The sequence below is a fragment of the Myotis lucifugus genome, unplaced genomic scaffold (genome assembly GCF_000147115.1).
Source record: "Myotis lucifugus unplaced genomic scaffold, Myoluc2.0 scaffold_4, whole genome shotgun sequence".
Classification (NCBI taxonomy): Eukaryota; Metazoa; Chordata; class Mammalia; order Chiroptera; family Vespertilionidae; genus Myotis; species Myotis lucifugus.
Window position 1 is genome coordinate 10,040,835 of NW_005871052.1, and position 72,089 is coordinate 10,112,923.

The 72,089-nt window shown below is 40.4% G+C and overlaps 1 protein-coding gene, 1 long non-coding RNA gene and 1 pseudogene across 3 annotated transcripts; 1 reads left to right on the forward strand and 2 right to left on the reverse strand.

Moving 5' to 3' along the window:
* Nucleotides 1-16,158: 16,158 nt before the first annotated feature.
* Nucleotides 16,159-20,021, forward strand: LOC102427074. Its single transcript, XR_002832090.1, has 5 exons — nucleotides 16,159-16,284; nucleotides 17,390-17,476; nucleotides 18,065-18,175; nucleotides 18,344-18,385; nucleotides 19,083-20,021. It is a non-coding gene; the product is annotated as an uncharacterized LOC102427074 (long non-coding RNA).
* A 2,921-nt stretch (nucleotides 20,022-22,942) lies between these two features.
* VSIG4 (V-set and immunoglobulin domain containing 4) lies at nucleotides 22,943-55,425 on the reverse strand. 2 transcript variants are annotated; one of them, XM_006082848.3, is made up of 8 exons: nucleotides 55,285-55,425; nucleotides 50,963-51,319; nucleotides 49,977-50,258; nucleotides 31,243-31,305; nucleotides 30,630-30,707; nucleotides 26,985-27,089; nucleotides 23,968-23,989; nucleotides 22,943-23,652 (listed from the first exon to the last, which is right to left on the reverse strand). In XM_006082848.3, exons 1-8 carry the CDS (start codon nucleotides 55,340-55,342, stop codon nucleotides 23,442-23,444), a joined length of 1,176 nt encoding a protein of 391 aa, XP_006082910.2. In that variant the 5' UTR covers nucleotides 55,343-55,425; the 3' UTR covers nucleotides 22,943-23,441. The 2 variants fall into 2 exon arrangements, with proteins under 2 accessions (XP_006082910.2, XP_023619908.1); XM_023764140.1 differs by lacking the exon at nucleotides 49,977-50,258 and having other exon boundaries at nucleotides 23,442-23,652.
* Nucleotides 55,426-62,998: 7,573 nt separating this feature from the next.
* Nucleotides 62,999-64,042, reverse strand: LOC102427280 (annotated as a pseudogene).
* Between the last annotated feature and the right edge of the window lie 8,047 nt (nucleotides 64,043-72,089).

The following is a 72,089-nucleotide window of genomic DNA, read 5'->3' on the forward strand; positions in this document are numbered from 1 at the left end:
AGTAGAGGAGCTAGGATTGGGTAAAGGGTGTGCCTCTTGTGTGATTTGGCATGCCTTCATAATAATTACCCCAGGTTCAACTCCTCCAGAATTTATAATAGTCAGCTTTTGCACATCATTCCATTTAGTCATTATAATAGACCAGTGAGATACACATTGTCACCTGTTTATTTATGTGAAAGCCAAGGTTTAGAGTGACTAAACAATTTTTGAAGAGTTACACAACTAGTTACTAGCAGAAAAGAACACAGAAGGTCTCTTGACTCAAAATCCAGGAATTTTCTACCTTTCCATTGGCTTTATTTAAAAGTTACTGGGAACTCCTACCTATCGTGCTCCTGCCAGGAGCTATCCTGTCTTTGACCATTTCTGAGGACAAAATATGCCAGTGAAAATCACTTGGCACCTTATCCACACCTAAAGTAGAGGACAAGAAATCTGGCCTCATTTCTTAGGCTCTGCTGCCCATGAGGTGACCTGGTCATAGTGGTTAAAGAGGAAGAGAGAGACCTTTCCAAACTATTAAGAAGGCCTCCTTTTGCCAGGGACTCATGGTATCTTGAGAGAAGGATCAGTGAACAGTGGACTGAAAAATGGTCTCTGGCTGTATTAGTTTTTTGGGATATCATAAGAAAATATCACAGACCAAGTGGCTCTAAAAATACATTCATTTTCTTACAGTTCTAGATACTAGAACTTCAAGATTAAGGTATCTGCAGATTTGGCTTATAGATGGCCATCTTTCCACCGTGTCCTCACATGGTCTTTCCTCTGGGTGCATACATCCCTGGAATCTGTTTTTGTGTACAAATTTCCTCTTTTTATATGGACACCAGGCCAATCCTGTTGGTCACATTTGAACACAATCATGTCTTTAAAGGTTGTCTCCAAAAACAATCACATTATAAGGGTCTTCAATATATGAATGGTGGGGGCACAATTCAGCTCATAACATTGCCCTCTCTTCCTCAGGGCTTGGGCTGAAACAAATCCACTTTTTAGTTTTAAGTAACTAGAGAAAAACTGCATAAAGAGACAGATAAATGAGATATTTTTGAGGTGAAGAATGTAGGTGGTAAGCACCAAAATATTAATTCCCATCTAGTATCTGCACCTCTTCTCCCTGTGCTCCAGTTCCTTTACACCAAGCAGACCTAGAATCTCAGGGTTGCTTGGCAACCTTACTAGCTTAATCTTTTTTTTTCCTGCTGAACTGTCCCCTTTCTCCTTTTTCCTTGATATTCAATTCTTTGAAAAAGTTTGGGCTCTTGACTTTTTAGAAACACATATGCAAAATAAAGCTGGTCTGTATTTATATATTTTGATCCAGAAATATACAATTATATTTTTAGGTAATGGTAATCATAAGTATGGTTGACATAGATTTTATATTTCCTAGCATAGCTTCAGTTCCAAAAATTTGGTCTTGTTGCTCTCATAACTACATGCACATTTGTCAGACTGCTTGTTTAAATCTGAGTTTACTTTGAAAATATACTTTGTATACAAAGTGTTTCTAAAGACATACTTTGGGGAGATGCTAAATGGAGTTTAGTATTCTTTTCAATAACTTTTCATTGTTTTGGGCACAAATTCTAAATTCAGCCTGACATTCAAGGTCCTCAGTGATGTGGACCTGTACATCTATCCAGTTTCACCTTCTGCTACTCCTCGACATAAATCTTGCACTCAAACCACACAGAATTTTAGTCACCTAGACTTACCTGTATGTGTAATATATCCACATATTTGCACATATTATTTTAGGATACTCTTCTAGAATTTCTACGGTGCTCTTCTTCTTGTCTGTACCTGTAAACTATCACTGTCATCTGATTTATCCTTAAAGTCTCAGTTTAGATCTGTGTGAAATGTTTCCTGCCCGCTCCAGAAAGTTGAGCACTTCTGTTTTGCCACTGTAGCTTATACATTATATATATGTATTATACTTGGACATATCATAGTGATGAGCACATTGGGCTAATTGGAACACTGTTTATTTGGCTAGATTTCTCATTGCACAGGGACCTGACTTAAGGTAAATAGTCATGTGTTTTTCAAATAAATGAAATAAAATAATAGGAAAAAGACATTGCCAAGGATGAGTATCTTCCCATTTCCTACCTTTTAACATGATAAACACGATTTTTGTGATTAAGTTGATGAGATGAGAATGAGGTAGAACTATGTACAGTTCAGTCTAGGTTTCTAGCATGTTTACCAGTTATTGGATCTGACCTGATCCAAGCTGACTTTCCAATGCTGGGCCCTAAGCAAACCAACCCAAGTTGTCAAATTAACCTACCCCCCCCCCAAAGTTATAAGTAGCAGAGGGGAGGGCAGGATAGCCTGATAGATATGTTCTCAGAAAGACCAGGTGCCATGTTAAAGGGTCCAGGAAACCTGGTTTCTCCCCTTACCATCACCACCCTGGGGTCCCTGAGATTGGGAGACCAAAACATTGCCATAGTGGTGGTGAAATGCTAACCTGGAAATTGCCACATATAGGCTTTAGGGAGATAGTATGGGGGTGGGGGACAGAATGTGCAGACAGACTGATGCAAAAGCTAACTGTCATTCTTAAGCAACTGAGGAGGTAAGGGCTAGAAGTCCAGACTGTTGCTGCAGGGACTTCTCTTTCACAATGACTCTGCAGTCTAGAGGCTGGGGAGGCAGTTACAGAGGCCATCTCAGGACAACCCTGGGCTAGAAGGGGTGGCAGATAAGCCACTCACTCTTGAGTTCTATCCACATCAAACTTTTCTCCTTCACATCTATTATTACATCAGACCTCGCAGCAGTCCTATAAGGTAGGTAGGGCAACAGTTATGACCTATTTTACAGTTAAAGGTGTCAAGGCCCAGAAAAGTGGGCCATAAGGCAACTTTTCCCATACTCAACTGTTTAACTCCCTCACCTAATGGTCTTTCCATGGCCAGATACTAAGCTCTGCTCTTACTGGAGTCTCATGTCCATCCAACTTAACAGTTCTTTAAACTTTCCATGCCTTCAACTTCTCCATTTCAACCTAATCATAACATTGACCCAAGTAATATAAACTTCTCTCATCCTGATTTATGTTGTATCAGGGGCACTAGTCATTTATCCACTAAATCTTATGTAATATCTCCTACCATATGCCAAATACTAGGCTAATCACTAGTTCATACATCAATGAATAGAACACAGTTTCCATTTATTTCACAGAGTTTCCAATCACAAAATACAGTGTTCAAAACCAGTAAGATGGCTAGAAATAAACATGTACAGTGACCAAACAATAAATTATCCCAAGTGATAGGAAGTACTATGAAGTAAATCAGTAGGGTGCTGAGTATGTGAGGAAAAATGGGTAAGGAGAACTACTTTAGCTAGGATTCCAACCATAGAGAGGTCATTCCATTAAGAGGATATTTTAAGCTAAGAACTAAAGGATGAGAAGGAGTCAGCCAAGGTAAGTCCAAAGGCCAGAGATAAGAGTCAGATGTGTAAATAGTCTAGCTGACTAGGTTTGATAGCCATCTGGAGGCAGTGTAGTATGCAATAATAGCACTGGATGCAACCTTACGAATCCCCTTGCTTTTAGATCCATTCCTGTTAAGAGTTCTTTAAATGGAGCAGAAAGGAACTGGCATCTACTGAGTGTATACTATGTGCCAGGAGCGAGCTTGTCCCTTGCCCACTTTTTTAAAAAAAAATTTGCTTCAATCTCAGGATTTTCATTTGTAAAACAAAGAATTGAGAATATTTGGTCCCTGAGGGCTCTTATAGCCTGGAAAGATAAACTAGTTCAATCTATGACCCCATTTTTGAGTTAAAAAGCTGAAGCTTTGGAAGATGAAGTGATTTTGTCTCAGGCTGTCCTATAGATAAGTACATCTCTCATCAACTTAAGGCCTAATCTACTAAGGTAGGACTGAAATAGTCTCATCTGAACTAAAAACTAAATGGATGTACCAGACTCTTAGCACTGCCTAGGAAGAAGTTGTGGATGGGGTATTCCATCTTGGATGGGGGAGGAGAAATCATCTTGTGAGCCTTTGACAGTATGGTTGTGCCATTGGATGCTAGCAAAGTTTTTCTTAGCAGCACACATTTCCAGGAAGAGCAGAAACTGCAGTGTCTTGGGTGGATAAAACTCACCCTGATTGGGGCAGAGGCCTTGGAATGGGGTTAGCTATAAGGCCCCAAGTCTATGTGATTTCCTTAGAGGGAACCTGGGGCTTCATATACATTTCCATTTGCTTCCATTAACCTTCTTTTCTCCCCTTCCTCCTTTTTCTATGTAACTCAAAGTGCTCATAGTGGCTACATCCAGTTATAACCCCAGGTTCAGGCTTATTCCAACACTTGTTCTAATATCTATCCCAACTTGAACTAGATAATAAGAGAGGGTAAAGGAGAAGAAGAGAAAGAAAAGATAAACAAAGAAGAGCAGATAAGAGAGAGATGAGTAGAATAAGGGAAGGTGAGGAGAGAAGAGTAGGGGGGGGGGGGAGGAAAAGACAACATTCTTTTCCTGCCTCACCACTGAAGTAACTTCTGTCTTTTCCCATGAAATAGTATTTGACCTTGATAAGAACCAAGCACTGTAGTTACCAAGTTCCTCAAATCAATAATGTCAACAGAAATAAAGGGTATCTGCAAATCCACTGAATCTTTCAGAGTTCCTCAAGCCCATTCATTATTTCTACCAGAGGAGAAAGCAGAGCTCTTTGTGCATAGTAGTAGGGGTAAAGTCAGACCTCCCTGCTCCTTTCTCTCCACTTAAAGTAAAAGGTTCCTCTGAGTTTTCACCCCCCCCAAATTATCATATAACAGATTAGCCACCTGGAAGTCCTTAAAGGGACAATAACTCACACTAATCATAGTTGGAAAGAACAAGTCCTCACAGAAATCATAAATCTAATTAAGGTGGAATCTCAAGCGGTCTGATTGAATGTTAAAGAAGTTACAGAAGCCTCAGCAACAGGATTAATTTATCTGCAAAAATGATGCAGAAGGGTGGGTGGGTGTTCTGCATGAACAATGGGGGAAAAAGAGCACCAAAAGCTGAATGTGGTCATTGTGTCCATGGTAGTGTCTAGGGGACACAGACAAAAAATAGGTGACCCTGAACCTCCTTTTCACTCCATCTTGGTTGAGGAAGTATGGGGAAAGGAAGAATTAATTAAGCTCATCTAATCTCTTTTGTTCTTTCTGTGTGCTCATCAAGCAACTTTATGATTAATTTGGCTCTCAGAATAGATTTTTCTGAGTAAGAAATTGTTGTTCAGCCAACATGAACATTTCCAGCTGTTTGGGGGTTATATTTTCTCTGGAATTAAACAAAAACAAATGAAATAAAACAAAACCCTCTAATTATATCTGCTTCCTGTGAATTCATGGAATATGATCAGGTAGACTTCAAGGGTCTTGTCAAAAATGGATGTGTCCCAAGGTGAGAGATCTCTGCTTAAAAAATAAGCACATATCTTTAAAAGGTATTTCTATCGCACTATGTAAAGTTATAGAGCCAATCTCATTATTTTACAGATGGGGACACTGAAGCCCAAAGAAGGTCAGTGGCAAAGCCAGGATTTAGGACCTTACCTTTTGTCCTACAACATTCTGTGTCTGCATTCTGCAATCTGCCTATTACCTCCTAATTCATGATAAGGAGTTCTGTAAACTCTCAGAAACAGTTATTAGATCAGTTGAACCTAGTTACTTTTCCAGTAACTGCCCAAGGGATTGAGGTTTATTCACAGCTTTGCCTTTTGACTTAATATGACATATTTCTTCCTTCCAGCACCCTCACCCTTTTCTCCTTCTCTCTGATTTTCATTGCCTCACCCTCCTTACCTAAAGTGATAGTAAGGTAAACCTGATTGAAACTGTGTTTCTTTTCTACTTTTATCTGTGTATGTCCATGGGAAGGAAGTAGAGGTTTTGAAAATAACCCAGTTACTGTGCCATTTTATCTTCACCTCTAGCCAGATGCCAATTCTAGCTCTTTCTCTAAGACCCTACTGCATGCTAGGTATGAAGCCTAAGAAAATAGAGACTCTGCCATGTGAAAAGATTTGGACTGGGGTAAGACTGGAGTTAATGACTGAACATGTATGGAAATAATCTTTCAATAGGTATTTTAATTTGATTTAGCAAGAATTTGCAGAAAGACTGTTTCATGCTAGAACTTTTCTTAGGCTCTAGGAATCCAAAAGCAAGTAAATCAAGGTCCCTGCCTGATATAACTCACTTTCTAGCCATATAAACAGATATAACCTAAATGCAATATGATCAGGCCATAATTTAGGTACACAAAAGTACAGGACACTTTGTTCAGGAGAGGTTTCGCCGAGGAGGTGATAACTGAGCTGGGCCTGAAGAACAAATACAAGATCTTCTGGCAGGATAGATGTGATGGGACCAATAAAATTTTCAGGTCCACATAGAGGCACATGGAAAGATCAGAAGTGTACTAGAGTATAGCATATGTTGTAGTTGTAATATAATATGGGTGGAGGATGAAGATGTAGGTTGTAGACAGGTTGTAAAGGGTACTGACCATTTGCTGTGAAACTTTGACTTTTTGCTTTGTGAAATGGAGAACCAATGATTCATTTTTAGTAGTGAACACCATCAGAGCTGTGTTGTTAAAAGATCTTCCTGACAATAAATACCAACGTTTAAAGAGAAAGATATTATTGACTGAAAATTAAACATTATATTCATTTAAAAATTATTTTAATCATTAGGAATAAGATTATTGACTCCCTAAATAAAGGCATTCTGGGAGCTGACCTAGTTAATCTTCACTCATTTAGCTAACATGTTCTAAACAATAACTTACTCTGTGTCAAAAACTGGAGATACAGAAATTAATTTAGACAGGGACCCTTGTCCTTGAGGCAATTCCAGGCTATAATAAGGCAAATGCAGGGACATAAAATATCATGTTATAAGGTAGTAAATGTTTGAATCAGTATTAATATTAGAAATATTAATTACTATAGTAATAATCATATTAATAAACATATATAATGTGGTCAAAGGTGACTAATCTTCCTCTCTTGGATTACCTCCATGGAAATATGGATTATCTCTAGGATGATGAGCAGGTTTATTTGAGGTGTAGGGTCAAGGATGTGAAGACTTAGACATTTAGGGGTATATGTTCAGTATTCCATTGAATCTACTGATCTGGAGATGTGAGATAGAGACTGAACAAGCATGCAGATATATGCACATACACACAAAGAAAAATAGAGAGCTCTGGAAAACAATAACATGTAATAAGAAGCAGAAAAAGAAAGAGGAGCTTATAGAGAACACCAAAGAGAGTGATCAGGAAGATGGGTGAATCAGAAGACTGTAGACAAACAAATTCAATAATTTTCACTGATCACTACTTTAGATCAGGTGCTGTTTTAGACAGTAAGAAAACAAATGACAAAGATGATTCCTGCTATGAACTAGGATAGTCTGGCAGAGAGTTGATCTTTATATCTCATGTGAACCATGCTTGTTTGGCTTTTCATGATAGAATTCAGCCTGAAGAGTGAAGGGTATCCTCTAAACCAGGGTTTTAAGAAACAAAGAATTGCTGACAGTCATCTTTGGCAGACATTGAGGGAGATGAAGCTAGATATGTTTTTACTGATGTTAGAGAGACAGGAAGAGAAAGAGAGAGAGAGAGAGAGAGAGAGAGAGAGAGAGAGAGAGAGAGAGACATTGATGTGAGGCTTTGTCTTTGTTGATTAGGAGTTCATGTTAATTTGGTGGCACCAGATAGCAGGGCCAGTGAAGAAATTGAGATAGAGAACAAATAAAAAGCTAAGTTATAGTGGATTAGGAGGTTAAACAGTGAAGTGATCTTTAGAAACTACTTTTTCAATAGGTTGTATTGAGTGGGCATTGGAAAGATATTTGGTTGTGACTTGACTATGCCTGCAGGCTGAGATATCAACAGATGAAGGAATAAATAGGATGACATCTAAGAAGAGGACATTGGATCATTGGACTTTGTGAGAGCAGAGCCAGTGGATTAATAGAAGCAGGAGAGATGGGAATGGCCTTAGCCTCAGTTCTGAAACCCCTTTGCTTGGTGTAGGGGTCAAAGTGGGAGGTTCAAAATATGTACTAGTTGTTGGAGGCTACAGATTACAACTCAAGGAAGAATGCTTGGAGGATAAGTAGGATAAGGGGAGAGGAAGTTGACTTAAACCACAACAGGCATGGGTAAGATTAGATGAAAGGATCAACTTCCTGCCAGAGGAGCATAACTCATGGTAAGAGAAGTGAGAGAATCTCTATATTTGCAATTCCCTCAAAATTACAAACAAGTATATCTTTGCTTTGGAATAAAAATCGGTATGGTCCAGCCTGGATGCAGTGGAAAGTACTAAAATGACTCTTCCTAGTGGCATGTACAGAAGAAAGCAGGAAAGTTGGTTTGTACTCCAGCACAGATGCTTACTGAGTGACTTGAAGTAAGTCATTTGAGCCTTCTGAACTTCATTTTTTTCATCTTTTGAAAGCGGAGAACAATTTCCACCTCCTAGAATGGTTGTAAAGATTACATGAGATGATGTGCTAAAGCATTCAGCACAATGCCTGTGACATAGTAGCCATTAGTCAACTCTTGGCTCTTTTTTCCCCACTTCAATTTTTTTAGTCCTATCAACACAGTGTGCAGAGGTCTCTAGATGCACCTCTTTCTTTACCCTGCTGATTCTTAATAGATAATAAGATGGGAAAACTTGTGGATTCTGGGAATTCATGCCACAGTATCCAAGAGCTGACCATCTCCTGGAGAAAGTCGAGCTGACCAGAGAGACTTGCAATGTACCCCTTCTACTACCTCCATTGCCAAGCATTGAGGCAAGCTAGGGAGCTTCCTGGATGTCTGATAACATCAGTGGGTCATAGAAGTGGGCCTAATATGTAGTTAGAGAACTCTCATGTTCTGAAACACATCTTTGCTCTCATACCTTATTAGGGGAACAACTAATAAATGTCTGAATCTCAGCTCTGCTACTTACTAAATATATGACTTTGAAGGGAATTGTTTAATATCTTTGAGCTTCAGTGTCCTCATTTGTGAAATAAGACTAATTCTTATTCTACAGGGTGTTGAGAGGAATAAGTGATATAATAGACCTGAGAGTATGTGGTACATAACAAGCACTCAACAAAGCTTTTTTATTTCCTTCTATTTTCCACTTCTCATGCTGCCAGAACTGAGTAGAGGAATAGAGGAGCAGAAATCCTTCTTGTGCCAATATGTAGCTTTAAAAAAAAACTTTTTACCTTGTATTAGGTAAAATACAGGAGCTTTCAAGTATTCCACTTTCCTGAAATCTCATAAGATACTTATTTATTAGCTTAATTTTGAGATGGGGAAATAGATAGTGAGAAATATTAGTAATTTACTCAAGGCCCCATGGCTAGAAAGTGGCAAACTGAAATTCAAATCCAGGTTTTTTAATTTCATGCTGTGCTTTTGTCACTATAGCACAGGCCTCATGTGACAATCACCAATACCTGTCATCAGTCAAGAATCCACTATAAGCATCTTTGATATTTTTATTTTTCACTTATTCTAGTCATAACACTTTTGAACAGTAAGAAACATTTGGCCATCTACATCATAGCATCTGTTTGGAGGTTAAAAAAGTTGAGATTAGAAATTCTGCACTACGTATTGCCACACAAATTGTGATGGTTGACAATTTTTAGATGAGCCTGTGGAAACTGACACATGCAAATATAGGACAGAAACATTAAGCAGGTGTCCTGGTGACTAACCCTAGAGAGAAGTATGTAGGAATCAATTGCCTCCTAAATCAATGCTAAACAAAGCTCTAGCATCCTAGTTCTAGATGTTTAGTTGTGGTATAAGCTCAAGGGTTTGGCCTAAATTATATTTTGTCCCCACAATATACACCATCCTTGCCCTTGCTTTAGTCAGAGAAAATAATAGGAAGATGAAAATGGTCTGCTATGCCAAATCAATAATTCCAGGGACACCCTCTCTAGCCTGAATTAGAGAATATGTATTTTAAAGAAAGGCAGTTTTGTTTCTTCCAAATATAGGCAATGAGCTATCATAAGTTGGTTCCTCCTTCCTGCCTTCCCTTTACATTCAAAACTGTTGCTTAGGGGATTAGGTGGACCATTGTAGGAAATAGATAAGAATAATTGGTTAGGGTGACTTCAGTTATTTTTGTCATAGATGAAAGCTTCTGAAAGACTTTGACTGGGAATGAAGTATAGGGAGTGAAGAGTGGAACCAGTTTGTTTTTCTTAGTCTTTAATAACTCTCTGGAACTCCTACCTTATTTACATTGTTTACTAGAAGAAGCTAAGCAAAAGTTCACTTCAGCTTAGCCTATCTAATGGCAATAAATTGGAAATTAATTGAGGTTTTTCTGGATATAACTGCCCTTGTAGACTGAGATGATAATTGACTTGAATTTGGTATTTTTTAGCTAGAGCAATATTATATATTTTTGTAGATTGATTCATAAGCCCTACCCTTCATAAATTGTTCCATGACATTTGACTCCTGCCTCTGCCATTTACTAGCTGTTTAACTTCAGGCAAATGACATGACTTCCTTGAACATCAGCTCCTCATTTGTCAAATGGGACTAATTATAGTATCTCCCTCATAAGGTTGTCATGAAGATATTATATAAACTAATACATGTAAAGAGCTTGAAACAATACCTGACACTTAGTAAGTTCACAGTATGTGTTTATTATTATCATTATAGTACAAAATGAATCTTCTGGTAGGTCCAAGGTCTTTATCTGGTTTCTTTAATAACACATTTGGTGTGCTTGATTATCTATAGATATCAAAGATATGCTTAGGCTTATAATTACCCTGTTGCATCAGTGGTCTCTCCATTCACACAAATTCATTATGTTCTTTCTTACCTCTGTACTTTTATTCATATTCATCCCTCTGCCTGGAATGCCATTCTCTGATCTTATTATCCTTCAAGGGTCTTTTAAAATGTTACCACTTCTGTGAAGTTTCTAGTCCAAACAGTTGGAATTAACTTTTCTTTCCATAGCCTAGACTCCAAAATTCTTTGTCTTAGAGATGGAAGGGCACTACATCATTGTACTTTCCCTGGCTTCTCATGTCTTATTAGATAAGTATCAAACCCTCAATATAGCATTAAAGGCCTCCCTCAGTTAAGCCCCGATGTTTATCTCTCCTACTATTCTTTCCTTAGCTCAGTCTATTACAGGCCACACTAACCTCCTTATCTTCCTGGACTAGGCCTCATTCCTTCTCATCTTGGAGCCTGACACCTGCTGTTTCTTCTGCTTGGAAGGCTTTTCACCAATTATTTTCTTGGTTCACACCTTCTCATTTTTTAGTATCACTTCAAATGTTACTTCCTCTGAGAGATTTTCTTGACCATATTCAGGCCTGGTAGATTAGGTTCCCTTGTTATGTGTTCTCCCAGGTCTATGTGCTTCCCCATTTTTTGTCATATTTACCTGGAATTAATACCTATTTCCCACCATACTGTAAGTGTTAAGAAGGCAGGCATCTTATGTGTCTTGTTCATCTCAGTATCCTGAGTGCTTCCTACCATGCTTAATACTTAGAAAACACTTAACATGTAATTGTTGAGCAAATAAATCTAGTCCAGCCTCACTGTAGAGATGGAAATATGGAGTCCCTGACTGGCTTATTTAATTTAGCAAGTATCACATGATCTCACTCACATGGAATCTAGTGAACAAAATAAACTGATGAACAAAATAGATGCAGAGACATGGAAGCATGGAACAGACTGACAGATCTCAGAGGGAAGGTAGGGGGGACATGAAGAGATTAACCAAAGAACTTATATGCATATATATGCATAACCCATGGACATAGACAATGGTGTGGTGAAGGCCTGGGGAGGGGGGCAGGTGCAGGGTGGAGGGAGTCAATGGGAGAAATAAAGGGAGACATCTGTAATACTTTCAAAAGTAAAGATAAATTTTAAAAAAGAAATATGGAGTCTCATAGAGATAAAGGGATTTATTCAAGGTCACACAGAGAATCAGTGACAGAGAAAAGACTGTAGCCCAGGTCTCCTAACTTTGATACAGTGCTCTTTTCCATATGTGCAGTTCCACTATAGTACTTATTTCTTGTACATACATATGTATTAGTCTGGCTCCTGGACTAGGCTATAAATTCCTTGAGGGCAGAGATCACATTTTTTTATCCTCACCTGAGGATATGTTTTTACTGATGTTAGAGAGACAGGGAGAGAGAGAGAGAGAGAGAGAGAGAGACATTGATGTGAGAGAGAAACATTGATCAGTTGCTTCCCATACGCACCCTGACTTGGGATCGAATCTGCAACCTAGGTATGTATTCTGACCAGGAATTGAACCTGAAAACTTTTGATGTATGGGATGACACTCCAACAAACTTAGTCACCTGGCCAGGGTAGGGATCACATCTTATACTTGTGCTGTTCGATATGGTAGCTATTAGCTACATGTGGCAATTGAACACTGGAAACATGGCTAGTCCAAATATTGATTTACTGTAAGTATAAAATACACACTATACTTCAAAGCATGTAAAATATCTCATTAAAAATGTTTACATTGCTAAGAGGTTAAGACAACATTTTAGATGCATTGTGTTAAATAAAATATATTCTCAAAGTTACTTTCACCTATTTGTTTTTCAAAAATTTAATGTGGCTGTATTACATTTCTATTAGATGTATATTACTGTTCTGTTATATATCTATTTTTCCCATTGGTGCCACGCATAAAGCTTTGTAGACAGTAGGTACTCAACACACTCTTGTTGAATCTCTTGTTGAATAAAGTTGAGCTGTAGTTGGTAGGTTAATTGCTGCTAACTACCTTGGCGATATCACTGGGTTTGTGGGGAACCTCATGGTGAACCCTTTGTCTCCAGGCCCAGATGTACATGAAGTTCTTCAACCCGGGCCTGGGAGTGCCCTATATATTGCATCAGCCTTTGGGTTTCCTTTCAGAGGAAGCCCCAGTGCAATCATATGAACAGCAATAACCAGAGTTGAGGTGGAGTATGTGGACACCAGCCTCTTGCACAGGAAGTGGTCTCAGCTTTGCAATTGTCCCTGGGGCCTTTTCTTTACCAACTTCTGAAAGGAGGTGGGGATAGGTAAGCAGGAATATGAACTATGAGTTGCAAGGGGGCCTTCTAATTTCCTTCATAGAGGTGAGGTAAGCTAAGGAATATGGGGACCTGGGGCTAAGGAGTTCTTCATTTGCTTATGCACTGACACACTCATTTATTCAACTCAGAGTCTGGAGCAACTACTTTTTCCTGGCCCTGTGAAAAAAGAAAGGGATCAGACACAGTCCCTACTTTGGGAAGTTTTTGGTCTCCTGTGAGAAACAGACACATAAGTTTGCAGAGTTGAAATATTTTTAGTACTCAATGTGGGCAAAACAGGGAGTAACTAATTTTGCTGAGAGAGGGATGGTCAGAGAAGGCTTTCCAGAGACAGTGAGCATTGTTATTTTCTCTCTCCATTTTTTAAGATCTAGCTGAAATCCACTTCTCTAAGAACTTTTCTAAATACCATCACCTTTCTGCCCTCTACCCTGGAAGAGTCACACCTTCCTTACCCACATTTTTTATAGCACTTATACCTGTGTCAAATAACTTGCCTCATACTGTAGAAAGTCATAGTTCCTTGGGTGCATACTTGTGTCTCTCTCCCCTCCAGCCCAAGGATCCCTCAATATGATGTGATGGCTAAGGCTCAGACAAGCTGTGCATAATTTTTAAAGGGAATTTAGTGAGTTACAGAACTGGGTCTAAAAACCACGGACTATAACCTAGGTCCTGAGACACAGGGTCTCTGACTCAAAATTTAGCATTCTTTTCATCCTAGCAATGAGTTAATAAATGAATGTATTTACAGTACGGGATCTCAGCATTACTTTCCTGAGCCCCCCATCCAATTTTTTTTCTCACTCATCCCCCATTATAAGCATAGCCAGTTCAGAGAACATCCAAAATGGGAGGACTTTTTGTATTTTGGATGGACAACAGACCTGAAAAAAAATACTTTGTGCTATTGCTGCACACATGGCCCTTCCTAGCATGCTTTGTGTTTTAAGGTAAAGAAGAACTCCAAGGAACTCAATGCCCTTTGCACTAATTCAGGTCTTCTGCATAGGTGGCATGATTTGTAGGTCCTCCATGCTCCTAATGTGCTCTTTTGTTTATGGTCCTACTATGGGGTCCAAAGTGGCCACTGTTAATTACTACTTTAGATGAAGACAATGTCTTCAGAGGCGCCTATTAAAAACACACACAGTAAAGTACCTTAATTGATAGATGAGAAAATAAGAAAAAGTGTGTAGATAAACTTAATCACTATGTTGTGTGTAGGGAGAAGGGGTCCCTTCCTAAGAAAGTGCCCACAGGGCAATCCTGCTTCCAACCCAAGCTTTAGTCAGAAACCAAAAAGGAAAAGGAACTGAATCTTTCTAGATGCAAGATCTGTGGAAACAGGTCATGAGGACTAAGCCACTACATTATTCTGAAAAAAAGAAGTTACTGCCAAGTAGTGTGAGTACAAGTAAATCCATATCCCAGGCTGTCCTTAGAGTCTCTAGGCCCTCACAGGAAAGCTCACTGTGAGCAGCGGCAAGGATGGAGCACTTTATAAAGAAACCAGGGAATGTTTGAGTTGAAGAGGTCACCAAGATCATCTAGTCCAACTTCTGATGGTTAAATGGAAAACCATGGCTAAGAGAGGGAACACAGTTAGCAGATCTGGAGCTCAGGCACAGAACTCCTGGTTCATGGAATATGGTCTTTTCTCTTGAACCTGGATTTATAAGACTATATGTAGCTTGGATAGATTATTCATTGGGGCTTAAGTATTTCTCTGGATCCTACTTTTGCTATATAGACTAATGACTGGAACTTGGGCACTGCAATCGTTGAAGGTGATCCCAAATATATCCTGAAAGCATTGCAGTAATTGCCTTTCCCATCTGCCATGCCATCAGGATTCATGACATAGAGCACTGTATAATGGGAATCAAGCACCTTCCTTACCGTGAATGGGGACTGCCAAAATATTGCAAAATAAAATGCTAGGAAGCAATTTGCTTCCTTATCATATCTTTCATGTCTCCTATAAAGTCTGACAAGGGTTTGGCACCATCTCTTCCTTCTTAAAATTAACTACTTTTCTCCCCTCTCCTTATAGCCAATGTGGGGGAGTAGAAAAAGCCAAATATTTGGAGCCAGAAAGACCTGCACGTGGATCTTTTTTCTACATTATTTCCTAGTTTTTTATCCTTAAGGACGCCTCTTTACTTCTATGTGCCTCAGCTTCCTCACCTATAAATAAGGATAATGAAAATATCATACTACAGGATTGTTGATTAAATGGGATAACAAATGTAAAGCACATACAAAGTTATTTAATACATATAAATTTCTTTATTTCCTTTTGTAAGGCTCTTGGATGCCAGAATGTGGCCTGTGGTCAGAGCTGTGCCAGTAGGGCCAGTTTCATAAGCATGGGAGTTATAAAGTTTCATAGGGCCCATGCTTAGAAAGACCCCACATTTGGATTAATGTTCTGCTGTTGCCATTTTGAAATTCCTTATTTTTACAAGAAGCCCTCATTTTCATTTTGGACTGGACTTAGTCAATTATGCAGCTGTGCCAGGGGAGTAGCTGTGCCAGGGGAAGTAAAAAGGGTATTTTGGGTTTAGGAGGTATTCTGAGAGTGAGAGAACACACAATTTGGAGTTAATAGAAATGGATTCAAATTCCAGTTATGCCACTAATTCTCTTTTTGTTATCATACATTTTCTCTCATCCTTCAGAGGCTCAATTTCTCAATTTCAGGATTCCCTCAGTAGCTCTGAGGAACCTCCTTGGCCCATAGGCAGAGGTAGGGCAGCCAGGGGCTTTTTTTCTCTGACTCTCTGCAGCTCGGAGAGCCAGTATCTTTTGGAGGTTGCCTGGGAGTGGGTGGGGGCATGGTGGTGGGGATTGTTGCTGCACTAGCAGGCCCTTTCACAACAGCACTGTTTTGTCATTTTGCACCCAGATTTCCGTTGGCTAACCTCAGCCTTATCTTCCTCATTTCTGTTTCCTCTTGAAGACACCAAGGGCCCTTCAAAACACATGATGTTCCTGCTCACAGCATAAAGCCCAGTTCCCTTTGGCCTCTGCAGGTTGGCTCATCACCAGAGAACCTGTGCCTCCTCTGAGACTAAAGCACCACTCCAGTAACAGGTATAGTATTCATTTTTCCTCTTTGTTTGGATTCCCAAGCTAGAAATGTGTTCATGGCTAGCAAAGATTGCTTAGACCTGCCCACCACATTCTCCTTGAACCTTCCTCAGGGATCTTGGGTTAAGGGTGGGGGAGAAGGTTACCATCGGCCTTTTATTCTGGAGCTTCTACTGTGAGAAGGGAGAATAATATTTCCTCCCCAAATATGCTATTTAGGAGATAAACACATGGAAGTGGAATGTTTTCTGGAATCAGGAGTCAATATATTTGAGTAACAGTCCTGGTTGTGCCATTTGCCCATTGTGTAGTTTTAAGCAAGTCCTTTCTACATTATATGACTCACTTTTTTGCTTATTCTACAAAGAAGAGGAGGATGAGATGGATTTTGTCTGGAGACACTTTTAGTTTTTATATCCTGTATTTTGATGGTTGTAAGCCCTCTGTTGAGAAAGGTCATGAAAGTAATGCTGAGTAAATATCTCTGGGTGAGGCTGAACAGGGTGTTGAACTGTGTCTGAAAGAAATCCAGACTGCTCCTAGTATGAGAAGGCCCAGCTGAGTCAGTTTCATGGCAGGTCCTGCTGCTTGGTATGTTAGCCCTTCCAGAGTAGAGCAGTGGACAAATGATGACATTTTATATAGCATGACGGATCATGAGAAGACCTTTGGAATTCCTCAATATTGCTTCATGTAAATCTCCACCTCTTCTCCCTATGAGTCTGGCCAGCCTTTCTCAACTGAACCTGCTTTTCTTGTATACACTCTATTGGAAAGGCATGTATTAGAACATCAAGAATGGAAATAATACTAATTTCAGCTCAGCCACCAACCCTTTCCATTAATATGGGGGCAATATGGTTTTTAAGGCTCTTCAACTTCTAGTGTACTAAGAAGGTAATCGTTACCACCCTTATATCTTTTTTCCTTTTTTATGAACTCAGATAAGATGTTCAGGAGGCTGTGGACACCCCCAGTTTTTCCAGGTCTTCTCACTGGGGCTGTAGCCAATGAGGGTGATGATAGATGAAATCACAAGTTATGTCTTCTCTGCCACCCTGAATGCAAATTTTATTAATCAGATTCCTTGGCTGGCCTCCACTCACAGGTCCAAGGACTGAGCCAAGGTACTAGTGGACTAATTTTTGGGAGGCTCTGGAAAGCTCATTGAACACTTTCCTCACAAGTCTACCAGGTAAGTCTTTTTATCCACATTTCCTGAGAAGAAATCTGAGGCCCAAAGAAAGACTTTCTCAATACCATAATTGTCTAGTTGGTGCCCAAAGCAGCATTAGCATCCAAGATTGCCTGACTCTTTTCACTCTACCATACTCTTGACAATGATTTTTGTTTTGGCTAAAAGAGCCACATTTCTGGATGGCTTGGGTAGGTAGAGAGAAAAATGAAGGAGTGAGAAATACATTTTAAATTTTGAGGTTTGAAGTCACTCCAAGATCGTAAATTAGAGGAGCATATCACCCCCTTACCAACATACATTCAATTAAGAGTTAAGATAATAATAAAAAAAAACTTACTTTTTTCTCCCTGAAAGACAAGTCATCTGCCTTGGCCTCATGGGGCAGTTTTCTATTGTGCCATTTTTCATGTCAATATTCATTATAGGCCAACTACTTTCTAACAGATAAACTGCCACTTCTGGGAAGGGGGTGAATTTGACACAAACATCTTGGAATGTTTAACAACAGGATTTAGGTGTTGCCAAGGGAATTCTTTCAGAAATTCTAGGCCTAACAATGATCCTGGCAACTTCCTTGTTCCCCAGATGGCTGTGGGTTGAAAGAGTCCAAAGTCTCAATGCCAAGACTGCTGCCTGTCTTTTGGCTTCCTTGATGATGTGTCTCCCTTTTCCCAGAGAGATAAGTACAGCAAAAAGGTAAGAGAAGTGATGAGAAACGTTGGAAGGCACAATGGGTTAATATATGACACAACTCCAAACTGTGAGCAACTTATATGACCTTTAGCAACTTTATTCTTCAACATGAGCCTTCATTTCCTCATTTATAACATGAGTAGGTGAGACTAGATGCTATTTCTTTTATAGATGCCATTCTTGAGTCCCGATGGTACAAGGACACATTGTTAGGTAAGGCTGAGGTTATCAGAAATTTCTATTTCATTTGTCTTGACTCTGTTAAATCAATTGTCACTAGCCCTTGATTTCCTTCTGGCAGCACAACCACCATTGTCTTTGAGCATTTGTTGTGTATCAAATAATGAGCTAAGAACTTTATGTACATTATCTCATTTCATTCTCACTATAATTTATTAGGTTACTATATTTATACCTATTTTGGGTATGTGAAAAACTGGAGCAAAAAGAGATGAAATGATTTATCCAAAGTTTTCCAGCTAATTAATGGCAGAGCCAGGATTTAAGCCCATGTTCAGCCTCAATTCTTAAGTTTATATCCATAATACTATAAAACATTATCTGGGAGATTTAGGAAGGAAAGGGTCCTGGTCCCTTCTTGAGGTTAGGAAGGCAGGATGTTAATGAAATTGTTCTCCCTATGCTACATAGAGGATCCCACTAAAGCTTGGGACCCTTAAAATGTCATAGCTATAAGACTCAGGCCTGAGGAATCCCCAGCTGAGCACTGAGGTCTCACCTGCAGTCTCAACTAGGAGTTCCCTACCTACCCGCAGGGACCCTCTTTTGATTAGGAACCTCATGCCTATTTTGCTCACTTCCCTTATTCTGGTGCTTTGGCTAGTCCATAGAGCCTGTGTAGTTTCCCTGGAGGCCACGGTGTGACTCTTTTCTCTCTCTTTCCCTCTAGGCCTACATCTCCCAAGAAGATCTCATCTCCCCACTGAAGCCCCTGGCTCGGCCTCCTGCAGTGCCACGCTCCGTGTATTTGACAAGCTGAGTTGGACACTCCATGTGGTAGAGTGTCAGTTTGTCAAATACCCCAAGTGCGGCATGTGCCTAGCAGCTCCAAGCCAGGGCAGTTGGGGTACAACAAATAGATGATCAGCAGGATAAAAGAACACACAACAAATACCAACTAAGCTCTCACAAGTTATTTTAGGTAACTTTGAGAGAATGTAAGCATTGTATCTGAGGTTACCAGTGGAAAAGTCAGACAGCTTTGAGAGCCACAGCCCTGGGTGGTGCCTACATATATTGTGAGAGCCTGAGGGGGGCAAGGTAGCCTTGAAAAGGTATCCAGGGCCCAGGGATGAAAATGCTACTTGATTCATTATATTTTTTCCTTCACATTCCCCATTCCAGAGTATCCCAGCAAGGACACCAGAGTCTCACACAACCATCATGGCAGGGCTTAGAAGCCCATTTTTCTGACACTCAGTCTTAGCTCTAAACGCACTTTGACCTTACCTATCTCTCTCCTTTTCCTCATGCTTTTTCTCCTTCTGAGAACACCATCCCCATTTATTTCTGCCTATCCAATTTCTTCCCATATTTCCTTGTCCAGGCAAAATCAAGTTTCTGCAGGGACTTTTGAAAAATAAACCTATACTTTTTTCCTTCATTCTCAAATCACTTCTTGCCTGGGCCCTTCTATGTACACCTTTATCTCCTACTGCCCAATAACACTGCTTAAATTGTTAATTATCTTTTTCAGAATATATTTTGAATCCTCTACTTTGTTTATGACAAGACCATGTTTCCTTGATTGCTGTCTCTCCATTCCATTCCTACCCCACAGGACTCTGGTTACAGAAAATATTCAATAAAGTTTTACTGATTGATTGAGTTTCCACTAGTTCATTAGCTTTTGGCCTTTGGGACACATGCCACCTAGGCATTTTGTGAATAAAAAAATTCAAATGTGCTCACCACAATACTGTAGGGCATGCAAGGTATAGCCAACATGAATGGGATTTCTTCCTGATAAATTGGGTGATGGGCTACAGGAGGAGATTTTTATTTTTTTATTTTTTTTATTTTTTTTAATATTTTTTTATTTTTCGCTTAAAGTATTACAAAGGGTATTACATAAGTGTCCTTTTTTTCCCCCCCCGCCCTTGACACACCCCTACCCTCCCTTACCCCCCAGTGTCTTATGTCCATTAGTTATGCTTATATGCATGCATACAAGTCCTTCGGTTGATCTCTTACTCCCCTCCCCAGGAGGAGATTTTTAAAAAGTAGGTTGAGAGGGCAAATATGTTTTGGGAATTACTTGGTAACACAAAGTTATACAGGTAATTTATTTCAGGATATTATAGAGCCTTTAATATTCTAATATTGCACTGGAAATTTCCAAGAGGGAGCTATAGAATGAAGCATTTCCCATACCTATCTGATTGTGATTTTTTTTTCCTGTGGACCATCTCCTGGGTCTACTATTCCATGGAACAAAACTTGGGAAGTTTCCCTAGAGGAAATTCATACTTTCCCTCTCTTCTGGAGGTCTCCTTTTTTTTTACTCATCTGCTTTCCCCTGACCAGCCACCTACCTAAGATAGATCCTACGTTATCATTACATTTTTGTTTAGCCTTATTTTGCAGCTTTGGGGTAGCCCTATACCAAGGACTCTTTTACTGGCTTGTCATGTGTGGGGGGAAAATGTTCAGTTTGGGAACACAGATGATCTCCAGAAGTTTCTCTGCTGCAATGAATATATTCTCCTAGCAGTTCACAGACATGAATCTGGTCTCTGTTCTACCATTGATTTGATGTGTTTGACTTCAGATAAGTCACTCTTTCTTTTTGGACATCATTTCCTTATCTGTATTATGGGAAACTTAGAATCAACAATCTCTAAGCTCTCCAAGACAAGAGACTCTGAGTTATCCTTGGGGGTTCATGGAGGGGGTAGTGCCTGGATCCGGGGCTCCTTTTATCAAGACACATGAAACAAGAATTCTCTTCTCAACCTCAGTAATTCCTTTCTCTAAAGATAGTAGGAATAAATGATGGCTGTTTTCAAAGGCTGTGGGGGTCTGGAAACAAAGATGTTCAATTATGGTAGCTGAGGTTTCCACTGTGGGAGGCTGTTTCAGAGGATTGTAAGCATGATGGGGAAGAAAATGTTGCTCCTTTCATGAGCATCTGGAGATGAGGAAAACGCTGAGTTTTTTACCATGGACTTGGCAGGTTAGTGGTGGTGAAGTGGGGGACTTCTTGTTCACTTTTGTGTACTATTTTGACTTCTATATTCATCCCAAAGGAGAAGAATTCCTGTTGAAACCTGAGCTGATGTTGAGGTTGTGTTGGAAATAAAAGTGGCAACATGTCAGGTTCCATGAAGAATGGATAAGTTGATTTAACATGAATTACATGAGGGAGGGAAAGCAGTGTTGACTTGTCCCAGAGCAGGTCCTCATAGAGGAAACTAATTTTTAAAAAATTTAACTTTATTGTTGAAAGTTTTACAGATGTCCCCTCTTTTCCCCTTTTTGGACCCTTCCACCCCACTCCAGCCCCTCCCAGGCCTTCACCCCACTATTGTCTGTTTCCATTGGTTATGCATATATGCATATAAGTTCTTTCATTGATCTCCACCCCCCTTTTCCTCTGAGGATCCTCAGACTATTGCATGCTTCCATGTCTCTGAATCTATTTTGTTCTTCAATTTATTTTGTTCATTAAATTCCACATATAAGTGAGAACGTGTGATCTTGTCTTCTCTGATTGGCTTATAATACTCTCCAGATCCCCCCATGCTGTTCAGAGGAGACTGATTTAAAGGTATTCATGTGTGCACAAGCACGCGTGTGCACACACACACACACACACACACGCACACACACATTCTTATTCTCCACTCCTATTTGAGGAGAAATACTTCTTTGCTCTGAGCCCCACTCCACATTGTAAGAAGGGACCAGGAGCTAGGGATGAAGAACACAACTATTCCAAAATTTTTAGGATTACAGGAGGTAGGAAACCTTGAGGGCGGTGCATCCATACTTTGGAAAGAGGGACAACCCTTTATCTCTACATCCACAGAATAAGGCTCCTTTTGAAACATCTTGGCAGAACATGTTACTTGTTAGATCAAGGAGTAAGGGAAGGGTGAATTAAGAAGTGCTTTGAGAACACTGTCTGTGAGGAGGCAGCACAAAACCAAAAGTGAGGGCTAGCCTGCTCTCCAAATGAGAAATGAAGAGATGGAGAGGGGCTAGCCTGAGAAGACGGGCAAGACTATGCAACATGGCGAAAAGCTTGGAGACTGTGGAGAATGGTGGTCAATGGGATTTACCAATAGTAAATTGGCTGAGTGATTAAAAAGCAGGAGTATCTAATATTCTCTTTTAATTAACTAGGTTACTCAAATGGGACCAACATATAATACCTCCCTCAATCTACCTACACTTTCCATGTACCATTAAAAAAAAAGTCTGCTGTATGCCATAAAAAGGGGGACTCATTTTTTTTCAGGTTTTTAATTGACCTAGGAAGAGTCATCCAGGTGGAGCTGGCAGGACAATTGGGAAAGGGATAATGGAAGGCAGATGAGTACTATTTTACCAAAGAATCATTGTGTTCTAGCTGGACCCACCTCTGAAGTGAGGTAAGGGTGGCATGGGTAGGAAGGAGGAAAACAAAAACCAAAGGTGCTATTTATGCTCCCAGAGCCCTAATATTCTCAACTGGACTCACTTTAATCACTTTCAGTAGGTCCTTGAGAGAAGACCAATACAACTAAGGTTGCTATTATGATTAGATATTTATTAATCACCAAAAGAATATCAGAGTAATAGATTCACAGCGTAAGAGCAGAACTGAACCCTGGCCTGTTATATGACAATCTCAATTAAAAACATTCTGGCCTTGGAAAAAAATAAGTGATTATGGACATAACTGATCCCTGAGCTGGCAGAGCTGCGCCTCCCTCTGGTCTTACAGTGACAAGAGGCCAAAGTTAATTAGTGTCTTAGTGCTATGGGAACTTCCCTCTGGTGCTTGGAGAGAAGCAGCAAAAGCCCCAGGCAGAGATACTGGAAGGGCACAGAGCCCAACCCAGAAACAGGATTGCATGTGTGCACATGGCAACTTCTTAGGGCTTAGGCAAAGCCAGTCATACTTAGGAATCTGAATGTTGGCAGGTAAGACATGTTGTACTATCCAGGAAGATAAGGGGACCATGCAGAAGGCAGGGGCTAAAAGATAATCATGTCAGCAAACTAGTAGGGCAGTTTTAGCAGACACTCTTGCCCTCGATGGTCAGGAGCTCATAATCCCAGGAACTTTGGACAGCAGCTGAGTGTAGTCATCATCTATCTGGGCGATGATCTGGTATTCCTGGTCCAGGCAGGGTTCATCAGAGTAGTCATTGCCTAGAGTCCAGGTAGCTGGCTCTTCACTGGAGCAGCCACTTTCGCAGATGGCCAACCTCATGGTTTCACCAGAGTTGCTGGTCTCCCAGGCATGCACCCTGTGGCCCAAGAGCCCACCACCCATAAGAAAGGACTTAAGGCTGGGACCCTGGTTTCCAACCCTTCTTCCCTAATCCTTGTCATCCAGAGATTCTGGGAACAGGTGCTGGTGGACCTGAATTATCCTGTGTGTTTGGTGGGTCACAACAGAGCATCAGGAGGTGCTTCAGAAAGGGAAAACTCTGTGCCCTGACCCTGAAGACTTTTGGGCTTAGGATTGTGTTTGTGACAAACCCCCTTTCTGTTATACCACTGACCCACATAATTGAGGGAAAAGAAAGAGTTATAAGATAGAAGAGGAGAGGCTATCTTACCTGGCCTCTTCATAGACATGCTCTAGAAAAGAAGGATAAATCAGGTCAGAATTCTCCAGGGGATGTAAACAAGGGCCAAGTATTGACCTTGAGTATCAGTCAAAAGGTGAAGGAAGAGGAGACATAGAGGAGGATCTCAATAAGTTCAACTTTCCAATGACTGGGAGGTATGGGGAAGGTGAGTTGTAACACAGGGATGTATGTCTTGGCCATCATGATAATGCTGCAATGAACATAAGGGTGCATATATCTTTGTGAATACATGATTTTGAGGTTTTGGGGTATATACCCAGGAGAGGGATTGCTGGGTCTTATGGTAGCTCTATTCTCAATTTTTTGAGGCATCACCAGATTGCTTTCCATAGTGGTTGTACCAGTCTAATTCCCACCAGCAGTGGATAAGGGTTTCCTTTTAGCCACAATCTCTCCAATATTTGTTATTGCTTGTCTGGTTGATAATGGCCACTCTAGCAGGTGTGAGGTGGTATCTCATTGTAGTTTTGATTTGCATTTCCTTAATTGCCAGTGAGGTTGAACATCTTTTCATATATCTATTGGCTGTTCATATGGAAACAACCAGGGTCCTACAATAGAGGAGTGGATAAAGAAGATGTGGTACATATATACAATTGAATACTACTCAGCCATAAGGATGAAATAGTGCCATTTGCAGCAACATGGATGGACCTCGAGAACATTATGCTAAGCAAAATAAGTCATTCATAAAAAGCTAAGAACCATATTATTTCACTCATATGTGGAATATAAAACTTAAACTCATGAACACAAACAGCAGTGTGGTGGTTGCCAGAGAGAAGGGAGTCCTAATATATGGTGACAGGAGAATATTTGACTTTGAATGGTGGGCACACGGTGTGAATGCAGATCTTGTAACAAAGAAACCCACACCTAAAACCTATGTATTAATATTGACCAATGTAATCTTAATAAATTTAATTTAAAAAAAGAAACACGGGAATGTAGAATTCTTAGGGAAAGGAAGAGGAAGCACAGTTGGTAACTGTCCTCTTTGGCATACTCTGACTCAGGACATTAGTCTGGAGCAGTTATTTAGTGTGATGGAGAGAGGGACACTGGAATTGAATCCACTTCCCACTCAGGAATTTTGTTGGAGATCCCTAGGGAGTCCTTGTGGGAAACTTGGCAGCCTGACCAGAGCCTAGACAAAAGGGGCTGAATTAGTCTGTTGTCAAGAACCATGGCTTAAGCCATTCCCAAAGGCACTCACCCTTACCCTGCACCCAGGAAAGGTCCTGAGATAGGTCACTATTGCCCCCTAGGGGGAACATCTATATTCCATGCAGGTTTAAAGGATCTATAGCCTGGTACAAAGATGAATGTCTCTTGGTATTGTCCTCTAGGGGCTTATAATCTTTCAGGGATGCAACCTGGAATGCATGCATTACATCACAACAAATTAAAAGTGGCATGCTGAAGCCAGCCTTTTGTCATGTGATAGAGCCTTGTATTTCCATTCCTTACCCCCTCCATTGGCCAGATAGCTTCCCTTACTTCAGGGATTGTGTCTATTACATTTTATATGCCCAGCACCTGGCACATGTTAGATACCCATTAACTACATGTTGAATTAAATGGATGCCTCAAGATCATCTCCCTTATAAAGAGGTAAAAATCAGGAATTTGGGGAAGGCAATCCAGGAAGGGAAAATGCATAAGGGTGAGAAGTATACAGCCTATTTGCCTGCTTGAATTCAGTGATTGGAAATTAACCTTGGTGTAAGGGAGTGGTGGGAATAGAAGATAAGATAGAGCTACATTACAGAGGGCCTTTTAATGAAATGGTACATTTTGACATCTAGTCCCTGGGCCATGAGGAGACCTGGAAAATTTTTGGAAGGGAAACTATCTGATATGGTTACAATTTTTAACCAGTCTCATTGAGACTATGAATGAATGTTTTACTTTTAATACTCCTGGAATTTGTGGCCACTTGAGATATCTCCACTTCCAAGTTTAGTCTCATGGTTCATAGCCGTGCTAACTGGCCAAGACCAAAGCTGATACTTAAGATTTAGAAAACGGAGATACTCAAAGCTCCCTTCCCTTCTTTGATTGGAGAGACCCAAGTGGAAATCAGGCTATTTGGGATTTGGAACTGCGACAGTGGAATAGACACACTAATGGTAGGTAAAACAGCTAGTGCAGCAGATATTGAGGTGTAGCTAGATTGTACTTAGAAATTAACATCTAAATAATCTTTTTCCTCTTTGTTGGCTCACAGTTGTAAAATTCCCCTCACAACTGCACCTTAATCATGTCACCCCTTTGCTTTAACATATTTGGTGTCTTTTAATGCATTTGCAAGGCCTAGAGAAGAAACTCTAAATTCCTTAACCTGTCATTAACTTTCCCTTTTCCCTGTATTTTCCCATTGCTTAGCTACATACGTTTTCTTTATTGATAACCTCATTAACAGTTATTTTTTTAAGCCTTTACACCTTTACTCGTATAGTTCCATCTTCCTGGAATACTACCCCTTTCCAAATTGTTTACATTCTGCAAGGCCTGATGGTAGTACCACCTTCTTCTGAAAGTCCCTGCTAATTAGCCATAACTGACTCTTCCCCTCTGGATCCCTTTAGCATCTATTGTATTGAACTTCAGGCTTTGACTCCATAGCCTTTATTGCTATGTATCATTATTGATAAACTCCATGCTTCTATATTAAATCCCCTAAATAAATTGTAAGAAAACTGAGGCCAAAGATTGTGACTTCTCCTTCTCTTGTGTCATCATTAGACAACCCATTACAGAGATGGCTGTACTAGCCTGGGTACCAAAGATTTGTAAATTAATTTTTATAAGTTGTATTATTAGTGTTAGCTTGCATGTCTGACTTTATTTACCTCTACTCTCACTCTTAAACTGGGCTTGGAACTCTTTGTGGTGCCTAACACAGTGCCAGAGTTTATACTTAACTATACTGCCAAAATGAATGAATGACCAAGAGTCACCCAGTCATACTCATCACTCACCTTGCTGGGATGTCTTCCGGGAGAGCATGATATAAGTCATGATGAAGACCACCATACAGCACAGGATGATGATGAAAATTATGGCAAAGATAGGCAGGCCCTTTCCTAGAAGGCAAAATAAGACCAAGTGGTATCTGGTTAAAAATTTTTACAGAAACAGAGACCAAAATAATCAGGCCAGACTAGCCCACACCTATTTATTTTCCATTTTCCATCTTCTAAATTTCTTAGCTAGTCATAAAGACAAACAAAATCCCAGGCCCATGACAATGACTTGAGAGAGGCTAGAGACCCCAGGTATAAACAAGTTCTTCAAAACCCACTGGTTGATGGCTTGATAGGCCTCAGCATTTAACTCGTCCTCCATGCTTTCCATGGGGTCAAGACACAAGGTTTTCACCTTCTCTTAAAGAGGAGAAAGTAGTACCCTGACTTACCAACTTCACAAAAATGCTACCTTATTGAGACTCTTGTCAATTACTTCTGACCACAAAAATCTTTCCTTCACATTCTCTGGCCAAGAATTCAGGTTTATTTTTCTTCAAACATAAAGGGTGTCCCAAAATTCATGCAAGAAGTAATTTTGATAGAAAACACAAGTTTATAATTAAAAATTGTAAATTTTTTATTGATTCATAAAGTATATAGTATAGGGTTATGCATGGAATAGCATATCGGGGGGTAAATGGCCTCCACCGCTTTACTGGCACATATGCACTCTTTTGTTGAAATTTTCCATGACCGTTTTGCATAAATGTGGCTGAATTTCGATGAGGCTCATTTTCATCTTGATGGCTTGGTTAATCGACAAAATTGTTGCATTTGGGGTTCAGAAAATCCACGAGTGATTGTTGAGAAACAAATGTATCCACAACATGTCACTGTTTGGTGCGGATTTTGGGCTGGAGGCATCATCGGACCATTCTTTGAAAATGCGGCTGCTCAGGCAATAACAGTTAGTGGTGCTCACTATCGCAACATGATCATCCATTTTTTTTGTGCCTAAATTGAAGATATGGATGTGGATGACATGTGGTTTCAACAAGACGGTGCCACATGCCATACTGCATGAGTCATTTCCTGGTCATGTAATTTCCTGTTTTGGTGATCAGAATTGGCCACCCAGATCATGCGATTTAACGCCGTTGGACTTTTTTCTTTGGGGTTTTTTGAAGGCTAAGGTTTATGCCAACAAGCCCACGACCACCCACGCCTTAAAGGAGGCAATTGAGCGCTGTATCAATGAAATTCAGCCACATTTATGCAAAACGGTCATGGACAATTTCAACAAAAGAGTGCGTATGTGCCAGCAAAGCTGTGGAGGCCCTTTACTCGATATGCTATTCCATACATAACCCTATACTGTATGCTTTATGAATCAATAAAAAATTTACAATTTTAATTATAAACCTGTGTTTTCTATCAAAATTACATCTTGCGTGAATTTTGGGACACCCTTTATTTCCACTGAATCCCCTGGGTTACCTATTCCAATCATGTCTACAAGCTGAAGGAAACAACTAGATTGGGTTTCAAGTTCTGGATCTGTTATTTATTTGCTGTATTGATGTGGTAGTAAGAATATTGACCCTCCAAAGATGTTCACATCCAAATCTCCAGAATCAATATGTTAGTTTACGTTGTAAGGGAGAGTTAAGGTTGCAGATTTATTTAAGGTTGCTAATTAGTTGCTATTAAGATGAAAATATTATCTTGAATTATCTGTGTGGGCTAAATGTAATCATAAGGGTTTTGTAAAAGTGAAAGTAAAATAAGAGTCAGAGAGATTTAAGGATGCAACATTGCTGGTTTTGAAAATAGTGTGAGGGAACCAAGAGCCAAGGAATGTGGGTAGCCTTTAGAAGCTGGACAAGGCAAATAAACTGATTCTTCCCCAAAGTCTCCAGAAAGAACACAGCCCTGCTGGCACCTTGATTTTTAGCCAACTGTATCAAACTTCTGATCTCCATAATTGTAGGATAATACATTTGTATTATTTTAAAGCACCAATTTTGGGGTAATTTTTATAGCAGTCACAGAAAAGTAAATATAGTGAGTTTAGTCAAATTCTTGACTAGGTTTTTATTTCCCCATAATTTCAATGAAAAGATTGGATGATGTCTAATATACTGCAGCTACAATATTCTGAATTTAGGGGCATGATCAAAGGGTTAAGAAGAATAGGTAAAGGAATCTCAGTGTCCTTAGAATTTGCTGCTGAAACTGACTTTGTTTTTACAAGACCCCTAAATATTCTGTCTTAGAAACTGTGTATTTGTTTGCCTCACAACTCTTGTTGGAGCTGAGAGATACCAAGCTATAAACTGATACATACAAAAGGAGGATTCCCCCTTGGAAAGATTTAAGCAATGAAAAATTTGATAAAGGATATAAGGAATAGACCCAACATCTGAGAATGTGTATTCTTCCCGGGGTTTTTGTTTCATTTTCCCAAACTGACTCTCTAAAAGGTGTCTTCTAACCTCCTTTTTCCATTTGGATGCTGCCCTGGGAGAGGCATGAAGTTATGAAAGCCTTCAAGCCAATGGTGGCAATGCAAAGGTGGCAAATCAAATAGGTTTGGGCTATGTCCAGAGACATCCAAGAAGCTCTGCAACCAGGATTGAAGAAGTACAGGAACATTAAAAAGTCCACCATCAATTATAGGCAACCAGAGGATGATATCAGGAGTGATAGTCATTAAACTATTTAGCACCAATCAATCAAAACAGATTCTTATTATAGAACTGGAGTCTTAGAAGTCCCCTGCAATACTAGGCATTGACATTTTTGTTGAAGGATTCTGAGGTGGTCTGGAGAGTTCTGAGAAATAGAGTAGGGCAGCCCAGGTGATAATGGGGAGCTCAGCATTAAGGGAAGCAACAAATTATCAACTAGTATAAAATTATTTTATTATTTTAACAATCAAGTCATACTAGTGCACAAGAGCTCACTATAAGCTCCAGGTGAAACACAAAAGAGCTTCTCATTGGGATTTGGATCTCTGAAACCATGATTCAGGGATTCTTGAAACTTTGGAGCAGGGGTCCTCAAACTTTTTAAACAGGGGGCCAGTTCACTGTCCCTCAGACCGTTGGAGGGCCAGACTATAGTTAAAAAAAAACTATGAACAAATTCCTATGCACACTGCACATATCTTATTTTGAAGTAAAAAAACTAAACGGGAACAAATACAATATTTGTATTTGCATGTGGCCCGCGGGCCGTAGTTTGAGGACCCCTGGTTTGGAGGAACCAGAAGTCAGTTGCAAGCTGCTTAGTGAACCCTGGTGAAGAGCTGCCATTACCCTTACCTGGCTCAATGTTCATCTCTAGGAGAGCTGGCTGAAGTCATGGACCCATTTCTATTCTTGCTTAAAATGTTTGTAAAGTATATTAACAGTGAATCAGCTAAGAACACATCTACTAATTTCCTTAACCCCATCTGACTTTGCTCATCCCTGGATATAACTCTCTCCCTCTTCATCCCCCCTACCTTCCTCATCTCCAGGGTTTTCTATCATTATCTGGACCAAAGCATTGGTTGCAGAGTTGAATGCTATAGAATAATGTATATTGTGAAAAGTGTTAGTTGCAAAATTTAAAGCCAAAATGGAAGGATAGAAGTTGTGACATTGCTCTTACCTGGTCCAGCATTGGTCTCCTCAAGGTGGCGATGCACTTCAGTGGTCCAACCCCAGGATGAGTTCACTGTGGGCATTACTATGACAACAGGGCATTAGGATCAGAGGGCCTTCTTATGGCCAGGAGCTTTAATGTGAAGAGCAACTGCCAAGTTTGGGATCCTTCTCTGGACATCAGTGCTGAACTTCCCAGAATTTCTGGCCATATCATTGACTACTAGTACTATGAAGTGAATTACCTTAGTTTATTACTGTTGGTAGTAGGAAGAAGGCCCAAAGAGGGAAGGCAACTTATTCAAAGTCCCACAGCAAGTGAGATTAGGAGCAGGATAGAAGTGATTAGTTTTCTCTTTTCCCATGGGATTATTCTAACTCTCCTCTTTTTGTTTCAAAAGTTTTCACAATGAGAAGTATATATATCCATGGTTCCACTTCTTTATAATCCTTAATTCCTTGCTATCTTTCTTTTATTTCAATTACATTATTACCATGTTCTTTCTGAGGAACCCAGTGACCTCTTATTTGCCCATCTAATGGAATTGGACCTTCTCCCTTGGCTTTCATGACACCATTTCAGATCTCTATCAGTGCAAAATAACCCTAGTAAAACTTACTTTCTAAAGGGAATTGTATGGTTGTAGGTGCCTCAGTCTTGGTTTTGTGTGGCTTTGAGGAATCTGCAAAGAAAAATGAGCTCAGTCAAGGTTCCTGATACCCTTGAGTTAACAGTTGAATGACGAAGAAAAATTGGGAAGTAAGTAAAGGTCAGTGATGTATATACTCGGACCTGTCTCAACACTTCTCTCATGATGATGGAAAGTTGTATGTTACCTGTTTACACTTAAAATCATTTTAAGGCAGCATTATTAACCCCAAGTTCATAGACACACAAGAATGGTATAGCTAGAGTCCATAGTGTCTTTCAACTTGTATGGGAAAAACATTTTTTTTTACTAACTTTGAACTAACATTTTGCTGTTCATTCTCTTGAGAGAAATTTAAGAAGTATCACAAAGAAGGTAGCGCTGGGTGATATCAGTGGAAATAGTAGAGTGATGACCTCTGACTATTCACCTATTCACAAAAGCAATAAAATAACACACAGTTTTATAATCATCTTATTTTTCAGAATTTGAGAAATTAGCTAGTGGTTTGCATCAACCTAGGGAACATTTATGGAAGAAAAGTACCCCAGTCTTCTTAAAAACATGCACAGTTCATGGTATTTTAACTTACTCCAGCCCCATTACCTCACAACAGTCCAGTACTAGCCTTGAAATTAAACCCAATTTCAGGTGTTGAAGTAAGCATAACAGATTTAATTACAAATAAAATTGTCATTATTTGACTTGTGTTGCACTTTCCTGAAAGACCTGATTCAAAAGGCTTACCTTTATTGGTCATTCAGTGTGGAAACTCTCCCCAGGTAGGGGAAGAATTTGTCACACAGCTGGTTAAGGCAATGAATAACAGTTCACAGAAACAAGAGCCTAACAAGAAAAACTAAAAGGAATGAGATGTCCATAGGGACTTGCAAAGTTCTGACTCTTTTCTAGGAATGTAGAAGACTACACACATGCATAAAGCTGTGTACATACTCAGAAAAGACATGAGAGGGCTATAGGTTTTTTAGCTTCTCTAGCCTTCAGGATCTGAAAAGCAGGAAATTAAGCTATGGGAGGTTATAAACTTCCTAGGTGAATGTTTAAGACATTTTAGAAGCCAATAGAACCCTTTAATGAAGACTTGGAGATTTATTGGTTTGGGGTATTTAAGGAAATCTCTATTCAATAATCAGCTGAATACTAGGGTAACCTAGTAAATACTTTGGTGGACATTCATGACAAAGAATATAATAGACTATACAAAATAAATTCAGAAAAGTTATGAAACAAACAAACAACAACTGGTACAACAAGCAGTGCCAACAATAAGCCCTGGTAAGAGAGAGAGAGAAAAAATCATATTTCCAGGGTCTCCACTTTAGAAAGTCTAGTTTTCAAACAAAATATGAGATATGTAAAGAAACTGGAGAATATAGCTCATAAACAGGTAAAAAATGAATATAAACTGTCCCTGAGGAAACAGGTATTGGATGTACTAGGAAAATTATTATAAATATGTTTAAAAAAGTAAAGGGAACTATGTCTAAAGAACTGAGAGAATGAGAACAGATCAAACCAAATAGAGAATATCAATAAAGAGACAGAAATTATAAAACAGGAACCACCTAGAAATACTGCAATTGAAAAGCACAATAGTGGAAAGGAAAAAAAAAAATTACTAGCGGGGAGAAAATTGTACTAGAGCAAATCTTAACAATCAGAAGAAAGAATCAGTAAACTTGAAGATATGGCAATTGAAATGAGCCACTTCAAGGAATAGAAAAAAATTAATGAAGAGAAATGAACAAAATAAACTGGTGAACAAAATAGGTCCAGAGGCATGGATGCATGGAACAGACTGACAGATCTCAGAGGGGAGGCAAGTGGGGGGACGAGAAGAGTTAACCAAAGAACTTATATACACATATGCATAGCTCATGGACACAGACAGTAGTGTAGCAAAGGCCTGAGTTGGAGCAGGGGCTGGATGGAGGGGGAAAGAAGGGGAGGAATGGGGGACATCTATAATATTGTCAAAAAATTAAAAATATATTTAAAAACAGAAAAGAAAAATGAGCAACACCTCAGAGATCTGTGGAAAATCATCAAGTATACCAAAATACAATAATGGGAGTTCTAGAAATAGGAGATAAAAAAGGGTAGACATAATATTTTTTTAAATGTCAAAAATAAAAATTTATAAAAACATTTAATTTGCAAATAAAAAAGCTCAATGAACTATAGGCAGGAAAAAAATACACACCTAGACACATAATCAAAAGACAAACCAAAGAATAAATATTGAAAGCAGCAAAAGAGAAGCAAGTCATATAAAGGGATTCTAAATAAGATTAATTGCTCATAGGATGACATATTCAAAGTACTGAAACAAAAAAACTATCAATCAAGAATTTTATATTTAGCTCTGCTGGTGTTGCTCAGTGGTTGAGCATTGAACTATGAACCAGGTGGTCATAGTTCAATTCCTGGTGAGGGCATATGCCTGGGTTGCATGCTTGATCCCCAGTAGGAGGCATGCAGGAAGCAGCCGATTAATGATTCTCTGTAATCATTGATGTTTCTATCTCTCTCTCCTGTTCCCTTCCTCTCTGGAATCAATAAAAATATATTTTAAAAAAGAATTTTATATTTATCAAAACTACCTTCAAAACCAAAGAAGAAATTAAAGCATATTAAGATAAACAATAATGGAGAGTTTAATGCCACCAGATCTGCTTTATGAAAAATTTTAAAGGAAATTATTCAGGCTGAAATGAAAGGGTACTAGATAGTTACTTGAATCAAAATGAAGAAATAAAGCACTAGTAAAGGTAACTATTCAGTACAAAGAAATTATAAATGTATTTTTGTTTGTAACATTTTTTCTACCTGCTTTAAAACACAACTACAGAAAGCAATAATTATAAATCTATGCTGATGTGATTATAATGTATAAAGATATAATTTGTTACAATAACAGCGTAAGAAGAGGAAGAATATAGCTACATAGACACACAAATTTTATATACTATGGAAATGAAATTGGTATAATCCAAACTATATTATAGTAAATTAATAATTAATGGTAGTCCCTAGGGCAGCCACCAAGAAAATAACTAAAAATATATGGTACGAGAAACAAAAAAGAAATTACAAAGTACACTAGAAAACATCTATTTAACACCAAAGACAGCAATAAAGAAAAATAGAGGAATAATAAAGACAAGATATAAAAATTAACTAATTTCAAAGAAATGGTACCTTATTAGCAAGTACATTAAATGTAAACAGATTAAACTCTTAAATTTAAAAGCAGAGATTGGGAAAATAAATACAAGAACATAAATTACATGCCATGTATATTTAGGATTTAAAAATGAAAATGGATTGAAAATAAAGGATGGCAATAACAAGTGTTGCAGCAGTTGTGGAAAAAAAGGAACCCTCATTCACTACTGTTGGTAATGTAGACTGGTACAATCACTATGGAAATCAGTCTGACAATTCCTCAAAAGCTTAATAATAGAGCTACCATATGACCCAGCAATCCGACTACTGGGCATATACCCCCAAAACTAGAAATATTTGCAAAGATATATGCACTCCTATGTTCATTGCAGCATTGTTTACAGTGGCCAAGACTGGAAATAACCAGTGCCCCATAATAGAGGACTGGATAAAGAAGATGTAGTACATATACACAATGGAATACTACTCATCCATAAGAAAAAATGAAATAACACCATTTTCAACAAAATGGATGGACCTTGAGAATATTATGTTAAGTGAAATAAGTCAGTCATAAAAAGCTCATATGTGGGATATAAAACTGAAATTCGTGAACACAAACAGCAGTGTGGTGGTTGCTAGAGAGAAAGAGGTAGAGGAAAAAGAGGGTCCTAATATAAGGTGACAAGAGAAGATTTGACTTTGGGTGGTGGACACATGGTGCAAATCATAACTACTGAGCAAACCAAAGGAGCAGAGAGAGAGAACAGTCAGGCCATAGTTACTATCATATATTGAGCCTTGGCACAGAGTCAGGAGCAGGAGACAGTGCAAAAGGTTCCAGCATTCCATAGCTCATCAGTAGCAGACAAAACATTTTGCAGATACAAGTACCTGACCATCATTCCTCTGTGGCCCACCCGTCAGTAAAATACTCATGAAAACACTGGGGAAAACAAAACAAACTTTTCAGCCTAAGTGTTCTGTATTTATTGCAATTAAACCCACTGGAGAGAACAAAGACACAGAATACACAAAACTCCCTTGCTTTTTTCCCCATCCCCCACCATTGCAGAGCAACCTGGTAGAAGCAGCTGTGTGAATTCTGACAGCGCAGGTCACTGGCAACTTCTGGCTACAAAATGGTTGCACCAGGTACTAATCCACCAGTGGTGCCTTGAGACTTAGGTAACTAGGTTGTAAAACGGATCCCCACCTCCTCCATTTTTCTCTCCTCCATATCATTTGTGCTCTCTTTTCTCTCCCCTAATTCTCTTTTCCCTGGTGGTCACTTATATTGGGGTTATCAGTGCCGTAAGTACATTCGTGTTTTATTCCCTTTGTGTCATGTCTTGTTGAGTTGATTTTGTCCTGTTTGGTCAACATGGTAGAGAGCAAGTCACGTAACTGGACACCCAGAGAGGAGACTCCATCCATGAATGGGTCAATAAACACTCCAGACCCAACTACAGAGGCAGGAAGATGGCAGCCAGGAGGACAGCAGTGAGGGAGAGAGTGTGAATGAATGAGGGAGTGAAAGGGGAGTGTGTGGATGTGTGCTGTGTGTGTGTGTGTGTGTGTGTGTGTGTGTACGTGAGTGAGGGACAGTTAGATCCCACAGGACCTGCGGGGGCTGATGGACTGGACTCTTCTAGCCGGACAGCCTCTGCTACCACTGCAAACAGTCCCGGGGCAGCTGGCTCTACCACAGAGGCCATGCCATCTTGAAGAGGAGAGCTACTATGATTGAGAGCCCAGCCTCACCTCCACCCAGGGCGCCCTAAGACACCACCTGGGACTCTACAGCAAAACCCGACAGGGAACTGCTGCCTTGGCTGTGGTCCCATGGACAACAAGATTTGAGTCACCCTGGCCATGGGCTCCACTCCAGCTGGCCTGATGCTTTAGCCCAGGACACCGTGAGCACATGAGCAGCAGCCAAGCAAACAGCCTATACCTGATTGAGGAGCAGCAGCTGTGAAAGCAGCCCTCCCCCATCCAAGGAGCAGCAGCCCTGCAAGCAGCCTGCCCCGGTCCGAGGAGCAGCAGCTTCAGGCAACCTGCCCCCCGCCATCTGAGGAGCAGCAGCCCTGAAAGCAGCCAGCTCCCTTCTGAGGAGCAGCAGCCATGAGTGGCCTGCCCCCATCTGAGGAGCAGCAGCCACGGGCAGCCCTCCCCCATCCGGGGAGAAGCAGCTGCGCCAGCAGCCTGCATTTGTCCAAGGAGCAGCAGTTGCACAAGCAGCCAGTGCCTGTTTGAGGAGCAGCAGCTGTGCGAGCAGCTCACCCCTACGAGCCGGAGGAGCCATAACTGCTGCAAGCAGCTGCATGAGCAGTACCCACCCTTGGACCAGCTGCCACCTGAGTAGCTGCTGCTGTCTGAGGAGCAGCCCCAGCATGACTCAACACCTAGATTATTTGGTCATAGCAAAAATGGGGAGACAAAGAAACCCCTGAAAGAAAAAAGGAATAGCCAGAAAAGTAGATAAGTGAAATAGAGGCACAAAATATGTCAGAAACAGAATTCAGAATAATTGTCATACAGATCATAAACCAGATAGATGAAAAAATCAACAACTTATGTAAGAATCAAGAGGAAATAAATAGTGATATACCTACAATAAAAAAACACTATGAAAAGTTTCAACAGTAGACTAGGAGAAGCGGAGGACTGAATTAGCAAATTAGAAGACAGGAAAGAAAAACACACCCAAAATGAACTGCAATTGGAGAAAAAAAAATTAAAAGACAGGAGGAGAGCCTAAGGGAGCTTTGGGACAACATGAAACAAAGCAACATACAAATAATAGGGATGCCAGAACAACAAGAAAAGGAACAAGGTTTAGAAAACCTATTTGAAGAAATAATGTCCGAAAACTTCCCTGATTTGGGGAAGAAAAAAATCATACAAGCACAGAAAGTCCCAAACTAGATGAACCCAAAAAGACCCAAACCAAGACACATCATAATTACCATGGCAAACGTTCAGGACAAAGAGAGAATCTTTAAGGCTGCAAGAGAGAGACAGAAAGTTACCTACAAGGGATCTTCCATTTGATTATCAAATGATTTCTCAACAGAAACACATAAGGCCAGAAAGGAATGGAAGGAAATTTACAAAGTGATGCAAAGCAAGGGACTGAATCTAAGAATACTCTATCCAGCAAAGCTATCATTAGAAATTGAAGGGGAAATAAGGAGCTCACAGACAAAAAAAAAAAAAAAAGGCCAAGGGAGTTTATCACTACCAAGTCAGCAATGCAAGAAATACTAAAGGGACTGGTGTAAAAAGAAGACATAAAAAGGGAAGAAGGAACACAGGCACAAAAAATAAAAATGGCTACAAAGAAGTACCTATCAATAATAACTTTAAATGTAAACACACTAAATGGTCCAATCAAAAGACATCGAGGAGCTGAATGGATAAGAAAACATGACCCATATATATGCTGTCTACAAGAGACCCACCTCAAAGGGACTCACACAGACTGAAAGTGAAAGGATGAAAAAATATCTTTCAGACAAATGGAAATAAGAAAAAAGCTGGGGTAGCAATACTTATATCTGACAAAACAGACCTCAAAGTGAAGGCCATAACAGGAGATAAGGAAGGCCACTTCATAATGCTAAATGGATCAATACAAAAAAAAGATAGAACTCTGGTAAATATATATGCACCCCATGCAGGAGCACCCAAATACAAAAAAAACACACAAACAAACAAAACAAACAAACAAACAAACAAACAAAAAACCCCTGGAAGATATCAAGGGAGAGATCGACAAAAATACAATCATAGTAAGGGGAACTTAATACCTCACTGACATCACTGGATAAATCTTCTAGACAAAAAAATCAGCAAAGAAAAAGCAATCCTAAATGACTCACTAGATCAGATGGACCTAACTGACATCTTCAGAACAGTTCACCTCAAATCCACAGAATATACGTTGTTCTCAAGTGCACATGGGACATTTTCAAAGGTTGACCACAGACTGGATCACAGGCAAAGTCTCTCCAAATTCAAGAAGATTGAAATCATATCAAGCATCTTCTCAGGCCACATTGGCATAATATCAAAAATAAACTACAATAAAAACAATCAAAAAATTCAAACGCTTGGAAGCTGAATACCATGCTATTAAATAATGATAGGGTTTCCAAGGAAATCAAAGAAGAAATTAAAAACATCCTGAAAATGAATGACAATGAAAACACAACAATCCAACATCTATGGAACACATTGAATGCAATCCTGAGAGGGAAGTGTATAGCTCTACAGGCCTACCATGAAAAAACAAGAAAAAAATTGTAATAAATTATCTAACTCTACTACTTAAAGAGTTAGAAAGAGAGCAAAAAGAAAATCCTAGAGTGAGCAGAAGAAAGGAGTTTATAAAGATTAAAGTGGAAATAAATGACATAAAGACCAACAACAACAACAAACAAAATAAAACAAAACAAACCACAAAACAAAAAAATATATAAAAAAATCAATGAAACCAAGAGCTGGTTCTTTGAAAGGATAAACAAGATTGATGAACCTCTAACCAGGCTCACCAAGAAGCAAAGAGAGAGGACCCAAATAAACAAAATCAGAAATGAAAGAGGCAAAATAACAACAGACCCCACAGAAATGCATAGGATTGTTAAAAAAAATACTATGGACAACTCTATTCTAACAAACTAGATAATCTGGAGGAAATGGACATATTCCTAGAAAAATACAACCTTCCAAAACTCAATCAGGAAGATTCTAAAAATCTCAATAGGCTGAAAACTATGGAAGAAGTTGAAGCAGTCATCAAAAAGCTTCCAACAAACAAAAACTCGGGGCCAGATGGCTTCACATGGGGAGTTTTACCAAACATTCAAGGAAGAACTAAAACCTATCCTCCTCAGACTATTCCAAAAATTTCAAGAGGAAAGAACACTTCCAAGCTCATTCTATGAAGCCAGCATCACCCTCGTACCAAAACCAGATAAAGACAACACAATGAAAGAGAATTACAGGCCAATATCCCTCATGAACATAGATGCCAAAATCCTCAACAAAATGCTAGCAAATCGGATCCAGCAGTACATCAGAAAGATCATACAACATGACCAAGTAGGATTTATCCCGGGTATGCAAGGATGGTACAATATCCGCAAATCAATAAACATGATACATCACATAAACAAATTGAGAGATAAAAAGGGGAGGCCGGGGGATTTTCAAGGGCGGGGGAAAAAAAAAGGAGACATATGTAATACTCTTTGTAATACTTTAAGCAATAAAAAAAAGAGAGAAAAAAATCACATAGTCATATCAATTGATGCAGAAAAAGCATTTGACAAAATCCAACACCCTTTCTTGATTAAAACTCTCAGCAAGGTGGGAATAGAAGGATCATACCTCAACATAATAAAAGCCACAACCAACATCATACTCAATGGGCAAAAACTAAAACCATTTCCCCTAAGAACAGGAGCAAGACAGGGATGCCCACTCTCACCACTCCTGTTCAACATAGTACTGGAAGTATTATCCATTGCGATTAGACAAGAAGAAGAAATAAAAGGCATCCAAATTGGAAAAGAAGAAGTAAAACTGTCCTTATTCGCAGATGACATGATACTATACATAGAAAACCCTAAAGACTCCATCAAAAAATTATTAGACTTAATAAATGAATTTGGCAATGTAGCAGGATATAAAATTAATGCCAAGAAATCGATGACATTTTTATACACCAATAATGAACTTACATAAAGAGAGGATAAAAAAGCAATCCCATTTACCATTACACCAAAAAAATTAAGATACCTAGGAATAAACTTAACTACGGAGGTAAATGACCTGTATGTGGAAAACTACAGGACACTGGAAAAAGAGATAGAGGAAGACAAACAGATGGAAGAACATGCCGTGGTCATGGATTGGTGGAATCAACATCATCAAAATGTCCATACTACCCAAAGCAATCTATAGATTCAATGCAGTCCCCATTAAAGGACCAGTGGCATATTTCACAGGCTTAGAATGAACTTTCCAAAAATTCATCTGGAATAAAAAAAGACCCCAAATAGCTGCAGCAATCCTGAGGAAGAAGAACAAAGTTGGTGGGATCTCCAAACCCGATATCAAGCTGTATTGCAAAGCCACTGTTCTCAAAACAGCCTGGTACTGGCACATGAACAGACATATAGATCAATGGAATAGAATAGAGAATCCAGAAATTGACCCAAACCACTATGCTCAATTAATATTTGACAAAGGAGGCATGAACATACAATGGAGTCAAGACAGCCTCTTCTATAAATGGTGTTGGGAAAATTGGACAGATACATGCAAAAAAAAATGAAATTAGACCACCAACTTACACCATACACAAAAATAAACTCAAAATGGATAAAGGACTTAAACATAAGATGGGCAACCATAAAAATAGTAGTGGAATCCACAGGCAGAAAAATATCAGACATATGCCAATCACTCTAACTCCTGCAGGAGCAATTTCTTCACCGATACTGCTCCTAGGGCAATGAAAACTAAAGAGAAAATAAACAAATGGGACTACATCAAAATAAAAGGCTTTTGCACAGCAAAAGAAACCATCAACAAACCAACAAGAAAGCCCACTGCATGGGAGAACACATTTGCCAATATTATCACCAATAAGGGTTTAATCTCCAACATTTACAGGGAACTCATACAACCTAACAAAAAGAAGATAATTCAATAAAAAAATGGGCAACGGACCTAAATAGATACTTTTCAACACAAGACAGAAGAAATGCCAAGAGACATATGAAAACATGGTCAAAGTCACTAATCATCCAAGAGATGCAAATCAAAACTACAATGAGGTACCATCTCACACCTGTCAGAATGGCAATCATCAACAAATCAACAAACGGCAAGTGCTGGTGAGGATGTGGAGAAAAAGGAACCCTCATGCACTGCTGGTGGGAATGCAGACTGGTGCAGCCACTGTGGACAACAGTATGCAGTTTCCTCAAAAAACTAAAAATGGAACTCCCATTTGACCCAGTGATCCCACTTCTAGGAATATATCCCAAGAAACTTGAAACACTAATCAGAAAGGATATATGCACCCTTATGTTCATAGCAGCACAATTCACCATAGCTTAGATTTGGAAACAGCCTAAGTGCCCATCAGTAGATGAGTGGATTATAAAACTGTGGTACATCTACACAATGGAATACTATGCTGCAGTAATAAAGAAGGAGTTCTTTCATCAGGTAGGGGAAGTTTTCTGTCATGATTTCTTCTAATAGGCTTTCAGGATCTTGCTCTCTCTTTTCTTCTGGCACCCCAATAATTCGGATGTTGGTACTTTTGAAGTTGTCCCAGAATTTCCTTACACTATCTTCATATTTTTGGATTCTTTCTTCGTTTTGCTTCTCCAGATGGGTGTTTTTTGCTTCTTTGTATTTCAAATCTTTGACTTGATTCTTGGGATCCTCTAGTCTGCTGTTGGTTCTCTGTATATTATTTTTAATTTCAGTCAGTGTATGTTTAATTTCTGACTGGTCCTTTTCCATTTTTTTGGCATTCTCATTAAGATCCTTGAAGGTCTCACTAAGTTCCTCGGAGGTTCATAGAAGATTCTTGAGAAGCCTTATAACTGTGGTTTTGAACTCTATGTCCTCCATTAGTTTGCTTTCCTCCATTTCTTTCATTTGTGACATGTTTCTTTGTCTCCGCATTTTAGACTTACAAGTCCAGGAAGCGAAGAGAACCCCAAATAAGAGGAATCCAAAGAGGACCACACCAAGACACATCATAATTAAAATGCCAAAGGCTAAAGACAAAGAGAGAATCTTAAAAGCAGCAAGAGAAAAACAGTTAGTTACCTAGAAAGGAGTACCCATATGACTGTCAGCTGATTTCTCAACAGAAACCATGCATGCCAGAAGGGAGTGGCAAGAAATATTCAAAGCGATGAATAGCAAGAACCTACAACCAAGATTACTCTACCCAGCAAAGCTATCATGTAGAATTGAAGGTCAGATAAAGAGCTTTACAGACAAGAAAAAGCTAAAGGAGTTCATCACCACCAAACCAGGATTATATGAAATGCTGAAGGATATTCTTTAAGAAGAGGAAGAAGAAAAAGGTAAAGATAAAAATTATGAACAGCAAATACATATCTATCAACAAGTGAATCTAAAAATCAAGTGAATAAAAATCTGATGAACAGACTAAACTGGTGAATATAATAGAACCAGGGGCATAGAAAGGGAGTGGACTGACAATTCTTGGGGGAAAGGAGGTGTGGGGGGTGCGGGAAGAGACTGGAAAAAAATCTTACACCTATGGATGAGGACAGTGGCAGGGGGTAAGGGCATGGGGTAGGGTGGGAACCAGGTGGAGGGGAGCTATGGGGGGAAAAAAGAGGAACATCTGTAATAATCTGAACAATAAAGATTTATTAATTTAAAAAAATAAAAAATATTATCTCTCTCTCTCTAAAAAAAAGAAGGAGTTCTTTCCATTTGCAACAGCATGGATGGAACTGGAGAGCATTATGCCAAGTGAAATAAGCCAGTCGGAGAAAGATAAATATCACATGATCTCACTCATTTATGGAATATAATGAACAACATAAACTGATGAACAAAAACAGATCCCCGGACAGAGAAACATTGATCAGACTGTCAAACCTCAGAGGGAAGGTAAGGGAGGGTAGGAGTAAGGGGGAGAGATCAACCAAAGGACTTATATGCATGAATATAGGCCTAACCAATGGACATAGACAACAGGGGTGTGAGGGTATGAGTGGGGGGTGGTGGGTAATGTGGGAATAAGGACACATATGTAATAACTTAATCAGTAAAAAAATTTTTAAAAAGGTAAATGGAATAAATGCTCCAATGTAATGACAATGGATAGCTAAATGGATAAGAAATGAAGACTCACATATATGCTAGCTAGAAAAGTCTCACTTCAGATCAAAATACATACCAAACTGAAAACAAAGAGATGAAAAGATATGTTATGCAAAATATATTTTGTGGAAACAAAAATAAAAACCAGGATAGACGTATTTATGACACACAAAACAGACTTTAAAGCAAAAGCTATATATGAGACACAGAACAAGATTACATAATAATAAAAATTCAATCCAACAAGGGGATATAACCCTTGTAATAGTCTATGCACCCAACACAGGGACATCTAAATGTATAAAGCAAAACTTGATGGACATAAAAGGAAAAATCAACAGTAATTCAATCACAGTAGGGGACTTTAACACAACATTGAAATCAATGGATATATCTTCCAGAGAGAAAAACAAGGAAATGGTGGCCTTAAATGATATAGTAGAGCAGTTGAATTTAAATGCTATTTCAAGAGAATTTAATCTTAAAATAGCAGAATATACATTCTTTTCTAGTGCACATTGAATATTTTCTAGGATAGAGCACATGTTAGGACACAAAATAAGTCTCAATAAGTATAAGAAAATTGAAATCATATCAAGCATCTTCTCTGACCACAATGGTATGAAACTTTAAATCAATTAAAAGGAAAAAAAACTGAAAAACACTTTAACTCCTTCAGGCTAAATAACATGTTACTAAACAATGAATGGATTACAGTGAGATCAATAAAGAAATAAAAAGATATTTTGATACAAATGAAGATGAAAACTCAAAAACTCAAAATCGATGGGATACAGCAACGCAACCCTAAGAGGGAAATTAATAGCAATACAGGCCACCTCAAGAAACAAGAACTATCAAATAAACAATCCAAACTTTCACCTAAAGGAACTAGAAAAAGAAGAACAAACCAAATCCAGTTACTATAAGGAAGAAAATAATAAAGATCACAGCAGAAACAAATAAAATAGAGTCTAAAAAACAGTACAAATGATCAATGAAAACAAGAGCTGGTTCTTTGGAAAGATAAACAAGATTGATAAACCTTTAATGAAAATCATCAAGAAAAAGAACAGAGAGGACCCAATAAATAGAACCAGAAATAAAAGAGAAGAAATAAATGACACCACATAAATACATGGAATTATAAGAAAATACTATGAACAATTATATGCAAACAAATTGAACAACCTGGAAGAAGTGAATAAATTCTTAGAAACATGCAATCTTCCAAGACTGAATCAAGAATAAATAGAAAATCTGAACAGACTAATTACAACAAACAAAATCTAAGCAGTAATGAAAAAAACTATCAATAAACGAAAGTCTTGGACCAGATGGTTTCACAGATGAATTTTATCAAAGATTCAAAGAACTAACACCTATTTTTCTCAATGTATTCCAAAAATTTCAAGAGGAAGGAGGACCCCCTAACTTATTTTACAAGGCCAGTATTATTGTGCTTCCAAAACCAGATAAAGACATTACAAAGAAAGAAAATTATAGGCCAATGTTCTTGATGAACATAGATTCAAAAATCTTCAACAAAATATTCACAAACCAAATTCAACAATACATTAAAAAGACCAACTACAATGATCAACTGGGAATTATTCCTGGTCTGCAAAAATGGTTCAATATCCACAAATCAATTACCATGATACACAACATAAAAGAAATAAAGGATTAAAGTCATATGGTCATATCAATAGATGCAGAAAAGCATTTGATAAAACCCAGCATCTATTTGTGATAAAACTCCAGCAAAATGGGAATAGAGGATCATACATCAACATAATAAAGGCTACTTATGATAAAACCACAGGTAACACCATACTCAATGGAGAAAAACTAAAAGTCTTTCCCTTAAGATTAGGAACAAGACAGGGATGTCCACTTTCATCAATCTTATTCAGCATAGTACTGGAAGGCCTACATATAGCTATCACACAAGAAGAATAAATAAAAGCCATCTAAATTGGAAAAAAGTAGTTAAACTGCCATTATTTATAGATAACATGATAATAGATATAAAGAACTCTAAATATTTCACCAAAAAAGTACTAGAACTTATAAATGAATTCATAAAGTATCAAGGTACAAAATAATTATATAGAAATCGGTTGCATTGTTGTAAACCAGTAATGAATTAAAAGAGAAACTAAAAGCAATCTTATTTACAATTGGATAAAAAAGATGTAGAAAGAAATCTAAACAAGGGTGTAAATTAACCCTGTATTTGGAAAGTTATAAAACATTGAAGAAAAAAATTAAGAAGCCACATACAACACAGTTAAAATGTCCATACTATCCAAGGAAATCTATAGATTCAACACAATTCCTATCAAAACACCAATGGCATTTTTCACAGAAATAACACAAATAATCCAAAAATTTACATAGAATTAATATATTCCCTGAATGGTCACAGTAACCTTGAGAAAGGATGACAAAGTTGGAAGTATCACAATACCTAATGTTAAGCTACACTACAAGGCTAGAGTAAAGAAAACAGCACAGCATGGTGCTGGTATAAAAACAGACACATACATCAATGAAACAGAACAGAAAGCCCAGAAATAGATATTGATTGACCCATGCCTATATAGTCAATTAATATATGACAAAAGAGGCAAGAACATACAATGGGGTAAATAGTCCATTCAATAAGTCGTGTTGGGAAAATTGAACAAATAAATGCAAAAAAAGAGAAACATATCCACTGACACCATATACAAAAATAAACTCAAAATGTATTAGTTAAAAATGTAAGACTTGAAACCATAAAACTTCCAGAAAAAAACATAAGCAGCAATTTTTTTTTCTTATAGATCTCCTTGGTCAAAGAAAACAAAGGACAAATAAACAAACAGGAGTATATCAAACTAAAAAGTTTTATAGCAAAAGAAGCCATCAGAAAAAGGAAAAGACAACCTACTGAATAGAAGAACATATGCATAATGATACATCTGATAACTGGAAAATAACTAAATTTATTAAAAGCATATATAACTTGCCCTGACCAGTTTGGCTCAGTGGGTAGAGCGTTGGCCTGCAGACTGAAAGGTCCCAAGTTCGATTCTGGTAAAGGGCATGTACCTTGGTTGCGGGCACATCCCCAGTAGGGAGTGTGCAGGAGGCAGCCGATTGATGTTTCTCTCTCATTGATGTTTCTAACTCTTTATCCCTTTCCCTTCCTCTCTGTAAAAAAAAATCAATAAAATATATATATTTTTAAAAAGCATATATAACTCAATGCCAAAAAAACAAACAATCCAATTAAGAAATGGGCAAAGGACCTGAATAGACATATACAGATGACAAGTAGATAAATGAAAAGATGTTTGACATCAATAGTCACCAGAGAATGCAAATTAAAATGAAGGCCCCTGGACCAGCCAGTGTGCTCAGTGGTTGAGCATCAACCTATGAACCTAGAGGTCATCAACCTATGAACCTGGTCAGGGCACATATAAGAATCAACCAATGAGCCCTAACTGGTTTGGCTCAATGGATAGAGCATCGGCCTGCGGACTCAAGGGTCCCAGGTTTGATTCTGGTCAAGGGCATGTACCTTGGTTGCGGGCATATCCCCAGTAGGGAGTGTGCAGGAGGCAGCTGATCAATGTTTCTCTCGCATCGATGTTTCTAACTCTCTACCTATATTTTTTAAAAAAGAATCAACCAATGAATGCATAAATAAGTGGGACAACAAATCAATGTTTCTCTCTCTTCCTCTCTCTTTACAAAAATAAAATTTAAAAATCTTCAATGAGATATTACCTCACTCCTGATAGAATGGCAATCATCCATAAATCAACAAACAAGAAGTGCTGTTGAGGATGTGGAGAAATGGGAACCCACATGCACTGTTGGTGGGAATGCAGATTGGTTTAGCGGCTATGGAGAATATGGAGGTTCCTCAAAAAATTAAAAATAGAACTGCCTTATGACCCAGCAATTCCATCTCTGGCTATATAGCCAAAGAAACCCAAATCATTAATTTGAAAGTATACATGCACCTCTATATTCACTGCAGCATTATTTGAAATAGCCAATATAAGTCAGAGAAAGACAAATACCGTATGATTTCACTTATATGTGGAATTTAAATAACTAAATAAATGAACAAATAATATGGAAATAGACTTATAGATACAGAGAACAAACTGATAGTTGTCAGGGGGGCGGGGAAGGTTTGGTGGGCTCAGTAACGGATTAAGAAATACTAATTGGTAGATACAAAATAGTCATGGGGATGTGAAGTACAAAATGGGGAATATAATCAATAATATTATAATAACTATGTGTGGTGGTAGGTGGACACTTGAAACATTTGTGGGATCACTTTGTAAAGTATATGATCATTTAACCACTATGCTGTTTTAACAAAATAATATTGAATGTAAAAAGAGCATGCACGGGTAGGGTCCCTAGGCCTGGCCGGCGATCAGGGCCGATCGGAGCCTTCTCATTGCCGGCCAGGGCCTTCCTTTTGGCTGCCGGCCGGGGCCTCCCTTCCCCCACTGCCAGCTGCCAGATGTTGGCCGGGGCCTCCCTTTGTTCCATGCTGACCACCATAGCGAGTGATAGAACTCCCAGTCAAACTCTTGTGGGGACACTTTGCATATTAGCCATATATATATATATATATATATATATATATATATATATATATATATAGTGGCCCGGTGCACGACACTTTGTATATTAGCCACAAATGTTTCAAGTGCCCACCTAGCACCACACATAGTTATTATAATATTATTGATTATATTCCCCAAATGCCCTCCCAACAGCCTGATCACCCCCAACTGCCCCCCATGCTGGCCTTCTCACCCCCACCTTCCCTCGCCACTGGCCTGCTCGCCCCCAACTGCCCCCCTGCTGGCCTGCTCACTCCAAATTGCCCCTCCCACTGTCCTGATCACCTCCAACTGACCCACACTGATGGCCTGCTCACCCCCAATTGGCCCCCCTGCTGGTCTGCTTACCCCCATGGGGGTGTGGCCAGCCTGGGTGAGGGGCTGAGGGCCCTTTTCAGGCTGGCCATGGTCCCCAGCGACCCAAGCTCCTAGCTTCTCCTTTTTTTCTTTTTTTTTAAGTGCCTCTTTGAGTGGAGGCCACGGCCAGCTGGAAGCAGGTATCTGGGATTTATTTATCTTCTATAATTGAAACTTTGTAGCCTTGAGCAGAACCCAGGGCCAGCCAGGGCAGGCGGGAAGCTCGGCTTCCTCCATCACCAGAAGCAACCCAAGCCTCCTGCTCACTCCTGCTCACTCCAGCTCCGTGGCTGCTGCCGTCTTAGTTGGGTTAATTTGCATACTTGCTCCTGATTGGCTGGTGGGCATGGCTTGTGGGTGTAGTAGAGTGGTGGAGTGATGGTTAATTTGCATTTCTCTTTTATTAGTGTAGATATATATTATTTACATATATATACTAGGCTTGTTTCTCTTTAAAGTACACAGTCTTGGACTTTCTGGACATTCCCTGCTCTCTCTGCTTGACCAGATTGTAAACTCTCAGAGAACTGGGCCAGTATTCATATAATTATCTCAGAGTAAGATAGCACTTGTTTCCCCCAAAATTAATAGACCAAAACCTACAGCATGCACATTGTTATTACAACTCAACTTGGAAAACAAATCCTTTCAGTCAAACACAGGAGTCTCAAACTAACATCAGTCTCCTAACACAATTGGTGAGAGCCAGTTTGATGACATTCCTTATATAGAGCTATCCTCAGAGGATAGTGATTTTTAGGAGGTTCTGATGACAATTCACTAAAAACAGTTTGTTCCCAAAATGTTTGAGCAATGGCAGGCTTGTGGGAAAACACGTCTTCCCTTCCAAAGAAATCTCTTGGAAGGCAGCAAGACTCATTTAGATATATCATTGCTGAGCTGTTCATTTAAACCCCTGCCTACAATATATAGATAGATGATAGATAGATAGATAGATAGATAGATAGATAGATAGATAGATAGATAGATAGATTTCAGAGAGGAAGGGAGAGGGAGAGAGAGATAGAAACATCAATGATGAGAGAGAATCATTGACTGGCTGTCACCTGCATGCCCCCTACTGGGGATCGAGCCCACATCCCAGGCATGTGCCCTTGACTGGAATCAAACCCGGGACCCTTCAGTCCGTAGGTCAATGTTCTATCCACTGAGCCAAACCAACTAGGGCCCTACAGTCTTTATGTACACAGTTTGTAGTATTCCCAGGATAATGTTGTAAGAAATAGCCAGACCTTGATTAACCAGAGTTAGTCTTCATCGACACCTGAACTAGAACTTATAGTTGGCTTTAGGAAAAGGGAGGAAAATTGAAAGAAACTACGTATCTAGTAAATGTCACATTCCCCTTTACCATCTTTATTTAACCTACAGCAGGACAAGTATTATCTCCTGCCCTATTTCCCCCAGTACAAAATTTTTCTTTCTTTGTGATTTTACAACCCAATACCCCTCCAGCCCCCTGCCCTCACACACACACACACACACACACACACACACACATCAATCTTTCTTCTCTGGAATAGACATTCTACTGAGGTGTATCTAGAATCAGGTTGTCCATGAATATGCTCACCAGGAGAGAGGGTTGCTCACCTTTGACCACAAACTTCACAATGTTGCTGCATTGCTCAGAGCCTACTCGGCCCTTAGCGGTACAGAAATAGGAGCCTGAATCAGCCAACACTGCAGCCTTGAAAAGTAAGGTACTCAAGGATGCTACTTTGATGGGTTCTGAGTTGTTAGTCTGTTCCTTGTACCAAACATAACTGATGGGAGGAGAACCCTGAGCCTGGCATTGAAGGCTAATACTCATTCCCTGGAGCACTGTGAAGCCATAGCCATTGCCAGTTGTCACTGTGGGCTTGGAAACAGGGACTGCAAAGGGAAGACAAGAGAAGAGGCTCTGGTAAGTTACAAGAATATGGGAACACAAAACTGAAAGATATTTTCTGGGTATAGGGATATGTACATATCTGCAAAGGGAACTAAAAGGGGGTCCTGACTTTGGAAGAAAGAAGCAAACAGGACAATGTAAATAAAAATACCTTCCTTTAGAAGATTAGGTACTGTTTTGTATTATCTGGGTTTTGGACTACCTGGAGTTAAAAATCAACTGACTGTAAAAAGATAATATAGCTTTTTTTTTAAGCTAGAGAAGTTTTGGGATTATTTAGCCTTTGAATTACAGGAGATATTTGTAAAATTATCAAGTCAACAAAACTCATCTTAGCTGACCCTTGCATCCCTGTCCCCAGAGCTTCTCTGTCAGCATCAATTCAATATCCAATATCTTGATAAGATATCTTCATTTTTATGAGTTTTAAGACCCAGAGCCCAAAGAAGACAACAAAGCTATGGATGCAAGACTTTTTATGACACTCAAGGGGTAGAGATTTGAAGGCCAAGAACCCTTCCCAACATTTTTAAAATTATGCCATGAAAGTATTCCTGTGGATACTTTGCCTGTACACTTCCTCTGATTAGAACAAATGTCTCTGGGTTTCTCAGGGTTTCCTAGGTTTATAGTCCTCTATTGAGTCGTTGCCTATCAGTACTTTCCTACCCCCTCAGTGACTCACGTTTCTGGACGCGAAGCTCAATGATCTTATCTCTCACCACTTGGTTGCCATTAGGAGTCTGCCAAGTGACTTCACAAGTGTAGTGGCTCCGGTCATCCATCTCCAGGGTCTTCAGTTGGAGGGACACATCTCCTAGAACCTCACGGTTAATGTGCAGGCGGCCCCGGTACTTTGCTTGCTGGATATGATCTCCAGAGGAGTCACGTAGGAAGATGGTGATTGGGTTTGAGTCACGTCGTACCAGCCACTTTACCAAGACTTGGGTGTAGCCTTTCAGAGGAGCAAAGGTGCAAGGAATATTCACATCCCCTTTCCAAGGTCCTGTCACACTCTCAGGTGCTTCAAGGATGGGATGGCCTGAAGATGGGCAACAGAGGAAGAATACAGACATAGATGGCACACCCACCTGGGAGCTAGGGTGGCTCTTTTCCACTAATCTTCCTCCAGCTGTCCCAAATCTCCCTTCCTTTTTCCTAAAATCATTCTCATACTCCCCTCCTGGGGAACAGAGCATAATTCTGCTCTGAAGACATCTAGAGCAGCTGAAAATGCCTTTGTCTATGCATATGTAATGCATATGTATGTCTTTCCTCTAACCTTGGGGAAACTGCAAGGCCTGGCTCACATTATCCTCTCTGGGAACTTGCTGGAGATTCTCACATAGATCACTCTGTTCTGTCAAGAACAAGGACAGCCAGTCCCAATTTCCCAGTCCTGGAAGTCATTTTTAGTATTGGGTCAAACATAACTTTTCCACCTCAGAATAGGGTTATGGGACAGAGTTCATAACCAGACTTCTAATAATCTCATGTTATTCCATTTTCACTTTTTTTTCTTCCCCTCTCCTTTCTTCCACCCATCCTTTCATCTTTATCCTCTTTGTCCTCCTTCTTTTTAGTGTTCTTTTCTCCTCTTCTTCCTACTTGTTCAGTAGTAGAATAAAGAGAAAGTATATGGTAGGCACAGGGCATCACAGGAAAGGTAACTTTATACTATTTCTCAAGTACTTTTATTTACAAAGTGAAGGTAACCTCAATAGCATTGACTTACACATTCCAACAATCCCTGTGGTACTCAGAGAACCTAAAAAAACATTGAGTAGTAGTGCCTAGTAAATTCAGGAGGGTAGTGAAAGGCTGCATGATGAGTAAGAATAATACCACCAATATAAATCCAAGGTCTGCTCTACCATATATCCGTCTGTGTGACCGTGGGTAAATTGCTAAACCTGTCTGAGCTTTATCAATAAAACGTAGGTGATAATAAACCTTACACAGAGGATTACTATGAAGATAAAATGAGCTCATAGGTGTTAAAGCACCTAGAATAGTGGTTGGCATTCAGTAGGTGTTGGATAAATGCCAGTCCTGTCCCATGTTTCAAGGGAAACTTCTCATATTCGTCTTGATTCTTCTTATCCTACAGAAATCTTCACTGTTTTCCCTAGGTGGATAGATCAATTAGATTGGATCATAGCTTTAATAATGACCTAAAAGAGAAGTTAAGGCATGAGCAGGCAAGGAAGTCACCCTTCACAACCTGATGGAACCCACCAAATTATGGGCAGGTAATAGGCCATCCCTGGTTTGTAGGGTAGCCGAAAAGCACACAGTAGCCTCTGCCTCCAAAAACAGGGCTGGCATGGAAGTCAATGTGAATTGTTGGCCAAATTAACCAATACTCCTGACTTTCCTGGAAGATTGGTTAGGGAAAATCTATTTCAGGAAAGCCTCAACACTTGAGTGGATGCTCTACACATTATGGAGCCATGAAAACCACTAAATGGTTAGGTACTTAGTACAACAGGTCTTGGGGGACCAGGCAAGATAGTGTTTTAGAGATTTCTAGAACTGCATACATCTAAGGGCTTTTATAAACCACTTATTCACATTCTCTCATGGTACATATGGGCAAGGCTGAGGCTCAGAGAGAGAAAGATAATTATCTGAAGTGACACAGATAGCAGGAACAGATCTTGGCCTCAAGGCCTAGAATAAAGGCTTTCAGAAGCTACTGCCTTCTTGCCTTCTTAACTTATCAAACTTATTAAGGGGTTTCTGGCTTCAGTTGTGGCTAAAGCCAGCAACCCCCTTACCTGGGCCTACTTGGCATGGCTTAAAGGGATGTTATCCTATGATTGGATAATATCCCCTGACTGCCTGGAAAAGAATTCTCCCATCTGTTGGCTACTTTCTAAAAATATTTTCCTAGAACTTTAGAGCCTTGTTCTTTTTCCCTTGGGAAAGAATTGAATTGTATTCAAATATTAGCTCCCTTCAAGAGAAATACCAGGGATGAGCATTGACTCAAGAGGCTTTGTTGGAAAAGGGTTTAACTTTAGAAAGAGGGAAGAATACGGGGCCCATTCTAGTCCAGGACCTGGACTTAGGGGAAAAAATGTCTGTGGCCTGTGTAATGGCCTTAAAGAAAGGAAAGACCTAGTTTTCTGGGTGTGGACCCCTTTACAGAACTCAGTATGGATCCCTTTTTGAATCTTGTTCCTCCTATCATTACACAGACGGTGAGATCTTCCCATAACCCCACATTCCTATGTCTGGCCACTCTTCCGCTTTTGTGCTGCCTCCTAGATAGAGTATTAACTTAGATAATAAATGTTTATAAAATTTTATAATGTTCATAAAATTCAAATATTATTATTTATTTTTATTATAATTATTTCAACATGTGTCTTAAGCTTAATAGCTGATTCAGGCCCCTAGAGGCTTTTCAGAAGTGAAGCCAAATAGTCCTAAAGAGCTGTCCAGTTGGCAGGGCCCTTTGAGGCCAGCTAACATGATCCCCTCACTGTACAAATGAGCTGGGTACACTAAGATCCAGGGAGAGAAAGGCATTATTGGCCATTCAGTATGTCCTGAATCTCAGGTCTTATACTGTAAAACCTTACACTCAAATGAAAACCCTGCTCCAAGGTTTGGAGGACCTCAGAGTCTGGGGATGACACAATAAACATATGAGCTCTCATGTGCATGCCCACACATGATTTAAATTTAACTTTTACAAAATGTTCCCATGAGCCCCAGCCCTGCCTTTATAAGTAACACCTCAAACCAACACATTAGAAGAAAGGTAGGGAAGTGCACTGTAAAAGGTGTTAGAAAATGAAAATATTGTAGTTCTAGAAAGAACACTATTTATAGGAACATTAATTCTGCCACCAATGCTTTTCCCTTTTAGGTGACTTAATTCTAGCTTGAAGTTCTAGAATTTGATCAATCATAGAGCCCCAGGATAGGATAGCCTTAACTGAGTCAGCTATGGTAAGCTGGATTCTTTCTGACAGTACAAAGGACACAAAGCTAATACCATCCGACCTTTATATCTAAGAATATGAAAGAAGCAGGGGTGCAGCAAGAACCCCTTTGACCTACCATAGGTTGCATTTAGTTATTACTCAGTCTTATTTTCTTAACAGACTATCTAAATTCTCATGGATATGAAGATGGAAGAAGACCCAAGGAAATAATGCTACTATGCTATGGTAAGACCTCTTTAGGAATATGTGTCCAACATTAATTTCCCACTATTACCCCAGACAATCTTGGCCATGTTGACAGGGAAGTGAGTTACCCAAGAAGGTGGTAAGAAACTAAGTTCTGTGAAGACAAGTTGAAGGATGTGGGGCTGTGTAGCTTGAATAAGAGATGGGTCAAGGGGACATGATGTTCATTCTCATAAATGTCACAGTATAGAGGAAGCAGATATGATCTGTGTGTATCCAAGAAACAGTGCTGGGACATTTGGAGAGAAGTCACAGGGAAGTGGATTTAGTTCAATATCAGGAATAACTTTCTAACAGTTGGAGATTCCCCTGAATAAACAAGATGGCCTGGAAAAGTAGTGAACTAGCAGTCACTGGAAGTATGTGAATAGATAACAGTGAAGGATGACTCAAGGTTACTTTTAAGGTCCTATCTAACTCTTCAACAACATTCCTTCTTTGGGAGATAATGTGTATTAACAGGGATCAAAGCCTGAAGTTATAATGGTAGAATTTCAGTTGAAAGACAGCAGATGGTGGAGGGATTTGAGAAGCATTAGGTACCTTCTGAATGTCCCAGAGATAAAAACAAGAACCATAAAAGTATGTGGATACTTTCCATTTCTTTACCTCCTTGATCCTTCACCAGCCTTCAACTACCTCCCTCTCTTCTTACCAAAGCTGAGAGAGTCTGCAGTACTGGCTGAGAAACTCCTGCTCAGCAGAAATAGTCTTTCCTCAGTCGGCATTCAATGCCACCGCCCACACCCCAGTCTTTTGCCCATGCCAGCAGTGGCATCCAGGCCACAATTTTCTGCCTTACCATAGGTGACCATCATTAGGTGGCCCAGGAACAGCAGACCCAGCAAGAGCCCCATCATAGTCAGAGCCACTTCTGTCCTTTCTTCCTGCCTCCTGCTGTCAAAGAGGCTCGAACTCCTGATGGCTGCCAGTGTCTGTGCCTGCTCACTTCCCTTCCTTCCCTATATCTCTCACTTGACTCCTAGTCCCATCTCACATTTCCCTTCCTTCCCTATTTCAGCACAAGTCACATGAGCATTCCCCTCCCTTCCTTGCCTGGGGTTGGAGGTTTGATGGTGAGTGAAGCAATTTCTCTCCCTGCTAGGGTATTGACTTGACTTCTCTGGAGCCAATAGGGCTCTCTGGTCTTAAAGCTCCCAGGATGTGTTTATTCTGGGTTTCCTACACAAAACATAGAGATTGAGGGTGACCTTTGGGATGAGTCTGATTCCTTCAGTATTGGGGTATTTACCTTTCTGGTGGGCCTAGGGAAAAGAGATCAACTTTGCTGGCTGGTGCAATATTCAGCCTCATGATGTTAACTCCTGTTTGCTCAGCTGGATAAGGATATCATGGAGGTATACCCCTATATCTAATACAGTTTACATTCCATATTATTTTGTATTATTTTCAGGTGTACAGCATAATGGTTAGACAGTCATATGCTTTAAAAGTGCTCCCCTGATATTCCCAGTATCCACTTCATACCATATATAGTTATTACATTATTATTGACTATACTAGAGGCCCGGTGCATGAAATTCATGCACTGGGGAGGGGGTGTTGTCCCTCAGCCCAGCCTGCACCCTCTCCAATCTGGGACTGCTGGCTCCTAACCACTCGCCTGACTGCCTGCCTGATTGCCCCTAACCGCTTCTGCCTGCCAGCCTGATTGACGTCTAACTGCCTCCCCTGCCAGCCCAATCCCCCCCAACTGCCCTCCCTGCTGGCCTGATCACCCACAACTGCCCTCTCTTGCTGGCCATCTTGTGGTGGTCATCTTGTGACGACGTAGGGGCGGCCATCTCGTGATGACATGAGGATGTCGCATGAGGGCGCGAGGGCCATCTAAGCGTTTATTAGTATAGATTCCCTCTGGTGTAATTTTCATCTCTGTGACTATTTTGTAACTCCAATTTATGCTTTTTAATCAATTTTTTCACCCAGTCCCTCAACCCTCCTCCCCTCTGGCAACCACCAGTTTGTTCTCTGTATCTATGAGTCTGTTTTGTTTGTTTGATTATTTTGTTCTTTAGATTCCACAAATAAGTGAAATCATATTTGTCTTTCTCTGACTAAATTATTTCACTTAGCACAATACCCTTTATGAACCACTTTCTCTTACAGTTTCATCTCTTTTGTGGGAAAGGTTCCTATTAGTACTCATAAGGGATCTTTTATTTATTTTTAAGGGAAAATTAAGTCTATTGGGTTGAATTTTTCAATGACTTTCCATTAATACAGATCCCTGACTGCAAGAGAATGACATTAAGCCTCCCAGGAAGCGTAATGGTTTCTCTACAGGCTCCAGAGTTACTGTAAGTCCACCAGCACTCTACATCTAGGTTTGGCACTGCCCACAGTCTACGAAGCTTCAAAAATAAAACATGTCCAAAGGAGAAATTCATTCAACAAATTCATACTGACTTCTAAGTAACATATAATCTTACCTTTCTTTTTAATTAGAGGAATAACAGACATCTTGATTGGAGGATAGATGTGCTTTGCAACAAGGTGGAGTAAGACTCCACAGGGAAACATTATCTCCTTCATATGCTTGCCAAGGGGTGATTATATACACATGATTGGGGGCTCTGCAAGGGCTAAGAGGAGGCTCCAGAGTTTTAAGCCTTGACATTATCACATGGAATTCTGTCAATCCCCTCTGATTCCCAGATTCAATCACCCTTGTCTAATTGTCCCTTGCTTTTTGGTTACTTCCTTCAGTTCACCTCTCTGGATCTTCTAGTCATTCTTCTTGAGTCCTTACTCAGGGAACCTTGAACTTTGTAATTTCCAACCAATACCCTACACCACTACCACCATATATCTACACACACACACACACACACACACACACACACACACAGACACACGTGCGCACACACACACACACACACACACACGCTCATGCCCCCCCCCCACACACACACACACTTTTCCCTCTACATCAGGGATAGGGAACATCTGTCCCATGGGCCATATAAGGTCCAGAAAATTATTTGGTCTGGCCCTGAAAAGGCATTAGGAGTGAATTAATTAAATATTTGACCAAATATAGCAGACTAATTTTTAAGTTGATAATTTTGTATGGCCCACGAATGATGTTATAAGTATCCAAATGGCCCTTGGGGTAAAAAAGGTTCCCCATCCCTGCTCTACATGATGAAGATCTGAAGGCCCACGCCCCATTAGATTGATCTCAGTTTCCCACTGGCCTGGTGGATTTGTATGTTTAAAACTACCCTCTGGCCTCTTGTTAGAACCTCCTAGATCTGAAGATAAATAAATATACAGGGGAGCATGTATAGCATTCTTCTGGCAAAGACTTCCAGTCCTGCAGTGGGCTCCCTGTTGAGCAAGAAGAGCACTGAAGGGGAAGTCAGGAAGCACAGAGACAGACCTGGTTCTGCATTTACTTCATTCTGAGACTTTGGCCAAGTTAAGTCTCCCTGAACCTCAGCTTCCCTAATTTTAACATGAGCACTATTAGACTTGTTTGTATCTCTTCAGATATTTTAAAATCAAACTATACATATAGTAACAACTATAGCAATGATAGCTACTATTTTTATTATTTGTTTAAACATATATGGAACACTTTTTATGTGCCAGGCATGGGACAAAGACACTGGGCACAACAATGATTAAGACAAACTCCTTCAAGGAGCTCACTGTCTAATACTAAAGTATTGATTAAACCAAGACTCAGAGTGGTAAATGACTTACCTAGTGAGATAGGACTAGCTAGATACTTGGAAATGGGGGACTAGAGCTGGAGAGAGGGCAGGGTACAACTAACTCATCATAAGTAAACTACTTTGATTGAAGAGCAAGGCTACATACAGAAACATTATAAAATCTGCTGGCAAAAATGTTAAAATAGTTTCCAATTTTACCATGATTGAATTCCTGTCTTGCAATCAATTAAGCCACTACTTGAGGGCATTTCCACACTTGCCCCCAAAGGCTTGGGACTTGCCACTGGTCCGCTGAGACACAATAACTGAAAGTATTTTGAAATTCAGGTCTAGCATTCAGAATCATACTGAAATTCTTTAATTAAATCCATTAATTTTAATTGTATAGCATATTTATGATACTTCTACATGTAGAAGCTTGGAAAATAATTCTCCTCTAACCCTCATTCAGAGGAATCTAATAAGTTATAGTTATCACAGAAATTAGAGAATTTGTTACTTTCCATATATACATTTATTTGGATTATGCAATGAGGAAGATTTTCCTTAGAAATATTTTGTAAGTAATCTAAATGTTATGCAGATGTATACAAAGACATCAAATTTAGATTCTTGTGTACTCCCATCCAATGTACAATAGCTAATTACAGACATGACCCATGTTAAGGCAATTTCTTTTATGATCATTAAAGGAAGGGGTAGAGTTTATGAAGAACTGTCCATTTCAGCTCTGACCACCTGTTTTGTTTTGTTTTTTGTTTTGTTTTTTTAGTTCCTGAATATATATATATATATATATATATATATATATATATATATATATATATTAGAGGCCCAGTGCACAAAAATTTGTGCACTCGGGGGGGTCCCTCAGCCAGGCCTATGCCCCCTTGCAGTCTGGGACCCCTCGGAGGATGTCCACCTGCTGGCTTAAGCCCACTCCCTGGGGGAACGGGCCCAAGCTGGCAGTCAGACATCCTCTAGCAGCCCAGCAGCCCTCAGGGGATGTCCACTTACTAGCAGGGAGCAGACCTAAGCTGCAGTCAGACATCCTTAGTGCTGCTGAGGAGGCGGGAGAGGCTCCCGCCACCACTGCTGTGCTGGCAGCCATCAGCCTGGCTTGTGGCTGAGCAGAGCTCCCCCTGTGGGAGCTCACTGACCACCAGGAGACAGCTCCTGCATTGAGCATCTGCCCCCTGGTGGTCAGTGTGTGTCATAGTGACCAGTCATTCCCAGTCTTTCTGCTGTTAGGGTCAGTTTGCATATTACCCTTTTACTATATAAGACAGAGGCCTGGTGCACGGGTGGGGGCCAGCTGGTTTGCCCTGAAGGGTGTCCCGGATCAGGGTGGGCGTCCCGCTTGGGTGCCTGGCCAGCCTGGGTGAGGGGCTGATGGCCGTTTGCAGCTAGTCACACCCCCTTCAGGGTGGGGGTCCCCACTGGGATGCCTGGCCAGTCTGGGTGAGGGGCTGAGGGCCGTTTTCCAGCTGGCCAAGCCCCCTCGTGACGGAAGCTCCAAGCCTCTCCTTTTTTTCTTTTTTTTTTTAATTCTGGGATTTATTTACCTTCTATAATTGAAACTTTGTAGCCTTGAGTGGAGCTCAGAGCCGGCCAGGGCGGGCGGGAAGCTTGGCTTCCTCCATCTCCAGGGGGAACCCAAGCCTCCTGCTAGCTCCAGCTCCGTGGCCACGGCCGGCTGAAAGCAGGTATCTGGGGTTTATTTATCTTCTATAATTGAAACTTTGTTGCCTTGAGTGGAGCTCAGAGCCAGCCACAGCAGGCGGGAAGCTTGGCTTCCTCCATCACTGGAGCAACCAAGCCTCCTGCTCGCTCCAGGTCTGTGGCTGCCGGCCACCATATTGGTTGGGTTAATTTGCATATAGTTGCTCTGATTAGCTGGTGGGCATGGCTTAAGGCATAGCAAAGGTACGGTCAATTTGCATGTTTGTCCTTTATTAGTGTATATATATAGTATTATAGATATCTCCCATCGCCCCTTTACCCCCTCCTCTAAGCCCCCACCCCCTAGGTCTTCATCCCCCTATTGCTCATGTCCATGGACTATGCATAAGTATACACGTTCTTTGGTTTATCTGTTCTCATCCTCCCATCCCCACATCGAGGTATGTCAGTCTGTTGTATGCTTCCATGCTTCAGGTCTTATTTTGTTGGTCAATTCATTATGTTCATTAGATTACACAAATAAGTGAGATCATGTGATATTTGTCTTTGTCAGATTGGCTTATTTCACTTAGCATGATATTCTCCATGTCCATCCGCGCTGTCCCAAAGGGTAAGAGATCCCTCTTTTTTCAGCTACTAGTATTCCATTGTGCAAATGTCCCACAGCTCTTTTATCCATTCATCTACTGAATGACCATCTGTTTTTCCCCTTTTATTTGAAAATGAAGTGTATTTTATTTTTTTATTGATTAAGTTATTACATATGAGTTCTTATCTCCACGTTACCCTCTATCCCCCCCACTCATGTCCTCACCCCCTGTTGTCTGTGCCCATTGATTAGGCCTATATGCTTGCATATAAGTCCTTTGGTTGATCTCTCCCCCATGCCCCCACACTCCCGTACTTTCCCTCTGAGGTTTGATAGCATGATCGATGCTTCTCTGTCTCTGGATCTGTTTTAGTTCATCAGTTTATGTTGTTCATTATATTCCATAAATGAGTGAGATCATGTGATATTTATCTTTCTCTGACTGGCTTATTTCACTTAGCATAATGCTCTCCAGTTCCATCCATGCTATTGCAAATGATAAGAACTCCTTTTTTTACTGCAGCATAGTATTCCATTGTGTAGATGTACCACAGTTTTATAATCCACTCATCTACTGATGGGCACTTAGGCTGTTTCCAAATCTTAGCTATGGTGAATTATGCTGCTATAAAGATAGGGGTGCATATATCCTTTCTAATTGGTGTTTCTGTTTTCTTGGGACATATTCCTAGAAGTGGGATCACGGGGTCAAATGGGAGTTCCATTTTTAGTTTTTGAGGAAATTCCATACTGTTCTCCACAGTGGCTGCACCAGTCTGCATTTCCACCAGCAGTGCATGAGAGTTCTTTTTCTCCACATCCTTGCCAGCACTTGCCGTTTGTTGATTTGTTGATGATAGCCATTCTGACAGGTGTGAGATGGTACCGCATTGTTGTTTTGATTTGCATCTCTTGGATGGTTAGTGACTTTGACCATGTTTTCATGTGTCTCTTGGCGTTTCTTCTGTCTTCTTTTGAAAAGTATCTATTTAGGTCTGTTGCCCTTTTTTTGATTGGGATGTTTATCTTCCTTTTGTTAAGTTGTATAAGTTCCCTATAAATATTGGAGATTAAACCCTTATAGGTGATAATATTGGCAAATATGTTCTCCCATGCAGTGGGCTTTCTTGTTGTTTTGTTGATGGTTTCCTTTGCTGTGCAAAAGCTTTTTATTTTGATGTAGTTCCGTTTGTTTATTTTTTCTTTAGTTTCCATTGCCCTAGGAGCAGTATCAGTGAAGACATTGCTTTGGCATATATCTGAGATTTTGCTGCCTGTGGATTCCTCTAGTATTTTTATGGCTGCCTGTCTTATGTTTAAGTCCTTTATCCATTTTGAGTTTATTTTTGTGTATGGTGTAAGTAGGTGGTCTAGTTTCATATTTTTTTGCATGTATCTGACCAATTTTCCCAACACCATTTATTGAAGAGGCTGTCTTGACTCCATTGTATGTTCATGCTTCCTTTGTTGAATATTAATTGAGCATAGTGTTTTGGGTCAATTTCTGGGTTCTCTATTCTATTCCATTGATCTATATGTCTGTTCTTGTGCAAGTACCAGACAGTTTTGAAAACAGTGGCTTTTTAATACAGCTTGATATCTGGTACTGAGATCCCAACTACTTTGTTCTTCTTCCTCAGGATTGCTGCAGCTATTCGTGGTCTTTTTTTATTCCAGATGAATTTTTGGAAAGTTTGTTTTAGGTCTGTGAAATATGCCGTTGGTCTTTTAATGGGGAGTGCATTGAATCTATAGATTTCTTTGGGTAATATGGACATCTTGATGATGTTGATTCTACCAATCCATGAACACAGTATGTTCTTCCATTTGTTTATGTCTTCCTCTAGTCTATCTCCTTTTTCAGTGTCCTGTAGTTTTCCACATATAGGTCTTTTACCTCCGTAGTTAAGTTTATTCCTAGGTATCTTAATTATTTTGGTGCAATGGTAAATGGGATTGCTTTTTTAGTCTCTCTTTCTGTAAGTTCATTATTGGTGTATAGAAATGCCATAGATTTCTTGGCATTAATTTTGTATCCTTCTACATTGCCGAATTTATTTATTAAGTCTAATAATTTTTTGAATGGGTCTTTAGGGTTTTCTATGTACAATATCATGTCATCTGTGAATAAGGACAGTTTTACTTCTTCTTTTCCAATTTGGATGCCTTTTATTTCTTCTTCTTGTCTGATTGCAATGGCTGCTACTTCCAGTACTATGTTGAACAGGAGTGGTAAGAGCGGGCCCATCTGTTTTAATGATACCCTTTGTGATGAGGTTATTTCAGTAGGCATGATGTCTATTTCACTGACAAAAAGCAGTGAATAATTATAAAACGAGTTGTTTTATAATGTGAAAACCATAACTCTCCAGTAATGTAAGTAGTGAATTGCTCAAAAAACTACTGGCCTTAATGCTGCTACTGAGAATGAGGGAAATTCATGGGTCATTTATTGCTCTGAGAATCAAATTTGATGTATAGGTCATTGATAAGAATTTCTGACAATATCCAAAAACACTGATTAAACGAATTCTCAAATCCTATCAGTTGCTCACTTCAAGCACTTCTTCACTTTGTTGTGGAGGATTTTCTTTTTTCTTTTTGCTAATTCTCACCCAAGGAAAAATTTTTCCATTGATGTTTTTAGAGAGAGTGGAAGAGGACAGGGGAAGGGAGAGAGAGAGAGAGAGGGAGAGAGAGGGAGAGAGAGAGAGAGAGAGAGAGAGAGAGAGAGAGAGAGAAATGTGAGAGAGACACATTAATTGATTGCTTCCCACATGCACCCTGACCAGGGACAGGATTGAACCTGCAAACCAGTTTTGTGCCCTTGACCAGAAATCAAACCTGCAACCCTCGGTGTGTGCCAAGGCTCTAAGCACTGAGGAAAACCAGCCAAGGCCAATATTTTCTTTTTTATCAGGGTATTCTGGGTGGGTTTTTTTTAGATGAAGAGGTTCCTATACCTTCACACACCTTATTACTTTAGTAATCTGGATCTACTTCACACAAATAGACAGCGATGGACCCATTGGTGCTCCTTATACATACTGTGATGGAGTGTTCTCTGGCAACTGAAATGTCCAGTCTGATTTCTGCTGGAACTTTAACTTCAATAACAATCTTTTAATGGAAGGTTTTAATGCTATGAATATCTTGATATGTCATATATGTTTGTACTTTATTTTATTTGTCACCTGTTAACACAAAACCGTGGAGCACAACCTTTAACTTATTCAGAGCATCCTCCATTGCTGATAAGTCAGAAAGTTCCTCCAGCGGTTTTTTTCTGTTGGAGCACTGCTCCAGAATTGCTAAGATTAGACCCTATCCATCAAATATGATTCTTAGATTTAAAAAAAAAACAGGTCAATTCCACTTAAGACATTGGTGATTTCATACACTCTTCATTTTCATACTCTCTTTTTTGTTGCAATATTATTTACGTCAAAAATACCCCCAGGAACATTGCTGACAAGATCCATAAATTTTTGAGTTAAATAAAACAGTGACAAATGAAAACAAGGTCTCTTCACTTTTAGAGCTTTACTCACGGCAACATATTGCACAGTAACTTCTAAATTAATCATTTTTTTAATTAAAAATTAATCCTTATTTTTGAAGGCAGCAGGCCCTCCACATTGATGGGATCTCAGCAATGGTTGTGTACCATCTCCTCTGCTGGTCCATCAGCAGGCTGATCAATTTTTTAGCCGGCCGCTGCTGACTCATGCTACCCAACTGGCAGCACCTGAGCCTCACACCCATGAGCTCTCCCACCTTCTCTTGGTCGAGTCAGACGCTACCCCCAACACACAGGTTCCCAGAGCCAAACAATTATGTAACTGGGCTCTAATGCCTGCTTGGAGGTGCACCTGGCAGGGTAATGAACCAACACACCATTGCACCATAGCCCAGAGAGTTATAACACAGCCTCGAGGAGATACCATTGCATGATCTTCCTGCATGTACAGTGCTTTACTATTTCTTTCTTTCTTTCTTTATTTATTTTTTAAAAAATATATATTTTATTGATTTTCCACAGAGAGGAAGGGAGAGAGATAGTTAGAAACATCGATGAGAGAGAAACATCGATCAGCTGCCTCCTGCACAACCCCCACTGGGGATGTGCCCACAACCAAGGTACATTCCCTAGACCGGAATCGAACCCGGGACCCTTCAGTCCACAGGCCGACGCTCTATCCACTGAGCCAAACCGGTTTCGGCTGTTTACTATTTCTTAATCCTTTAGTCTTCCAGGCACTGTACTGAGCACTTTGTGTAGATTATTTCATTTGATATTTATGACCCCTCAGTTGGCTATTATTGTATTTACTGTTGTGTCTTTTCTGTCACTCTTTACTCCCTTACATTGATTTACTTTTTCTTTGTAGAATTCACCATTACTTGATATGGTGTATATTTACTTGTTTACTTGTTTGTTGTTTGTCTTCCACTCTAGAATGTAAGCCCATGCAAGCAGGAAATTTTGTATTTCATGTTAATTGCTATATCCTCCATGCCTAAAACAGTGCCTGACATCTAATAGACACTCAAATAATTTGTAAAATGAAATAATTGAATAAATAACCATTTTGCAAGTGAGGATGAGGCCCAATGAGGCTGGTAAATATCAGAATGGTGAAATCACTTATCTGTATAGAAGATGCTTAAACAAGATCTAAACCTATATTCATGTGTTTTCGACAAATGATACTGTTAAGCACCACACTATTTTGCTTCCTGCATATCTTTAATGACCACTTACAAAGCATTTCCAACCCTTCTCTGGATGTTGTAGGGGAGAGAGAAGAAATGTTAAACATGATCCCTGACTTAGTGATATTTTAGTATATATAGAGTTAAGATGTACATATATAGACACACCAATGGGCACACACACACGTGCACACTTATACAAGGAGGATTATTGAGCTTTAAACATTGCAATGTGAAAAGACTTCCTAGAACAAACATGTCAAACTCAAAGGCTAACACGGGCTAAATAAACAAGGTTTAAGTTTATGTGGGCTGCAAAAAACAAAAGCTTCAATTTTCATAGAAATATAGGTTTATTTCGATAGATACATGCTGAATACAAAGGGCTGAAGTAAATGAGTTATTGTTAACATAAAATAATAGAACATTTTAATAAAAATTAATATTCTTTCTTGAACATTAACTTACCAGACACTGAATAACTGCACAAATTAATAAGCATAATGCAAATAAACCTATTTTTCTTGTTCTTTGAAAGTGAAATATTTCCCGTTGCTCACACCAAACAAGTCAGTACAAGACTAATGACATGGCAATCGGCTGCTAAAATATTCACTGCTAGTATTAGTGGAGAGAAATGGTGTGCCTGTGCATAAGGCACGTAAGGGAAATGACTGCAACACGATTATAGTAATCAGTCATTAGTGAATGTTGTAGTTCGTTATTAATAATTATGTATAACAGGATATTGTAAAAATTAAGTTATGAATTTTTATTAAAACGTTTCTTACATACCATTATATTGACTGGGCCGCAAAAATATTCGTTGCTGGTCGCGAGTTTGACATGCTTGTCCTAGAGCAGGGATGGGCAAACTTTTTGTGAGTGCGTGCCAAAACCAGCAAAATCTCTGACTCAAAATTCTTCTGCGTGCCAACCCTAATTTTTTGAGAACATGTTAAGCCTACTGATATCTCTTAAGATGTATGTATGTGGAGAATCTTGAATAAATAATAAAATTCATTTGAGTGACAAAAACACAGTATATGATGATGAAAAATACGTTTTATTTTTTAATGTATACATGTACACTGATAGTCCGACAGAAAACTTTATGACTCTATTTGATATTATCAGTGGGACTTTTGCTGCTGCATCACTGATGACAGAGATTTTACATCAGGTTTATATTTTGTGACCTTCAGAGATATGCACGAGTTACTACTTTCATTCATCAGGCTACTCCTATTATGAGACTTAACAAAATTCATCACTGAGAACAAAGATTCACAAGTGTATGTGGATGAAAACATGGAGAGTAATGCTGTTGCAAAGTTTTTTAAACAGAAACAATTTTCTGGGATGGCATTCCAAGTCCTCAATAGTTCGTTTTCTACATGTCTCTCTGGTACTCCTGCCTCAAATCGCTTTTTTCAATGTTTTCCAAGTCAACTCTAAGGTCAATAAATTTCTGCTTCTAAATTGAGCTACTCTGAAATTCAATCAACTGCATTTTAAAGTCAGCCATGTCTATCCATGAAAACATTTGTAAGTTTAGTTCCTCCAGTTTCATGCTGTCTGGAAACCTCATGAATTTTGCTGTCTCTTCCAGTTCTCTGAATTTTGCAAATCTTGAGAAGAACTGCTCAATAGTTGACTTGATGGTGTTTACAAACAGCTTTTGAAGGCTTTGACAGTCTGTTCTGTCATCTATTGAGAGGTCTTTGATGTGCCTCTTGAGGTTTGGGAAATATCTAAATCTCTCACCATCCACATCCCTCTTAAAGACTTCCAGTTTCTTTTCAAAAGCCTTTATGTAACCAAACATAACATCAAGTGTCTTGCCAGTTCCTTGTAATTTAACATTTAAGTCATTCAAATGTTCACAGAAATTGTAAATGGCAGATTATAAGAGAGGGTTTCACGTGCCAGCAAAAGTTACTGGTGTGCCATGTTTGGCACGCATGCCAGGGGTTGCCCACCCCTGTCCTAGAGGAAGTAAATGAAAACTAACATTTATAGAACTCCTGCTTTGGGCTGGACACATTATCTTTAGTCCTTACATTGTACAGAAGACATCATGAATCCCTCTTCTCTTTATTTTGGTTGAGTAAAATTGAGGCCTAGAGACACCAAGGGACCTGTTCACAGTCATACAGCTGATAAGTATCAGAAGGGAGATTTCCAATTCAAGTTGGTTTATTTCCAAAGCCTGAACCTTTCTCCTCCACTTCTTGGGGCTACACATGAGCTGCACCAAGAAAGATGAGGTGGCTGAAGAGTAGAGGAAAGGAATATGCATAGCTGCTCTAATCCAGAGAGTTCACCTTTTGTTTATCTTCAAACTCAGTGCTTCCTGGGATGATGGTATGCATGTAATAAAAGCTTACTAATTGTGGGTGAACAGCAGAGAAAACGACCCATATATTTTGAGGTCTGGTAGTATTCGAAGGTTACTGACTCTGTGCCTACTTCCACCCCCATAACCCACCTTCCTAGAAAAAGGGCATATTAGGGCAATACATTAGTGTGCAAATATTAGCTGAGACCTTCTTTTTTTTTTGCATGTGTACCTTGTGCTTGACTAAGCTAGAGGAAAGCAATAGTACAGAGAAAATCCACACAGGTCCTGTTTGAGAACATGCATACAAACAAACCCAGAAACACCACATATAAAGTTGCACAAGTATGTATGGTCCCATATAAATATACATATAGATATACATATGTGCAGAAAATGGCCATAGGCATAAAATATTAACACATTGACGCACAAAAAACAAAATATGCATGCAGAGATAGAGAACACAATGCACAGACATACAAAAGAGTACAGAGACAAGCAAATATACATAGACATGCACATAGACACACAAAAACAAACATTGAAACCCAGATCTAGACACCCAAGCAGAACATAAGCAGTCAATGCATGCATATCTACACTAATAAAAGAGAAACATGGTAATTAGCGTACGACCGCTACCCTTTCCATTGGCTAATCAGCATATCCTTATGCAAATTAACTGTCAGCCAAGATGGCGGCCGGCAGCCATGCACTGCAGCGAACAGGGAGGCTTGCTTGCTCCAGTGATGGTGAACTCCAACGTTCCCACTGGCCTCTCAGCTGCAACTCTAAGAAACTATGTTGCAAATATAGAAGCTAAACAAAACCCCAGAAACCGGCTTTCAGTCAGCAGGGCTTCAGCCAGCCGGACCGCAACATTGTATCAAATACAGAAGGTAAAGGCCAGAAACCTGCTTTCAGCAGCGAGGCCTCAGAGCTAAAGCTGGCCCAGAATAAAAAAAAGAAAAAAGAAAAAAAGGAGCGGTTAGGAGCTTCAGTCACCCGCCAGCCTGAAAACGGCCCTCAGCCCCTCACCCAGACTGGCCAGGCACCCCAGTGGGGACCCCCACCCTGATCCAGGACACCCTTCAGGGCAAACCAGCCGGCCCCCACCAGTGCACCAGGCCTCTATTCTATATAGTAAAAGGGTAATATGCCATCTGGCACCGGGATCAGCGGAGCCGCGAGGCCTCCCGGCACCGGGATCAGCGTGACAAGGGGCAGTGCCCAAACCCCCTGATCGCCCTGTGGCTCTGTGTGTGACAGGGGGCGGGGCCACAACCTCCCTATCCGCCCTGCTCTGTTTGTGACAGGGGAAGGCGCCCCAACCCCCTGATCAGCCCTGCTCTGTGCCTGATAGGGGGGAGCTCCCCAACCCCCCACCCCCACGGGCCCTGCTCTGTGTGTGACAGGGTAGAGCCATAACCTCTCCATCGGCCCTGCCCTGAGTGTGACAGGTGCGGCGCCCCAACCCCCTGATCGGCCCTGCTCTGTGGGTGATAGAGGGTGGCGCCCCAACCCCCCTCCACGGCCTTGCTCTGTGTGTGACAGGGTAGAGCCCTAACCTCCCCATTGGCCCTGCCCTGAGGGTGACAGGGTTCAGCGCCCCAACCCCCTGATCCGCCCTGCTTTGTGTGTGACAGGGAGCGGTGCCCCCAACTCCCCTATCGGCCCTACTCTGTGAGTGACAGGGGGGAGCTCCTCAACCCCCTGATAGGCCCTGCTCTGTGCATGACAGGGGGGGAGCTCCTCAACCCCCTGATAGGCCCTGCTCTGTGCATGACAGGGGGGAGCTCCTCAACCCCCTGATGGGCCCTGCTCTGTGCATGACAGGGGGGGAGCTCCCCAACCCCCTGATCGACCCTGCTCTGTGTGTGACAGGGTACGGAGCCCCAACCCCCCTGATGGGCCCTGCTCTGTGCATGACAGGGGGCGGTGCCCCAACTCCCCAATAGGCCCTGCTCTGAGCCCGACCAGGGGTTGCACCTAGGGATTGGGCTAGCCCTCTGCCACCCGGCAGCGGGCCTAAGCCAGCAGGTCGTTATCTCCCGATGGGTCCCAGACTGCGAGAGGGCACAGGCCGGGCTGGGGGACCCCCCCCCCCGAGTGCACAAATTTTTGTGCACCGGGCCTCTAGTCCTATATAATAAAAGCCTAATATGCTAAGTGTCCAGTCGGCCGGTCGGCCATTCAACCAATCAAAGCATAATATGCTAATGATACGCTAAGGCTGCTCAACTGCTCTCTATGACGTGCACTGACCACCAGGGAGCAGACGCTCCAACAGGTAGGTTAGCTTGCTGCTGGCGTCTGGCCAATCGGGACTGAGTGAGACAGGCCGGACATGCCCTGGAGCCCTCCCATGGTTCCTCCCCATCTGGCCAACTTCCTGCATCCCTCCCTGTCCCCGATTGTGCACCAGTGGGGTCCTTTGGCCTGGTGTGCACCTTCTTGTAATCTGGGACCCCTTGGGGGATGTCAGAGAATTGGTTTCAGCCCGATCCCACAGTCCAGGCCTCTAGTATACTATATAATAAAGAGGGAATATGCAAATTGACTGTCACTCCACCACAAAGATGGTGGTGCCCACAGCAGAGGCGGGGGGGGGGTGTCTGTAACACAAGGTGGCTGAGCCCACAGCAGAGGCCGAGTTTCTGTAACAAGCCTTAATGAGCAATCAGCAGGGACCTGAGGCTGCGCCTCCCCCAACCCTCCTCCATGGGGCTTGACAGGAGACCTCAGGCCACTCCCCCCACCCTGGTGCCAGGCCGGGGCACCTGAGGCTGTGTCCCCTGCCTGGAGGATTTGACAGGGGACCTCAAGGTGTGCCCCCCACCCTGGTGCTGGGCCGGGGGACCTCAGGCCATGCCCCCCCACTCAGCAGGGCTTGATGGGGAACCTGAGGTTGCGCATCCCTTCTAGCACCAAGCCAGGGGACCTGAGGCTGCACCCCCTGCTCAGTGGGGCTGCATCCCCCACCTGGTGGGGTTTGACAGGGGAACTCAAGGCATGCCCCCTGCCCTGGTGCTGGGCTGGGAGACCTCAGGCTGTGCCCTCCACCTGGTGGGGCTTGATAGGAGACCTCAGGCTGTGCCCCCCACCTGGTGCAGGGCAAGGGGACCTGAGGCTGCAACCCAGCCTTGCGGGGCATGACAAGGGTGGGACTGGCTGGATCTAGATCTAGCCCAATGGGGGTGGGGCTGGCCGGGTCTGGGTCTCGTGCGATTTTGAGGCACACATGGGTGGGCAGGGACTTGACTCTGGGTCCCGTGGTGCACCCCAGACTCTGACAGAAGGAAGATTTTCATATACATTTTACTAATTTTCTTTCATCTCTGACACTCCTATTATAGAGAAAGGGCAAGTAGCAATATTAAAATATTTCCTCTAATTAATCCCCTTTTAATGTGCATGGATTTCGTGCACCAGGCCACTAGTGTATATAATAAAAGGCTAATATGAAAATTGACCGAACGGTGGAATGACCGGTCCCTATGACGCACACTGACCACAAGGGGGCAGACGCTCAACACAGGAGCTGCCCCCTGGTGGTCAGTGCACTCCCACAAGGGGAACACCACTCAGCCAGGAGTCAGGCTCACAGCTGGTGAATGCAGTGGTGGTCCCGCCTCTGAGGCAGAACTAAGGATGTCTGACTGCCGGCTTAGGCCTGCTCCCCCGAGGGCTCCCAGACTGTGAGAGGGCACAGGCTGGGCTGAGCCTCCCCCCCCCCCCCACTGAGTGTACGAATTTCATGCACTGGGCCTCTAGTATGTATATAAATACTGATATAAACACACATATACACACATATAAACATTAACTCAAAGATACATAAAAACTTAGGCATATGTGTTTTAAAGCTAATAACAACAACAAACCTCACACACTATAGGTCAGGGGAATGAGGGAAGGAGAGAAACTAATTTATGTAATGGGAGTACACAGGTTGCAACAAACCCCATGGACTTTAGTGGTCTAAGAAGGCTTCCCTGAGAAGCTAGAATGTGGGTTGGAGCCTAAGGTTTGGATAGCATTGTATAAGCAAATATAATGGGAAAGAAAGGAGAGAGAGAGAGAGAGAGAGAGAGAGAGAGAGAGAGAGAGAGGTGCACAGAGGTAGTATGGGCAAGAAAACTGGTTAAAAGGGCAAAAATCAGTTATACATGCACTTGGTGCTTCTGTAGAAAGGTAAAAAGATGAAAAGCTTGGCAAGATTGTGGAGAGTCTTGAAGACAATGCCAAGGTGACTAAACTTGATCTAGGGAGCCATAGAAGGTTTTAGAGTAAAGCTAGGACATGCTGATGCTGAAAGAAGTATTTTTAGGGCCAAATTTCTTGGCATAATACCAATGGAATAGGGTGGGGAAAATGGAAGAGGTAAAGAGGAGAATAATTAGTCTATTGGAAGCATAATGCAAGAAAAAAGTCATTAGCATGGGCATTAGAAGACCTGGGTTCATCCCCTTCTCTGGGCCTCAGTGTTTCCATCAGTATTCTAAAGATGTCATATTCAGCTACAGTTTTTAAAACTATTTTCTGGAGATCCTTAGGGGTCCTTTAGGAGTGTC

Excerpts from the sequence above, each read along its gene's own strand:
- VSIG4 (XM_006082848.3), bottom strand. The coding sequence starts at position 55,342 with ATGATGGGGCTCTTGCTGGGTCTGCTGTTCCTGGGCCACCTAATGATG. Across the intron at positions 50,259-50,962 it reads TGAGCTTCGCGTCCAGAAAC|TCCCTGTTTCCAAGCCCACA; the intron begins GTGAGTCACTGA and ends TTCCCTTTGCAG. Across the intron at positions 23,990-26,984 it reads CCGGAAGACATCCCAGCAAG|AGCATGTCTATGAAGAGGCC; the intron begins GTGAGTGATGAG and ends CTTCTTTTCTAG.